The sequence below is a fragment of the Cupressus sempervirens genome, chromosome 6 (assembly GCF_028749045.1).
Source record: "Cupressus sempervirens isolate cs-2001-9-10 chromosome 6, ASM2874904v1, whole genome shotgun sequence".
In the NCBI taxonomy this organism is placed as follows: domain Eukaryota; kingdom Viridiplantae; phylum Streptophyta; class Pinopsida; order Cupressales; family Cupressaceae; genus Cupressus; species Cupressus sempervirens.
The window spans coordinates 643269538-643341626 of NC_143123.1; the positions used below are offsets into that span (position 1 = coordinate 643269538).

The window sequence follows — 72089 nt, forward strand, 5'->3', positions numbered from 1 at the left end:
TCACCAGCTCTTCTTTTCTTGATACTTTAGAGGAAGCACACATTATAGACCTAAGGTTAAAAGCACAAACCTGTGTCACCCTTTTGTAAAGGAAAATGCTAACATTAGTATAATTGTTCACCTTCAATGACATATAACTAGTATTATCATTTAGAATTTGAAAATGAAGTAAACTAATGAGATGTGTAGAAACTGATGAAGTTTAGGATTATAATTTTTAATAATTATTTGGTATAAGAATTGATATATTTTCCTAATTTTTATAGATGACTTTTCAGTTGTTGAAAAATGCTAAAAATTAGGGGTTTAGTTCCCAACACAAAACTATATGGAAATAAACTTAGTTTGATTTGAGCTCAGACTATGTTATATCTAACATATATAGCTAGAACAATCAAATATAAAAATTGACTTTAGACCTATATTTTCTCTTTTATAATGATTCAAATTTCAACTCACCTGAAATCAAATAGTTTTCATCTCCCACCACATTTTTGGAAACAAATCTATTTTAACCAAAAGAAAAATTATACATTCTTGAAGAGGACTCTCTCCTCTAGAACGTCATATAATTTTTAAGTTTTTTAATATGATTTAATGTTGTTTCTTTCTCAAAATTGACATTTTTTGTAAGTGTTTAAATACGTGCTTGTAGAATTTTTTAATTACAATATAAATATGTAATTATAACACTATAAACTCTATATGAGAATATTCTTGACTTTGAGCTCTATAAAATGATGTTTATATGTTAATAAAAAAAATCATAAAGATAGTAAGAGTTATTGAAATGTCAGTTTTCTAAAATATTTTTATTTCATTAGTAATTGGATGCAAACTAGTATAAAACATGTATTTAATAGACATTTCCAATTGGAAAAGTGTGAGACCATATATAACTTATCTAGAATGAATTTATCTAGAGCATATGTTTGAACAAAATTGATTTTTGGATAGACATACTCAAATTCATTATTATGATAAGTCAGCCTAAAAGGCGACATAGCTTTGTACTATTACCCCTAACTGATACAGCATATGAACCATCAAATGAGGTCATGTCTTTAAACCCTTTTGAATCCTATCCATATTACAAACCACTTTCTTTGGTACATCCTAAACTCATCAATTGGGTAATAACTGACCCTCACCATATTCCCAATTTTGACACTAACCACGATGTTTTCATCTACCTTAATGTGGTTGAACCATCTTATTCAAAAAGAATAGAAGAAATGCACATAAGATGATCTAATATCAATCATCTCATCCATACCAGAATAGGTCAAGCACATCAAGGCCTTAATGACCAATATTAGGTTGTAGCTGATCTTGACAAAAAAATAGAAAAAAATAAAAATGACGCATCCAAAGATGAAAACCTAACTGTGGCACCCATAGATGAGATGATTGATACCCTACCTAAGCACTCAAAAGAAAGATCATCTATCCTAATTCAACCAATAGAAAAAGTCAACATCAGAATAGAATAGGAACTGAGGATCATCTATTTGGCACAATCTTTAAACACAAAAGCAAGAAGTGCATTCATTCACTTCTTCAAAAAGAGGCAAATAAAGTTTGTATGGTCTTACATAGAAATGTTAGGGTTAGACCCAACTCTAATCCTTCATCACCTCAACATTTCTCCAAAGGCTAAGCTGGTTAAAAAAAAGCTAAGGAAAATGCATCCCCACATAACCCTGCTAGTCAAAATAGAATTAGAGAAATTTCTCAGCACCAACTTCATTCGACCCTTAGCGTATGCATCATGGATATCAAAAATTGTGCCTATATCAAAGAAAGATGGTAGCATATGCATCTATATTAATTTTCGGGATGTCAACAAAGCATGTCCTAAAGATGATTTCCTCCTTCCCAACATCGACACAATTGTAGATCTAACAGTAGATCATTCCATGTTCTCACTCATGGATGGATTTTCAAGATACATCTAGATTAGGATAGCACTAGAAGATCAAGAGAAAACCACTTTTACCTATGCATGGGGCACATTTTGTTGGAATGTAATGCCTTTTGGGCTAAAGAACGTAGGGGCCACCTATCAAAGGGAGATGACCACTATCTTTCATGACATGATGCACATTTTTATGGAAGACTATGTTGACAATATCCTTGTCAAATCTCATATGCAAGAAGATCATCTCCCCATATTGGAAAAGATATTTACCCACCTAGAAGCATTCACAATTAGGCTAAACCCTAAAAAAATGCTTTTGGCGTAAACTTCGGCAAACTCCTAGGATACATAGTTTCAGCCAAAGGAATTGAAGTTGATCCTAAAAAGGTATAGGCTATAGTCAACATGTAACCTCTAAAGAGCCTAAGTCAGCTATGTTCGCTTCAAGAAAGACTTCAATCTATCTATCACTTCATTTCTCTATTAGCAAAAAGTGTGTGCCCTTTACCCACCTCCTCCACAAAGACATAGTCTTTAAATGGGATTGTCAATGTTAGATGGTCTTTAACTTACTCAAATATTACTTAATGAACCCACCTGTGTTGGTACCTCCAGTATCGCACAAACCATTGTTGCTATATATTTCCCTAATAGATAAATCAATTGGAGCCCTATTGGTAGAAAAAAATGACTAGGGAAAAGAAAGGTCCATTTATTACATTAGTCACACCCTAGTCAACTATGAGGTCAATTACACCTTTATTGAAAAGGCTTGTTTAGCCATAGTTTTTGCTTCCCAAAAACTATGCCATTATATTTTGACACATAAGATTAAGCTCATCTCCAAGATTGGTCCTCTCAAGTACCTTCTTAGCAAGATAGCATTAACAAGAAGATTGGCCAAGTGGGTAATGATCTTGAGTGAGTTTGATATTGATTATGTTGATAGGAAAGAAATCAAAGGACAATTCATTACCGATCAATTGGCGAATGCTCCCATAGAGAGCTCGAGTCCTACCTTAGCTGATTTTCTAGACATGCACATTCTTTAAATAGAGCCAATCACTTGGAAGTTCTATTTTGATGGTTCTTATACACACCATGCTTCAGGCACTGGTATTTTGTTCATTATGCCTTTGGGCATTACCATCCCCAAGTCCTACAAACTAATTTTCCTCTGCACAAGCAACATGGTAGAATATGAAACCTTGTTCTTAAGCCTCAAACTAGCTTTAGAATGGAAACTCACAGTGCTGGAAGCTTATGGAGATTCTTAATTGATCATTAATCAAGTCACTGATACATATCAGACCAAGAATGAAAAGTTATTTCCTTACAAATATATGGTTGACATACTTAAAGCATGTTTTGTTCACATTACTTTTGAAAAAAATTCCAAAGATAAGAATAGAACAACAGATTCCATGGCCACCTTGGTCTCCTTGCTTTAGTTACCAAAGCAACATGAATGGTATGAGTTCCTAGTAGAAGAGGTAGTTCAACCTGCATTTACTCAACTTGATTCCCTCATTATTTTCCATTTAGACACCCCCAATTCCCTCTAGTGTAACCCCATCATCACTTACCTCTGTGATAACATAACTCCCTCTGATCTCTCATAGAACCAAAGACATAATTTAATTTGACAGACCTCACGCTACACTTTGGTGGCATATATGTTGGATAGGAAAGGTCTTGACGGTACTTTGTTTAGATGTCTTGGAAAGGACAAGTCAAGAGTCACTCTGCAAGAAGTCCATGTAGGCATTTATGGTTCACACTCTAGCAAGTTTACACTAGCAAAGAAAATTCTTAAGATGGGTTATTTTTGGACAACCATGGAAAAGGATTCTATTGACTATGGTAAAACTTGCAAAAAGTGTCAAATCCATGGTAACTTTATTCATGTGCCAGCCCAAAAGATCAACCCTTTGGCAACACCATGGCCTTTTTATTAGCAAGGCTTTGATTTGATTAGAGTCATCCACCCACCTTCCTCTAATGACCATAAATGGATTATCACCACAACAAAATATTTCACCAAGTGGGTTGAAGAGGCACCACTTGCTGACACTACAAGAAAACAAATATCTTCCTTCATTCTCAACCATATCATTTTTCTATTTGGCACACCTCATGCCATTCTCATAGACAATTCCTTGCACTTTAAAAATCAAATAAATGATGAATTATGCGAGAAATTCCATATTATACATCATTCATCATCAATTTATTATCCCCAAGGAAATGGCCAAGCAAAAGCCACCAACAAGACCATTATCAACATTCTTAAAATAATTGTCAATGATATTGGTAGAGATTAGAATTTCTCACTAAACCATGCCCTTTGGGCCTATAGGACAAGTTTTAGGATGCCTATAAGTGCAACACCCTTCTCCTTGGTTTATGGTTGTGAAGCCATTCTTCCTTTAGAGGTTGAGATCCCATCCTTGAGAGTTACTCTTCATGACATCTTATCAGATGAGGACTATAGAGTGGCCCATCTAGAGCAGCTAGAACTATTAGAAGAACATTAGTGTGTAGTGCATGAGCACCTCAAAATCTATCAAAATAGGCTATCAAGACATTGCAAAAAAAATGTCAAATCCCATTTTTTTAGGTTAGTGACCTAGTCCTCAAAGAAAACCATAAAAATTAATCTGTTATGGAAAAGAAAGGAAAATGGGAGGCTAATTAGATTTGTCCTTACATTATCACATAATCTTTCAGGACTGGTACTTATAGACTTTTAGATTGTGATAGAGAAGACCTAGTAGAGCCCATCAACAACATCCATCTCAAATGATTTTATGTCTAAAGCTTTGAGGAAACACCTCATCGCCAAAAGTACCCAAAAAAAATCAAAAACACTAGAAAACATTTTTTTTTTAAATGGTACAAAAGAAATGAGAAATACCATCTTGGTTTAAAGGGAGTGAGAGATAGCACCTTTGGACTTCCCTAAACAACACAAGTCCTTCAATGTAGAAAGACAATCAAGGAAGGACTCAAGCAACTCTCTCAGAGACAAATTTTGCTTGTTTGTGGCTTACCTAGCACAGTTGAGTTAATTTCACACATACCCAATTGAGAAACACTTGTGGGTTATAGTTCAGTGGTTTCTTGTCATTAAACATAGTTCACAACAACAGAGATAGTCAACATAATAACAACAATGGGAAGAACAAAAAATTAGAAGAAACATCTAGCTGGATTATGTATTGAGATACCATAGACATGAATTGCAGGAAAATCAGTGCACATCTCATCTATCCCCCACGACCAATAATTGCCAATATCCATTTTAGCCTTCATTCATTCCATTTGATGTCCCAAAGATCCTTTTGCCTCCATCGTCTCAAATATAGCTCTTCGAGCCCATTTTTTGCCTTCTAGCCCACTTTTAGTCTCCTTGACTCAGGTGCCTCCACACGGTCCTCGTTATCTCCATATTCCAAAAAATCTCACTCACATCCTCATTTCACTCCCACCAGTTTAAAAATTCCCAAAATTATCAAAAATAGTCAAAAACTATTAAATTTTGTTTACAATTGTCAAAAACATTCAAAATTTATCAAAAATTTCCAAAACATTCAAAAATTATTAAAAATTGTCAAAAACATCAAAATTGTAAAAATTGTCAAAAACATCCAAAAATCATCAAAAACATTCAAAAATTGTCCAAGATTACCAAAAACATTCAAAAAGGGGTAATGATTACCAAAATAGTTGAAACAATCCAAAACAAATTAACAATAGCCTAAAATTCTAGTCAAACATAGCTCACTTCAACTCAAATAGGCTATTTAATTATGCACAAATTATTATTATATTTTTCAAATCGATGATCCATTGATTTCATGTCAAACTAGTGTCTGTCTATTTGTTGCTACTTTGGGATAGGTTTGGGTACCTTGGCCGATTTTATATGAAATCAATGGTCCCACCATATTGAGAAATATATGAATATTTTATGGCATGTTTTATGGCTCTATTACCTCTAACAAAATAATAGAAAGTGTCTCTAATGCATAAAGAAGTAGCGTAGCTATGTCTTGAAACATCTTGCTGGAATTTGAAAAATCTAACACAACGTGAATAATGAAAGAAGCTCTAATAGAATCTACCACAACGCAAATAGCAAAAGAGGCTCTAATAGAGTCCATTTTCTTTCCACCAACCAAGAACAACAATTCTCGACGGATTATTAGTCTTATTTATGTTGTAGTGGCCTTGATTGATCTAGACCCCTTCAACAAATACATAAATGCTATCTCGAAAGGCCTAGATATTCGTCAGACTTTTTCATCATCACCTAATAAGGGGCACAAAATAAGTAAGCATAAGTTTGAGAGATCACTATGATCTCTTTTCCATTTTAGCCCTCAAGGCACTTTTTAAGGCCCCTCAAGCACCTTTTCAGGCCCCCAAACACCTTTTTAGGCCAAAACCCCTTTTTCAAGACCTTGTTTCACCCTTTTTAGGCCCCCAAAGCACCTTTTTAGGCCCAAACACCTTTTTCAAGGCCTTGTTTTACCTTTTTAGGCCCCCAAAGTGACTTCTTCAGCCCTCCAACACCTTTTCTAGCCCCAAGTGCCTTTTTCAAAGCCCAAACATCCTTCTCGGACCCCCAAGTACCTTTTTCAAGGTCCCTCTTGGCCTCTTTTGGCCATCAAAGCCTCCCGTGGGCCCCCAATGCCTTTCCACAAGCCTCATGAGCATTTGTCTCTACACACACCTAGAGAAAAATCCCAACTTTAGTCTTTAGCTTGTTTGTAACGGCTATCCATATATATGGAATTGTGCCTTAGAATTCGTAGTTTTGCACTCCTTGCTTTTTCCACCTTAAACACCATGGCTCTCCAAATATTACATTACACTAGTTTGTACTCATCTTTCATTGAGAGCCCACACTGACATTCAGTTCCCCACACATAAGTAAAGGTCTTTCTTCCCATAACAATTCTTATCATTACCACTTTTACAAAGATTGACACATTTTCCAAATATTTGTAAAAAAGCCCAAAAACATTCAAATATTCACAAAAAATCCAAAAACATCCATATATTCCTTAAAAACTCCACAAACATTCAAATACTCCTAGAATTTTCAAAAACATCCAAATACATTCACAAAATATCAAAAATAGTTGTGACAATATTTATCTGACATTTTTAATTTTAAAATCAACACGAGTCGTCCTTTTTCTTGCCACAAAATTAAACACATGTTTATTCTATTATGATGGCAACAATGATATTACATTCAAATTAGGTCTAGCAGATCATTTATTCTAGCCTCCTGAGGGGAGGTGATAGGATAGGGTGTCCGATTAGGGGCTTTTTGTAGACCCAATCCCAAAGGATGAGGCCCCTGGTGCCAATCCTCCTCATACCCACACTGCATTCATAAGAATCAAAAATATACCACTATGTAATTGCATGTTCAATAGTTGTGTAAATTCCCTATCCACAAATTGCATCTCTCATTAGTTCTCATTAGAGAATGCCTGATGATAAAGTCCCACATATTGAGCACCTTCTCGATGCACCTTCACAGTTTGTTGCATATCCACAAACACATTCTCCACCAACTTGATTATTCCTAGTACAGTGATTTCTCATTGAGCCACATCCCACACTTGCTGCATTTGATTAGTCACCATTTTCCAACACTCCACATCCACTTTTGATTCATTCTATCACTATTGAAACTGCCTCACCTTTGACTTACTCAACACTAACCACTCCTATAGCTACAATAATAGGGTGTTTAATTTTTTAATTGCCTCCCAAAATAACTCAAACTAAGACTACAGTAACACCAACTCATTTTGTGCACTCTCCAAACTCACTTGCACCATATTTAGGGATTCCTGCAACCTTTGTGCTAGCAATCTCTTCACCCACATCCCCACATCATTTCCTTCCACTCATAATTGCTCCACCTATAGTTCTGCTTCTAATGATTATACCCACATTTGCTCCATATTCACCACTACTTGGAGCTATCTTGCCTTTATTTGCACTCCATCTTCTCGCACTTTCTCCATCAACCCCAGCAAAAATGCAACTTCCTATTCCACATTTTTTTCCTGGACTCTCTCTATGACCAACATTATCCATAACTCTTCCACATCACTTAATGATTGATCTCCACCTTTTGAGTTGTGGCTCCTCTACACTCACATTGCCAGTTTCTCCTTTCATTACCCCCTGGCCTAGAATCCTAAGACTAATCAACCTATGTGTTCCACTCATTACCTCACCCATGCTAACATCTTGCCCCTCTCTCTTTGCTTTTTCTACAATTTTTTTAGAAGATTTTATCACCCCCACCCCCCATTGTTGCTTTTGACATGCTCTTCGTGACCCCAGGTGGACTATGCTCTACCTACATTATCAATTCATCATCCAATACCACCTACAACACCTATTTCACTATGATCCTTGACAACATCATTAATATTGACAAGGGCATTTCTTCTACCCTAACCTGCACATCCTCAAGTTGTGTTAACACCCATCCCACATGACTTGATTCACCCTACTCCTTAACTAATGCTTTAAGTTTGGACTAATACATTAGTTTCAAGAAGTCTTCCAACTGTGATTTTCCCTTCATCCTTGCCTAACCCACCTTCCCTAGCTAGCATCCCCTCTTGTTGTGACTGATCTGGTGAGCCCAACATGTTTTCACTTACACACTTCTTTAGGCTTCTCAATAAAATCAAAAGTTGTTTTTTTTCCCCTATATTCTACTTCATTTTATCTACATATTATTCACCTATTTATGACCATCACTTATCATACCTCCCACTTCCCCACCCTTTCCACATGTTCGCTCTCTACACCTAGCCACACCAGTGCTAGGTACACTTGCCACTTGAATCTATCCCTCAAACACCCTAATTCACACCAATGCATATCACCAACCATATTCCACTACTAAATCACCACTAACACATCCCAAGTTTGTTACTAGACTCCTACAATAGTTGCATCTAGAATTAATTGGACAAACTTGACACTATTACACACAATTGTGAGTACTAGTAGTCTACAAATAATGGTTTTTCTACTATTATGAACTTCTAGTACTTCAATGATCTACTTAACTAGAGGTAGTAGGATGAATTCATGATATTTATTTGCCTTTGGTTTTTCATTGTTTTTTTCTAGTGATCCTTTGATTTTATGCATTATTGGTGTCTACTTGTAAGTGCCTCCTCTTGTTTGGAAGGCTATGTGTACCTCGACCAATTTTGTATGATATCTTAGGTTAAGTTCTTTATCTAATATAGGACTATTTGTGTGCCTATTTTCATTTATTGTGGCTATAGTTTTTATTTTTAATGGTTGTCCTATATTTCATGTACATTATTTATGGTTATAATTCTTAGCATGATACAGTATTCATATCACCATAGTTGAGCTAGTGGTGGTTGTACTAGGTCACTTGTTATTAAATGCTCTATGATGACAGTTAATTTTCATCTCTCTACAAAAAGTGATAGTTAGTTGCATTCATATAGTTTGCATTTTCATATTGGGTTCCTTGAAGAAAAATGGTTGGTAGAAAAATTCAAACAAGCTTAACAAACACCATTCAACAAAATGGCTACACAATTTGAGAAAGGCTATCAAACATTAGGACACACAACAACATGCTCATGCATAGTTAACACTCAACTATTGTGGACTTTGTCTCATCACAACACTGTCACCTTGCATCACACTTCATTCTTGCATATCATCTATTCCACCTACTACATTATGTGGCCTTTGAATCTCAAACAATTATGGTCACTAATTTCTCCTATTTTCACCTCATATTATATTGTGTGACCTTCGAATCTCAAACAACTTTGGTCACTATCCATTACACCATTAATCATATTTCATGCCTTTGCTATTTCACCACTTCTTACTTGGATCTCAAGTTTCATTTCTGATTTTTTAATCTCAAATGTTGAGTCTCATTCCTTCACATCTTTTAATCTCTAGCACAATCATTTACTTCTATTTTTCACTTGCATTCATCCCATCTTCCCTTTTCTATTTTTATCTCATTATTATCCTCTCATACTTCATTACATTTCCCCTGACATCAAGCCATCAACAATTAGACATCATATCAACTTGAAAACATCAAAACATCATGGATCACACATTCAATAATCATAATTTGACCTAAAAGCATAGAATCAAGATAATCTTTGAACTGATATGCTTTGCATATTAGCTCAAAGAGGGGCATTTGTAGACACCCAAAAATTGGCAAAGACATGAACAATGCAATTTTGATCAAAGGACATGAATTAAGGTTTAAATTATAGGTAAATCAAAAAACTTTCAAATCAATCATTACATCATGTCAGGAATCAATCAAAACATCTATCAAATCAAAAAGGACCTAAATCAAGAGGAAAACAATTCAAAATCATAAAAGGAATTTTTTTTAAAAAAAGGAAAAATGAAAAGACAAAAAGTTGGAAATAAATGGAACTTTTATTAAATCAATCGATCCATTTATACTTACAAAAGTAAAAATTCTCCTTTTTTCATTTGAAAGAATTGGAAAAATTGTCTTTTATCCTCACAAAATAAGTCTATTGTATTGTTCCTCCTAGCCCCTTATGAGATATTTTCAGTTTCACCTCCATCCTCCAGTCAAAGGTAAAATCTTGATTCTTACCCCAACCCCTCTTGAAATCCTATAAATAGGAGGGAAATTCAAGAGCTAAAGGACCCAAGTTTTAGGCATCTGCACTATAGGTACATTTAGAGTTATCATTATTTTAGCAATTTCATGTCATTTTGATAGCGTTTTAACATTTTTTAATGTAATTTAGCATCATTTATCTTATTTTTAGTTTATTTCATTCTCATATCATATCATTCTAGGGTTATCATACTCATATAATCTACATTACCACATAGATTTTGCATACATCTTTGGAGATTTGCATTCATGGCATACTCCCATTCTAGAACTATCCCTGAGATGTTGGTCTGAGAGCATTCTTAGTGGTTGTAGTTAGGGAAACATGGGACATTCATAGAGTTTCCATGTTGACAGTGATTTCTTCGGTTTAGTTTATTTCATTGTCATTTTATCTGCACTCTGCATTAAAGTCTCATGAATATGTGAATCAACCATGTATAGTACCATCATCAATGTCAATAGAACCTTTCCTACATGTAGTCATAATAGTGTTATTCCCCATCAAAATGTGTGGAGTAGGAGAAGCCTCAAAAGAAGAGAACAAATCTTGAGAAGATTCCATATGGTGTGAAGCACCTAAATCTAGTAACCATCTAGAAGAATGAGGAAAAGTACTTGAACATAGTGCATGACCCTTTCCTATATCTTTACCATCTGAGTAAAATTATGATGATGAAGAAGGTCTATGAGAAGTAGAAAGAATATCAATGTTACTCTTTTGAAGGAGAGATGTCAAATCTAAAACTTGTTTGGCATAGCCATCTAACTTCTTCTCATAGCAATGTGACTCATCGTGATTAGGCTTATTACAATAAGCACATTTTGGTCTTTCTAGCTTTGATTTACCCCCTTTAGGAGGAGGTGGCCCTGATGAACTATGAGTGCTAGAATCAATCTAAGAATTTATAGAATGGGATTTCTAAATCTTCTCCTTCGTCCCTAAAGATGGTCGAGCTATCAATGCATGACTTTGTGAGCCTATGAGAGAATCCAACAGAGAGAGCTTAGCTTGCTCTCAAGTCAACCAATCACAAAAAACCTCAAAGGATGGCATGGTAAATCTATTACCCAAAGAATATTTGGTGGAATAGAAGGTGGAAGAAGAAATCTAAAAGTTTCCACTAAGCTTAGAAAGAATCAGATAGATACACTCAGTGTTAGTCTTCATCTTCCCACAACCCTACAATAAAGATCACAATTGTTTGAATTTCATCAAGAAGTCCTCAATGGAGGGAAAAGAATTTGGTATAAGTGAGGTAAGCTCTACCTCAATCTGAAGTGCCCCAAACTCATTCATTGTACCAAATAAGCCTTCAAAGTTATTCCACATAGCTAGAGTTGTATTACACCCATCAAGAAGAAACTACATACTGTTAGAGACCTATAAGGAAATCAATCCTATAGCCTCATCCATCTTGTTTCTGTGTTGCATGACCTCAAAAGGCCTCTATAAAATTGGCTACACTGCATCTACACAAGACCAGAAGCCTTTCGACAGGAGAAGTTGTGTCATCAAGGTCTTCCATGTGTGATAATTATGAGGCATCCAAAGTTCTAGAGAAGAAGAGGTCTCAACCATTGTTTTAGAAGGTTTTGAATTGTTTTTTAAAAAATTTCTAGTTTACCGATGTAAATAACAGAAACAATAATACAAAGCATCCTCCACAATACAAAAATTGAACCCCTACTACTAGAAGGAATGCATAAATGAGAGAAGAGAAAAAAAGCTTTAGATATGAATCATAGACAATTTTTTGTAGGCCTAAAAATGACCAAATGCTAAAAGTACTATTTCCACTCAATATTACTCCAAAGTGATACTAGATCTAGAAAGTAGACAATAAACCATGCAATTTTTTAAAAAATAGCACTGAAACATGTATCAATATGAGCCCAAATGAAGCCTTTGAAGTTGAAAAAAATGGGATTTGTGATTTTTAGAAAAATTTAGAAATAGATATCACAAACAGCTTGCACCAATGTGTAGATCATGAAATTCTACCATGAAAAAAGAAAATTTCTCGAAAAAAGGATTATGTATGAGGGAGATATTGCTATTTGAAAATCACCTCTATAATTATTTTTTCTAAATCACTATCCTTGCACCTCCAAAAATCAAAGAAAAATGCCCAAAAAATGTTACATGTGTTTTGTCAAACCCTTGTTCTCCTTTTTCTCTAAATACTAAACAAGCTATAGTAGACTGGCTCTAATGCCATGTAGAAGTTGATGAAAGATCAACCTCATAGCTTCCAAGAATCACCTGCATGCAAAAATTTGTCATAGAAAGAGACAAGCAAAAGTTATGGAGGCTGGAATTTGCAAATCCATAGATGAGACATTCTTGATGAGCAAAAAAGAAATTGCTATTATCAAAAGTGAATCAATAAAATTACAAAGAGATCAATCCTTATAAAAGGTCAAAACCCTAACAGGTAAAACCTAGGTTGCATGATAATAATTAATTATTATATGCCTAAAGTTTAGCTTAAGTAAACTAGAGATAATAAGTGACTTAATAATTAAATCAAAATGTTTTAATTAATAAGGAAATAACTTATTACTCTAACACCCCCCCCTCCCCCCCTCTTAAGATAAACTTAGGGAGTAGCTAAAAATCTAGAAACTATTGCTAAAAGCAAATTAGGTCCCAACAACAAGGCCTGATGAGGTACCAAAGCACAACCAAATTTCTATAAAGAGGAGAAATAGAGAAAACCACATGGGAAAAACCCTACTCCAAAAAGAGATGGAAAGAATGTTCCAAAAGATAGGAACAAAAGGATGATCATGAAGAACACTATTGAAGCATAAAGCTACAAACACTGCCAAACTATCAATCTAAAGAACATCCACTGTATAGAACATGACCAAGTAGAGAAGACTAAGTCTGAAGAGTTAATCAATCAAAGATGGAAGGTATCTTCATGGCCTTCAAAAACAAAAATGAGAGAATGTCTATGTCATGGAAGGAACACTCACTTGACAAAGGAAGATAGATAATATGGCCAACATAAAACCCCCCAAGGCACTTTATAATGTAGTGTGAGTACAACAAAATACAAAGATGTCCAAGATATTGAAATGCAATAGAGTGGCACTTTATCTTAGTGCATTTGAAAAAATAGTAAAAAAGGATGTCAACAAAGATCAAAAGAGAAATAAGGCTGATACAATAGATAGTATAACCCATGAATAATTATTTGAAACAATAAAATTAATCCCTGGACCTCAAATAGACAAGATATCCATCAGAATGTAGAAAAGAAAAAAATTAAATGGGACGTGTTTGGAGCAGAATCTAGAAAATAGAATGTCTCAAAATATATCTCTCAGAGTACAAAATATAACTTCTAACTTTAAAAGCCAAAATAGGCCACCAAATAGCATCAAAACTCCAAATAAACTGCACAATCATGACGGGCTCAGAATCACCTTTCTAGCACTTCCTTGGGCCCAAAAACAGAGTTTGGATGAGCAAGTTATGGCCAAAAAACCAAATGTAGGTTAAAAAAGCATTTGAAAAGCAAAAACAAAATCTTACTACCTAGGGATCTGTGCCAAGATATCTCAAAAAGTGTATCTAATAGTACCTAAAATTGCCTTGGGAAATGTGTCAATTCAATATCAAAATCGTCTCAATTTGTGTACCACAAAATATTAATTTTCATAAGAAATATCTCAATTTTTTTGTCAAAAATACAAAATTGTTGTCTCAGGAAACATGCTAAAGATCTTAATTTTTGAAAAAATCTTGATTTGAGTGCCCCAAAAATCACAAAATTGCCACCTCAGAAATGTGCCAAAAATCTTAATTTTCAAAAAAAAAATTGGTTTGCATGCAAAATTTAGAAAATTGTCACCTCGAGAAATGTGCCAAAAAATCTTTATTTTTGAACAAAAATCTTGATTTACATGCTAGAAAATCAAAAAATATTGCCTCAAGAAATGTGCCAAAAATTAGAAAATCATTGCCTTGGGAAACATGTCCAATCAAGGAGCAAAAATTTTAGCCTCGAATTCCAAGTGTGTCCAAATTAGACAAATTTTTAATGAAAACCTTTTTGGGTGCTTTAAGCTCAATGGTGATGTCTGTTTGGGCTCAAAGTGCATCAAAAAATGGTGACCCCCCAAATTCAATACAAAGGAACTCTGAAAAATGAAACCCTCTAGAAAAAAAAAACACAAATCTGAAAGCCAAGACAAACTTCTCATAAACAGAACAGGGGCATGAAGATCTGGAGCTTTGATACCATGAAGAATTTGAGCAATACGCAAAACAAATCCATGAACCCATCGAATACCTACATGTAGAAACCTATCACAAAGAAGAAAAAGATAAGAGAATGTAAGGGTTTTCTCTAAATAATATGCAAACGTATTCTCAAATAAAGAAAAGATACAAGATACTTATAAACAATCTATCCTTATAGAAGGAGATTGATAACCTTAAAGGTACAAAGGGTAACCTAAAAGGAAAATTTTATTTAATAATTACTAATTAATTATTAAATATGAATTCAAAAGGTGCATAAAGTGAAACCTTAAGAAGGGAGGAAAGGTAATTTAATTAATGAAATTAAATTAACCTTTTTCTCTAACACTTGAGGCTGAAGGAGTACCCTTAATGATGAGGCATACTTTCTTGTAGGTTCCACGTACTCAAGAGCCACCCCAAAGAAAGAACTTGTTCAGGACAAGGGTAAAGTGTCAAGGAAAGGTATGTAATTGACTTGTTCATTTTGGCTCTATAGAGAATCTAGTTTCTAAAGAAATGGTGCAAAAATCAAGATTGAAGAAAACACTACATCCTTTTCCTTACAATGTATCATGGCTAACTAAATGACAACAAACATTAGTTTTATATTAAGGTAAAAATAGGTTTTCAAGGGTACCCAAAACCTTTAACAAAAAAGCAAAAGATAAACCAGTAAGCACAACCAGGTTTTACAAGGACCTAAAACCTATAGTATAAAAGTTTCAAGAGCAGGTTTTACAGGGACCTAAAACCATAAAATAGGACCATATAATGAAACCAAGTTTTACAAGGACCTGGAACCTAGTTTTTAAAACACAAGAACAAAAACCAGATAAAAAACCTAGACCAGCGATCAATTATCGGGACCACTACCAAAACAGAGACTAGATACTAGGGACACCACTAGCTGCTACTGTAGCTCTTTGATCATTTTCACCACCTCTTTGCCTACCTCCATAGTGCTTTGGATGGTATCAGTAGTAGATCCCCCAATTACCTTGATTGCCTTCTTTCTTGAGCTCTACCTAGTTCTTTTACTTGGACCCCCTGGAGACATGATTTCTTCATTAGTTCTCTTCCCTAAGCTTGTTGTAGTTGCACAAATGCTAGAAGTAACCTACTCCATCTTGTTTCCACTCTCTTTGATCAATAGATGAAGTTTGTGTTCATATTCCTTTAATTTATCTAGTATATTACCAACCTAAACTTCCATTTGAATTATCTTTGCACGGTCAACTTCCTAGTCCTTCTGCATCTTTCCCACTTTTCTTTTCAAATTTATTAACTTATTATACATCTAGGAGTCAACTTGAAGAGAGGAATTAGCCTTAAGCTTTGCACTATGCAAGAAAGAAAACATAGTGTTCTTACTAGTAGATTCACTCTTCTCCTTCCCCATTTCCTCCTTACCCATAGACTCCTCCTTCTCTTTCCTTCTATCTTCCTCTACATTCATAGCATCCTTGCTAGTGAGATCCTCCTTTTCCTTCATCATTACTTCTTTTTCATCCCTCACTCCCTAGGTATGCTCACTTTGATTAATTTCCTCTTCTCCAACATTATCTGACCCTATTTTTTTATCCTTGCTTTCATCCACCTCATCCTTACTAGTCTCACCCTTACTGCCCACGTAACATTCCAAGTTAGAACTAAAATCACCCACATCCATATTCTCCTCCTCCTCCATATTTTTTTCAAACAACAAATATTAGTTACTAAAAAAACCACAATAGAGTTTTCTCTTGGGGACTTTAAGGATAAAGTCTTGTGTGACATAGTTGAAATGGATGCTTCCCAACTCCTTTTAGGGAGACCATGGCAATATGATGTGGATGTTACCTATAGTGGTAGGAAAAACACTTATACAATCATTAGAGATGGAAAACCTTTCACCATGAAACCTTTACCTGATTAGAAATCTAAAAAGGAGAAGGAAACCATAGAAATTGTGATAAGGGAGAATAAAATGATAAAAGTCATTAATGAATTAGAAGAGGGAGGTTTCATACTCATTATGAAGCCTAAGGATGGTGAGAAATCTAATAAGAAGCCACCCATACCAATAGAATTTGAATATTTTCTAGGAAAATACAATGATGTCATGGCAAGTGACATGTTGTCTTCCCTCCCTCCCCTCAAAGACATTACCCATCAAATTGATCTCATACCCGGTTCCTCATTGCCAAACAAGGCACCTTATAAAATGACTTGAAATCATAATGCAGAGATTGCAAAACAAATCAAGGAAATGCTTATCAAAGGTCTAATTCAAAAAAGTTTAAGCCCTTGTGTTGTACCTTCCATCCTAGCACCTAAAAAGGATGGAACTTGGAGTTTATGCATTGATAGTAGAGCTATAAACAAAATCACTATTAGGTATAGGTTTCCTATGCCTAGGATTGAAGACCTACTTGATCAACTTGGAAATCTCCATAGCTACCTAACCAAGCAATATAATCAGAGTTGGGATGTTATACTAACTCAAGTAGAATTTTCTTTTAATGATTCTTTGAATAGATCCACTAGCAAAAGGCCATTTCAAATAGCCTATGGTATGCATCCTAGAGGTCCATTAGATCTAATAGACCCACCATCAGACTTTAAAGTCAGTGCTCAAGGAGAAGACTTGGAAAAACCCATCAACCAAGTCCAAGAAGAGGTAAAGAATAGACTAAAGAAAACTAGTTAGTAGTATAAAGAACATGCATAAAAAAGGAGGAGAGAAGTACACTTTCAAATTGGAGACAAAGTTTGGGCATACCTCAGAAGGAGAGATTACCAAAAGGTAGATATTCTAAACTTCAAATGAAAAAAGTTGGCCCATACACAGTATTGCATAAGATGGGAGAAAATGCCTATGAAATAATCTTGCCCCCTACTTTTTTTATTTCCCCAATATTTAATTTTTCTAACCTAACTCTCTATAAGGGTGATGCAGATTATCATGTTGCAAGTATATCTACAAATTCAAAAAATTGTCAATACATTAGATTTTGTCACAAATCTTCCTCCTAGAAAACTAGTGTAATTGGAACATATTTTGGAAAAAAAGGTCATTAGGAAGACCAAGACTAAAACATACATGTAGCACCTTGTTAAATGGAAAGGCTTACCTCATATTGATGCTACTTGGATGACTGAAGAGTAGATCCTTCAACATGGCACTACAACTAATCAACTTGACTCAAGTGGGGACTTGAGCTCTAAAGTTCATGAGGAGTATGGTGTAGGGGCACCCTAATAGATTCTATTAGAATGCAATGTCAATACTCCCTTGAAGCCTTTTAAATCCTTAGGATTAGTTAGGAATGATGAATATTCATTTTGACCCACTTGTGAGACCTCATTCCAAGATTGGTGCATTGTAAGCCCTTGGTCAACTATGGTCAAAGGTGTCAAATAGCCTAGAATGATCAGATATATTAGTCTTTAATTTTTTTAGATGTTATTACCCAAGTTGAATTGATTAAAACCAAATTTAGTGGTTAGATGAAAAAGTTGTACTAAAATTGAAAAAGTTACTACAAAGTTGTCAAGCAACTGTTAGTAACTTTTTGCAACTTTTTGCAAAGGTTGTATTTGGAATCCCCAATAGTCATATCTATTTCAAATGGTTTTTATAACCATTTGGAAGGCCTATATAGCCCTTTTAGGTGGGCAGTAGGCACACAATGTGTAATTTTTCTCTAAATCAATAAAATATACTAAGTCTTCTGCCAAATTTGATGTTGTAGCGAGTTGTACGTCTGACACACACATATGTAATTATGACATGGTTGAATATCCTGGTGAACAAGCTTTTATTTTCACTTGGAATGAGTTTCTAATTCATTGTGTAACTCTAGATATCCTCAAATTACTGATTACTACTCTAGTTTTGCATCTATACCTAGGGTTTCATCTATTTTCTCTTATAACTCAAGATTCCACCATGGGAATTTAATGGCCTTGGGTGGAATCCAAGTTAGAAAAATTTACTATATGATTCTTTTGGTTTCAATACATAAGAGGTAGACATAAGAGAGAAACTTGATGCCCTAGGCATGCAAGATCCATGTGCATGCTAGAAATCCATAGCAGCATCTTCCATAACTCAAGAAAAAAATGGTTTCAAGGCCTGGGATTTGGTTTTTTATCATTTCATGTGAGCCCCTCATGTTCCAATTTTTTGACTTTATTTTTTATCAATATTTTTGGTACTTCCTTTGTTATGGGAGGCCTAATTGCCTAATTACCACAAGTGAGATTTCAAGTCCTACTAGCATCATTCTCAATTTGGGACCCCAGTATCTTGGCATATTGTATAAACCCCAAAATGATATCTAAATATATGATTCATTCCTTGGGTTGTGTGGATATTGTAGGAGTTATATCAAGTTTTTAGTTTTGGAAGGGCTACGGGCCTTATCTTAGATTTGTGAAGCAACTACTAAAGAAATGTTGCATAGTTTGAATCTAATGCTTGATTCATGTTTCTTAGGACCTAAATAGACTATATTTTTTCTTTATGGCCACCCCTAGTCCTTTTTTGTGTTTGGGGAGTCTTGTGTCAAAATAAGCCTTTTAATGCCATTAAGAGCAACTAGTGATTAGTTGTCTAGTGATAGGTTTCCTTGTGATTGGGATTACCTAGGAGTGGTTTTGGCTTGTAATAACCTCATCCACCTTTTTGAACACTTGGGATAAGTGTTTGTGGTATTTGGATTCAAAAGACACCATTTACATCATGTCTTCAATGAAGAGGATTCTAGGAACCCTATTTCTAAACCCACTATTGGTTATATTACATCAACATGGTATGGACCAACACATATCAAAGGAACATAGAGGTGTGAGTATGAAGGAATGAGGAGGTGTGAGTATTGAAGGAGAAGATCATAATCCCATGGAAGATCATGATCATGCACCAGAAAACACATTTGAAGATGATGGCATGAATGCATTGATTCATTACACATTTCTTACTCGTGTTGTTGCTATTGTTGATGATGGTGATGATTATGATGAGGATGACATTGAGGCCATCCATGGTATACATCTACTTTATAAGTAAAACATGACCCTTTTCAAAGGATCCCAATCAACTCTTGTCTTTATTGTATTATTTTTGGTGAATTTGAAGGTTATGAATGGTTTATCCAACATAACAATGTCACACATGCTAAGGTTTGTGATATATGTCATTATAGTATATAAAAGGTGAAATATGTACCATTAATATTTTTTATACTAACAACTTATATTTTTTTGTTGTAGATTGGTAGGTGACTATTTGTTACCACCATCAAATGTCCTCCCTCGCTTGTATTGAGAATTATGTGCCACTATGAAACATATTGGATTGGAGTATCAATCAATAGATGCTTGTCCTAAAGATCATGTAAGTTATCATAAAGAATACAAAAATGCAACAGAATTCCCTGAGTGCCATACAAGCAGTAATCAAGATGATCAAGTGATAAAAAAGGTTCCTTGCAAGGTTCTTCGTTATGTCCCCATTATTCCACATCTTAAATGGTTGTTTAGATGCATTAGATTAGCACAATTTATGGATTTTAATGCATGCAATAGAAGTTGAGATGAAATTATTTTAATTCCTATAGATGGTTTAGTGTTTATGGAGATAGAGGAAAAGTGGTCACACTTTAAAGAAGAACCTTGAAATCTTGAAGGCTTTCTCTGCCAACTGACAGTGTCAATCTATTTCAAGAGATTGGGTCCATTTACTTAGTGTGGCCTATTTTTGTTATCAATAATAACCTTCCTCCATGGATGCCAATAAAGAGGGAGCACATTATGTTGACAATGATTATTCTAGGTATTTTATTATTTTACTATTACATACATGTAATTATAGGTCATGGAGTGAAATTACCACAATAATGTTGTTCATTCAACTAGGTAAGTACCAAGTGAAAGATATGAATGTATATATTGCACCTCTTATCGACGAGTTGCTGGTGTTATGGAATGGTTTCACTATGTATGATATCTCTAGACCAATAGTTAAAAAAAAATTTCAAATCCATGCAATGCTTGTGTGGACAATTCCTGATACCCCAGGGTTGACACATTTTAGTGGTATGTTATGTTAAAATCTAGTTGTATGCAATAATATGAATTCCAAAAATGAACATATTAAATCCAATTGTATCATTATCTTGTAAGTCTTCAAACAAAGGAAAAATTTGCATGTCTAATGTGTGGTCCAAAGATGAAATCTCATCATTCCAAAAGTTTAAGAAAGTAGATGTTTGATGAGAATAGGCACTTCCTTCACATAAATCATAAGTATCGAAGTGTTGAAAAACATCTTTTCAATGGGAAAGAAGAGACTACATCAAAGCCACAAATAATGACACTTCACCTATGGAAGTTAGACTATAATATAATCTAAGGTCATCAAGGAATCAATATTGACCACCTTCCAAAGGAACTAAAATGTTATCCTAGAGAATTTAGTAGGCGGCCCTACAATGAACAGTTACAAATTGTGCATATGTATTATACTATGCATATTGGAAAGAATGTAACAAAGACACTATGGAAAATATTGGATGAAAAGCATGACAAAGAAAAACTTTCCAAAATTTGTAGTGACATTCATGATTCCAATCATGCAATGAAAAATATCATGGAATCAAATAGCAATGGAAAATGGATTAATGCAAGTTCCCTTCCTTGATTATCAACGGAGCAACAAATTAATGTCATAAAAGAAGTCATACAAAAAATTCAATTTCATTCAAGATTTTCTATGAATATAAGCAATCTAATATCAAAGAAAAGTGGATTTGGGCCAAGGCTGAAAAGACATGATTGGCATACCTTCATCAAGGTAAGTCATGGTCTTTTGTATTTACAATATATTTGTGAAAGTGCACTCAATTTTCATTATATGATGTTAGAAAAGAATGAAATGATCAGTTGACGATCGTTATAGTATGTGCTACCCCTATTGCTCCTAGACAACTTGGACAATAATATCAAACATGTGATATATGATCTTGGAAAGTACACGAGGTAAGAAGTGATATTTGTTCAATATATCAAACAAGTAATATATTTTAAAGTCTTGTATTTATATGTTTTTTGTCTTGAATCCCTTGTGGTTGGTTGTCATCTAAAGAAATCCATAAAGAAGATATAAAATATTGGAAGAAAAGAATTCATCTACTAATGTGTGAAATGAAAAAGTGTTTACCTTCAACTTTTTTCAATGCATAAGAACACTACCTCATACACCAAGTTAAGGAGATTGAATTGTGTGGACCTATACAACCTACATCAATGTGGGTGGTTGAGAGACACTTGAAATTTTTGAAGGGTTTGGTTTGACAAAGAGAACATCTTGAGGTTTCTATGGTTAAGGGATATATGGTATACTAGATGATGGTGTATGTTACTCAATATCTTCTTAATCATGCAGCAAAGACCCATATAGATTGCATTTGAAATCTCTACTCCATTAAAATATTTGAAGGGGAGTATGTGATGGAGAAAAAAAGATTTAGGAAAGTGAAAGGTTATAAATTATGAGATGTTATTTAAGTTAATTAATTCTTAATCTTCAAAATAAATCTATTGTAAGTCATCTATTTACTATTTTACATTTGCTAAAGAGTGGGGTGCAATAGATTTGTTTATTGCAAACAATCAAGATTGGATGACGGTATGGATTGAACGATATCAAAATTTTAGTTATAGAATAAAATGGGAATCCATGTATTCATTGGTTATACAAGATCATTGTAATAGAGATCCCAATGTTACACAAAAATAAATAGATTTAGAATATGGTTTAAGAGATCTCCAAGTACTTATAAGTTTGTTAATCAACTGTATATTTTTGAACTTGTGATGCAATAATTTATATATGTTTGGCATTATTGTAGTTGAAACACCACAAAGCTATGTTATGCAGTGGTTAGAAATTTTGTATCAAAAATTTTGATGACACAAAAAGAACTTGTGATTCTGGGATAAGTGAAGTCTTCCAAGTGACCAATATTCTATCTAGAAATGACTTACATCCTCGAGAATCTCAAAATTGATACTATGGCATTTTGGTTGATATACTTAACTGTGGCTTTAATTCCTTAAAATTAGTTCTCTTCATCATCAAATGGTACAGACTATGACTCAATCAAAATGATAATGATAGAACTATTATTGAGCATAAGAATGGATTTACAATGATTAATACAAGGTTGTTTGAGCCAATTAAGGATGAGCCCTATGTTCTTCCAAGCCAATGAGAGTAGGTATTTTACTAAGAGGTTCCACATAAATTAGGTTGGTCATTTGTTGGTAGACATGATCCAAGGGGAAGCTTGATAAATTATAATGTGAGGGAGGAAGAAGATACTGATGAAGAGGAAGAAGTGGATCACGATCGAGAGTTAGTTGATGATGCTCTTGATGAAAATGATGTTGTTGCTAATCATGATGATGATACTTCTACTAATCATGATAATGATGCTTCTACTAATCACAATGATGATGATGATGATGAGGAGGAGGAGGAGGAGGAGGAGGATGATGATGAATGCGACAATGACCAGGATAGTGATGGTGATGATCTAGATGATGAGATGGATGAAGAATAACATCTTGTATTGTAGTTCTAGAGGATGTAAAGGTTGTTCTTGATGAGCATGTTGAGTTCCAAGTCGGTGGGCAAGATGATGTGGTTGGACAAGGTAAAGAGTGCTACAATGTTCTTTAAAATCTTTAAAGTCTCAAATTTATAAAATTTCACCCTTTTATTTGTTACTGCAGAGGACCCACCTTTGTAAAGGATAGTGAGTGCACATCCATGGGTGAGAAGAAACATCAATGATGACATGGATATGCCTCTACAACAATATAGTGAAGGACAAAAAATGAAAAATAATTAGTTAATGTGAACTTATGGAACTTATTTGATAAGGACTGATGTTTATGTCTAGATGTTTTATTTATGTTCTATTGAACGTTCTAATGAATCTTATGTTTTAATGTTAATGTGAATGTTCTAATGAAAATTATGTGTTAGTGAATGTTATCATGTGATAATTCATGAATGTTAAATTTTATTAATAGAATGAATAAATTTTAGATGTTAATGAGGAATTTAGATGTTGGGGGGGGGGGGGGAGGTCGGGCCAAATGAGCTTCCACATTCACGTGGTTGGCCCTAATTAGTAAAGAATATTTAACTATTCCCGAAATCAAGTGAAGCTCAACATTAACTTAGGATTGTATGACAACTAACTGTATGATTCTCTTAGTTTCAAGCAATGCAGAAGGACGCTATAGTCAAACTCATTGATTTATGAAATTTAGTTGTAGTGTATGAAGTATTCGAAAGAATGGCTTTCTATGGGATTGCCTCAAATTATTTCTCTCTAAAGTATTCTATTATTTCTATTTATCTACAATCATGTTTGATTGCATTGTTATTTTTGCATCAATGTCTTGGATCACATTCTATGATTCATCAAATAAATAAGAGAAAGATATTAAAAAGCATGATCCAATGTAAAGAACATAATTAAACTATTTAGCTTGATTTCTTTTGAATTTCTTGCAAAATTTATATTAGTGTTGAGAAGACTCAAATTTTTTCAATATATAGAAATCTCATTTTCATAGCTTCTCATGAAACACCATTAAGGCAGAGCTTGGCAACAGATGAGGTTGCAACTGGTCATTGTGCTTCAAAGGTAGAATTTTTTTATTATATATTAAGATCAAATGGAGCTATTTTTCTAATGTAAAGAAAATTAAATGATCATGTCCTTTCTTATTTTGATGCAGGGGAAGGTTCCTCTTATATCACAAGATGGACTCCATCAACTACATATCTTCATTTTTGTATTGGCAGTTTCTCATGTCTTGTCTTGCATTGTAATTATGACACTAGGATGGTAAAAGGTATGATTCAATTGGTTGACCTCCTCTTATTGTTATATTTTCCATTTTCTTGTTGAATGATTGCATTTGATAAATTTTGTTGTTAATTGCGAGACATGAAGAAGAATTTGAATAGTGGAAACAAATGATATTAGATCATTCTAAAGTATATATTAATTCATGATATATTTTTAAATGAATCTTGTCATACAAATTGACTTGATATGTTGGGAGGTAGTTGATTAAAGGGTGAAACAAATCTTTCTAGGGTATATGAATACACCATAATTCATGTGCTTGTGCATTCTATTGTTTCACAGTGTTCTTATGAATTATTCTCATTATTTCTTTTGAGTGTGGTGATATGTTGAATCATATTATAGGGAACCTTTTAAATTTTTATCTTTTCCATGTAACCTTTTCCATTTATTATCACTTCCAAATAATAACTAAAGTGTAATTACATCCTATAGATACACACTTTTTTCCATAATAGAGCAATATATAGTTCCATGCTTAATCTCTCATTTTATTTTATGTATTGGTGTGTATGGGTAGTTTATCTTCCTTTGAAGGTGACAAAGCTCATAGAAAAACATACTAGCATACTTCTTTAATACTTAACAATTTCCTTAAATTTGTACCTGGTGTGAAGATCAGATTGAAAAGATCATTGAAAGAGGGAGATTGTTGAAGAAGACTATGTGTTTCAATCATTGTTTTGCCAGTGATGTCAAACCTGCTTTGTGTTGGTAAGACAATTGCTTATATGATTTAAGTACTATCACTTAGATGATTGATGAAGAGGATACGATCAAAAGACATAACAATAGCACCTAGAGGAAAGGTTGAGTTATGATTATGTAATGAAGTACAAGAATTTATTAAGACAATGATGACATGTTGTATTGATAATCTACTTAAGGTTACAAAGGCTAGTTACACTAAGAAAGTTTAGAAGAACAAGTTACACAAAGTTTTTCTGCCAAGCTTGATGGAGTAGATAGTACGTGTTGAGAAAAGTTAGTGCAACCTAAGCCAAAAATTAGTTGGAGCCTAGTAAAAGTTCATTATAGTGTATGCCAAGTAGAATAGTGGATGCTAAGTAAAGTTTAGTTGATTTCAAGCACCAATACAATTTAGTTCATGTTGAGTAATTTCATAGAGGATGTCAAGCAATGCAGTATGTGCCAAGCATTAGAAGCTAGATTATGTCAAGTTGCTGCATTATTTAAAAGATCATGAATTTGATGAATCTGAGCCAACAAGTTTTTTTTTGGATTATGCGAACCAGGTGGAAGATAAGGATGATGAGTTGGTGGCACAAACTTCAAGGTAAACTATTTTTAGGTGAATTCAAAGTGGACTCTAGGAGAAGTTTCTAGAAGAGATATGGTATGTGGGGTAGATACATTGTATCCTACCTAATCCATTCTAACCCTAATTTTGATGATGGAGAATGAGTGGAAAAATATCTTAATTTACTATTTATAGGAATGGTTGGTCATGAAGAAAGGTTGTCATGTGCGAGAACCTAAAGGAGACAAGGAGTCAAGGGGTTTGCTTCATCAAGTGACCTAAGAGAACCTGTTAAGCAAGAAGGCTTAAGGAGATGAATTCTTGAAGGGTGAACAAGCTATCAGAGTTGCAATATATGAAGGCCAAGCAGAACTTGAGACTAAACAGAGATCTATAATCTAAAAATGAAGCTGTAAGTTATTATCAGACCAAGCCTTATTGTTACTCTCTAACAATTGTATCAATCTAGGATAAATCCTTTGGATTAAGGTTGACTTAACATTCATTTGTAAATCCTTTAATAGGGTGACATTCCAAGTGAATAGTCTAAATTTTTCTAACAAGGCTCACTCCTAAAAGGGTGATTGAAATCCTTTAAAAAGGTCACATTTAACAATGTGTATTGTAACCTTTAACAGGGTTGGACTTTCATAGGGCATCACTTCAGAAGAGTGAAAAAGAGTAGCATGTTACTGGTGGGTTTTTCCAAATTGAGTTTCCACATAAATCATTGTGTCAATTATGTTGATGAATTTTTTATGTTTCATGTTTACATTTTTGCAAGTTGATTTGACAGTAACCTACAAGTTTTAAGTGATTGCATAATTTTATGGATGCATGCATGATGAATAATGTTTTATGGGTTCACTAAGCTGTGAAAAGTTTTATTTATACATCTAGACCTTGGATAACTAATTCCCTGCCCTGCCTCCCCCCCCCCAACCAGTTATTCTAAAGTATTCCAACACTTGGTTCACTATCATACATGGTTAGACTTATAAAATTGGTAATCACCATTAGATAGTTTTTCCTTGATTGTCATTTTTTGTTTCAACAGTCTAGACATTTACATATTTGATGTGCAATCAATTGTTTAAATAGTTTTGCAAAGGTGACTAGATGATATAGTATAGTAAGTATGACATGTTTTTGTTGGAAATATTCAAGACTATGCTAAGTTACTAAGAGGGGAGGGGTGAATCAGTAACTTCTAAAACTTCTACAATTTCAACTCTTAATCCAACAATCCAATTAGCATTTATTCCATGATATATAATCTGATCTAATTGCATGCATAAGAAACTAAAAACATGAAAGCATTCATAACATTGTGATACAAAGATTTGGTGACCGAGAAACCTTCCAAATAGAAAGTAAAACTGGTGTGGGTATGATACCCACAAACTTTAGTGCTAGGGTATAAATTTAGCCTATTAAATCTTACATTGATCACTTCTAATGATCTACACTATTAGGAGCAATAAGGACTGCTAGGTCCACCTCGTGAAAGGATTTACAAACATATAATGAAGTATGCACTCGATAAAGAGATTTGCAAAAGACTATTAGGTCTACCTTGTTAAAGGATTTGACTAATCCACATGTTAGGATGAAACAGTAGTTGATCTTTGATTTGCAACTTGGTTTGTTGAATGAGATTCTCTTAAGTACTAATCACCTTGCTATGATAGATATGACTTTGCTACTCCTTATACTGTTGTAGCCTTTATAATTCACTCTTTCTACTCTTCTCTGAATATATTTGCTTATATTGCATTCACATTCAAATCTTCATCATACTTGGATATGATACAATACATTACATATATACCAATCCAATTATACATATTACAAATTTGGCCACAATACAAGTTTACACAAATATTAAAAAGTCAGCCCAAATGAAGACATTCAGGTTCTGAAGACTAACTCTATGAGGTTTTGATACTCGGCATCCATTGTCAATGCTTTCCATCGTCATGCACTCAGTATACGTAGAAGCTCGATCCATACTGATCACTTCCAAGTAGTCTTGAACTCGGTCTACACTGATAACTCGATAGATACTGTGAAACTTGTCATATAAATTGAGTCTCTTGGTTTACATTGGCAAGACTCGATAAACACTATCACCTCAAGCTCAGTATAAACTAAGTCACTTGGTTAACATTAAGTAGCTAGGTTAACACTTGATTCACATCACATAAATCATGAACTCAATGAACACTACACAGCTTGGTTTGCACTGGTAATCTTGGCATACACTAAGATGCATAGTTTACACTGTTGATCTTCACTATAATTGTGACTACTCGGTAACCATTGGGATTTGTCCAAAGGACTCGATAGCAACTATAGAACTCGGTGACAACTGAAATGCTTGGAAAACATTGCTAGTTGTGCAATAATCTTAGTAGCTATATACAATCTAAATAATTGTGTGTCACTAATAAAAAACTTAATTGATATGTCAACAGTTTTAACATGGGTACAATCAGAAAATATGACATTTTTTAACATGGTTACAATTAGAAAAGTAATCAAGGTCCACTAGGTAGTTTTTCCTTGATTGCTTAATATCAATATCACACATTCAGTATCCATGATATTTACATATTTGACATGCAATCAAATGCAGGAATATTGTTGGAAAGGTGACTAATTGATACAATATTGTAAAAAAGACATGTTTTGGCATGGCTACAGTTGGAAAATTAATCAAGGACCATTAGATAGTTTTTTCTTTATTACTTTGCATCAATATCATACATTCTTCTATATGATATTTACATGTTCAACATGCAATCAAATGCATAAATGTAGTTTGAAAGGTGAGGAAAACATATAATTTAATAAATATGCTCATATTTATTTTCCAAGTTTCTTATCCCCAATTTGGATGCATCCTCATCTCTTTCTCTTATCCTGGATCCTTTTAATTTCCATTTTGAAATATTATTCCCATAATTTTTAGGGTACTTCAAAAAATCCCCTTCCAACATTCTTTCATTTCTCAGATTTTCCCAATAGGGGAATGTGGATGTGGTAGGATAATACTTTATTTCATTTTCATTCTAATATATGTATCACCTATGAATTTATGATTCTATCTCTAATGGATGTTAGATTTTGAGCAAATTAATATTTAACTATTCATACTTGTACTATTGAAGTAAATTATTTTTTCTAATTTTGGGATTATGAATTTTTCTTTGTATAGTAATTGTGAAAGCTAGCAATGGCCCAAGATATGTTGTTGGGTGTCACAATAAGGTAGATAAAGATAAGCTCACTATAGGAACATGTGTTGTTCTTGACATGACAACACTTACAATAATAAGGGCTCTTCCTTGTGAGGTACCTAGCATTTGAATCTCACATTAGTAAGCTGTTAATAAGCACAAATTATATCATAATCTTTGAAGGTATTTTATGAAAAAGGATAATCATTTTGTTTGTGTGTATTGGATACAGGTGGACCCTATTGTTTATAACATGCTACATGAGGATCCTGGCAATGTGAGCTACTCAACAGTAGGAGGGTTAGTAGATCAAATCAAGGAGCTAAGCAAGTCTATTGAACTTCCTTTAATGAATCCTAAACTCTTTCTTAGGGTTGGAATCAAACCTCCTAAGGTAAAATTTGTGTACATTGCAAATTAATCATGGTAATTACTTGTTTATGTGAAGTTCAACTTGCATGTTTTATTTATTCTTGTTGGAAATATTTCATAGAGGTTGATTCTTTTTCCTCCAATTTCAGGGAGTACTTCTATATGGCCCTCCTAGAATGGGAAAGGCATTATTAGAAAGGTTTATTACTAGTAACATTGATGTCAATTTCCTTAAGGTTGTAGCTTAGCTTTTTTGATATCCATCTTACTTTTATGCAATCCAACTTTCTTATTTCTTGTACCTAAGGTTTGATTTATGCCTTATTTTTGTAATACTATTTTTTAGGTGGTTTCAAGTGCTATAATAGATAAATATATTGGAAAAAGTGCAAGGTTGATCAGGGAAATGTTTGGTTATGCACAAGGTCACAAGGTATGACTTCTTATTTGTTTGAACATCAAAAGACTATTTTTTGTTGTTTGTTAATACAATTACAAATGCTAATCTTTTGTTTAAATATAATAATAGATTATTTTTTATTTCAAAAAATTGCATATGTTGAGTTGTTAGCTCATCACATCAAATTTATGGATGAAATTGATGCAATCAATGGACATCATCTTAGTGAAGGAACAAGTATTGATTAAGAAATTTAGAGAACTTAATTTCTTAACCAACTAGATGGTTTTGATCAATTAGGAAAGGTATTGTTTTTTAAGATGCTCAAGCTACTATAATTATCAATCAACTGCATTAAACAAGAAACTATGTTATTTAACTTATTTAAGATTCTTCAAGGTAGTGTAGTTTTCATTGTGAGCTAAAAATCTTATTAATTTTAATATTAAATGTAGGTAAGAATGATCATGGCAACAAATCATCCTGATGTTCTAGACCCAACCCTGCTTAGACCTAGTCGTTTAGATAGAAAGATTGAGATTCCACTTCCAATGAACAAGGAAGAATGGAAGTACTAAAAATACATGTTGTAGGGATTGAAAAATACGGAGACATAGATTATGAAGTTGTTGTAAAGCTTGTCAAGGTCTTGTTATGTTTCTTTAATAATTTGAAATTTGTCCAAAATATTTGAGTTTTTATCCTATACTACACTGGTATGTTCTGTAGTTGGTAATTGTTGTTTGATCAATTACTATATAGCTGAGATTATTTTAACTTTTATTAGGGATTCAATGGAGCAAATGTTCATAACATTTGTATAGAAGTTAGTATGGCAGCCATCTATGTAGAGCATGATTACATAATCCAGGAAGATTTTATGAAGCTGAATTTTCTTCCCCTTTCTATTTAGCATTTTATAAAATTGGAGTTGTTTGTGCTCTCTAGCCTATAACTTGTACTTATCTTTGTCATTTAGGTTGTTCCCAAGTTGAATGAAGCAAAGAAACTAGAGTCATGTTGTTTAAGATTTGATCTATGTATTTAATATCTATTGTTTAATTCAAAAAAAAAATACAAAAGTTATGTTTGGACTTATTTAAGCAATCTTGTATGTTCAAGTGGTAGATAATGTGATCCAAATGATGTGATCTTTGCACCAATGTAGCCTTATTTTGCTTAAGACTTAAGTCACACTTTCCTTTTTAAATTTTGATGTAATTTTGTTAGGCATTGTTTGAATCTCCGATATGATCCATATTGTTTCAATGACTTCAATCATGCTTTAAAAGATATTAAAATGTTGATTCAAGACTTTTTCTTTGGCCCATGGGTCAGAATGAGATTTAGGGTGTGTCTAGATGCCTACGCCTCTGGAGTTCTCTACCATGGCAAGAAACACAATATAATATTAGAACTACCAATTTTTTTTGTATAATGCACTGAGCCATCGCAATTACAACATCTTGCCCAATAGAAAGTCATTTCTCTCACAACATTGTCATCACACACCATCGCACTTGCAACGGTGACATTCACTGGATGGTCGTCACTTGAATAGCATTATTGATGTCATTGTGATGTCTAATCTAACAAATGTTTGTCGAGCCTATAGAAAATTTGTTGCAAGTGAGACTACAAACTGAAAATTTCAGTTTTCATAATTGTGATGGTTGGCCATCCAAATTACACTAGAGTGAAGAGGTACTCTTTACCTCTCTCTTTTCCAAAGCTTTTTGTCATAATTTGTGACAGCAAAATTCTAACGCCCATCCAACAAGGGCCAATTTGTACTACTATTGGTCAAGCAATGGCTAGACATCACAATTGCAATGGACTTCCATCACAATTTGGGCCCAAATGTACTAGTGTGTGAATAATGGTTGCACTGTGTATTATTATTCTACTACACTTGACTAGGTTCCTGTAGCAGTGGTTACTCATGTATTTGACCATGTTGACTTATATGTTTATAGTGTCATTTATAATTATTGGGTAATTGCTATTACTTCCATTATTAAATGCTTAAATAACTAAGAAAGTGATATATCCATATTAGATTTACAAAATTATGTGCTACAAAAATTTACCTTGTTTATTTTCATAATTTATGCAAATGGGTTATTTAAATGATTATTTAAATGAATTTAATTAGATGCTTTAAATATGTGATTTCACATAAATGTTGCTTTGTCTATTACTATTGTGCATCTATACTTGATTTTGTTTATTTATTGTGCAAGACTTATATCCCTGATAATGGCAAATGGAGTTAGTGATCAAACCTTTCATGTTGAGTCAATATCGTCCCTGAATGGGAGATGTATCTTTATTATTATTTCGACCCTCTGGTAATTGGTAAATCTAGATTCATTATGTATATGTGTCTAGACCTGTGAATGTCTCTATGCATTTAGGATTCCATGGTTGTTGTGGAAAAGGAAAAATTAATGATTTAATGGCTTAGAGGGATTTTATTTAATTGATTTAATTTATTTTAATTACCAACAGTTTTGTTGTAGTTGAATTCCACTTAATTGGAATTGCCCATTTTTTTTTGGGCTAAAAAAAAAGAGATTTAATTAAGTGAGTCAGTTATTTTCCTATTTTAATATTTCACTTTTCAAGTGAATATATATCCCAAAAAGTGAGTTATTTCTCCCTTCTCATTGTTAAAACTTGATTTTGAGAGTAAAATCCCAAAATCCTCTTAAGGAGGAATTATTGTTTTCCTCCATGTGGGAGTTGTAGGGATGGGATCGGTGCGAGGTTGATCTCATTGGGTCCGGCTTGAAGAGACCTTGATTTTCTAAGACATTTGGCAACTTTAGCGAAGTGATTATTTGATTGCAAGCATTCCTGTATTTCCCCTTTGCACTGCTAGGTAGGGTTCTCCCATTTTTATGTTTCACCTTCAATTCAGAGTCTATTTTAGATAGTATTTTTCAATGAGGCAAAGAATTAGTGTTCCCCTCCATTCATGTATGTTAGCTCTACCCAGTTGGGCAGGTATGAGTAAATGATTACCTCTTGACTTAGCGTTTTGGGTTTTTAGACTGTTATGCTGGTCATTTTCACATACAGACACTAAACCCAAATTTTATTTGATATTTGGGGTTTTTATACCTGATTGTAAAAGAGGTTTTGATTTTTGATTTTTGTCAATGCTGAATTTTGGGCTTTTTTTACTTCACCTCATTTTATGTGCCACCTAATTTTCTTGGGTGTTTCTTGGCACTAATGTTGGTCATGGATTTAGATTATCTATGAGGATTCCAATTCATCCATAGATGTATTCTGCTTGCTTTGGGATTTTTGAAGAATTCATACTTCTATATTTAAGTTGGTGGAGTGAGTTAATGATGTTTGGTGCTTGTTTCCTTATTCAGACTGGTGTAGAATCCATACTCCTAGGTATATGTCAGTTGTGAGATTGTTATACTTGTTTCTTTTGTTGCAATTATCATATCTAACCCTTGCATTGGTTTTATTGATAATTTCATGTAGTTAGTTGTGCCCACACATGAGCACATACACGTGTGTTTGACTGGTTGTTTCGAGACCCGAACTCCTAGATATAGGCCAGTTGAGGGATTTTTCATTTGGGAGTTGGGTTGGAAATATGCATTTTGTTTGGGCACTCATCTTGTGATGAGCATGGGTATGCAAGGTAGATGTTTGGAGTGGCTTCTCTCATTACCCTTGGTAACATCTCCAACAAGGTAAACGTGAAGGAGTTTCTAATAAGTGATAACTAAATGAATCAATGGGTAATAAACCTAATATAAGATAAGAGAATACTTGTATAGGTTGATCCAAGGGTATGATCCTATATAGGTTTTTTGAGGGCAGATGTCTATACAGGTTTATCGAGGACACAGTGTGATGGCCTCCCGAGGGAGAGTTTTTGCACAATGTTTAGCTTGGGCTTTCCAATGCCAAGTGACTTACACTCCATTAGAATTCCTACATAGTTATCCTATAGATTTTTTGACTAGTGGCCTAATGCACTGCATTGTCTCATGATCATATAGATGTTGGTATCATGTTCTTGATTGACGTGTGTGTTAGCCTTGGGTGATTGTCTTATGTGATTATGGTTGGGTCATTATCCCCATGAGCATAGCACGTGTGGGTGTATGCCTGATATTCACTTAGTACTTTGGTGTATCTCTAGAGAGTAAATTCTTTTTTGATTTATGCTTTTCTTTGAATGCATTTGATATCATGTTTAGATGATGATTAGTATGCTACTTGATTCATTCCTTTATCATGATGATTTTAGCTTATTGATTTGACGATGTTTCTTACCACTACTTTGGATTAATGATGTTATTGGTAGATTAGCATGATTGGATGTACTTGTGTTTTATGATGTTAAACGATAATTTTGGTAAGAAAAATCTCATAAGACAACTCAAACTATCTTGTTGGAAATTTGAGATTCATGCTTAGGGGTATGGTTAGGCCAATCTGAGATTCATTTCACTATGATGTTGCTTATGCTCATTTTGTGGACTAGATGGATGTATGTTATTATTGCAATATGTATTTTAGCTCCATTCAATTTCTTAGAACTACTTCCATGCTCTCGAGTGATCATTCCAATAATTATGTGGATTTGGTACTCCCTGGTGTGGAGGTTTAATGTTGTTACACATTATCTTCTTGCCTTATTGATGTGTTATTAGCTTCTATCATGTGGGAAGAGCAATCTCTCATACAAGTATGTATTCTCTCGGGTGAGCATGCATTATCTCTCATGAGTGTGTACTTCCTTGTGCAACAAAAGAAAGTCTCATGCACATCTAATGGGGAAACTCCCATGGCTTATTGGGAAAATTTGAACCAGAGAAAATCTTGATTTGCATGAACATCTTGGTTTTTTTCTCACATGGAAAATAGTGAGCATTTGCACACACTTTGAGAAGATGTGAAATATGGTTTTGAGTACCCTTTTGGGTTCTATAGCTTCCCATATTAAAATAGATCAGTTATAAGGTGAATAAAATATATCATTCTCGCACAAACATCTTAGTTTCTTTCTCACATGAAAAATAGTGAGTGTTTGCACACACTTCGAGGAGATGTGAAATATGGTTTTGATTACCCTTTTGGGTCCTATAGCTTCCCATATTAAAATAGATCAACTATAAGGTGAATAAAATATATCATTCAAGTATAAGTTGGTGTATATTTAATTCCTTGTGCTTAAGATATATTTTAATATATGTGATGATTCATTGGAGATAGGTTCTAGACCTCTCCAAGTTAAGATAAAGATTCTAGAAAATTCAAGGCTTCTGGAATTCAAACTTAGTTAGATTTTAGGGCTTCAAGATTTCATAATTAGCCAATTTCAAGATTCAACATTTGTCTTTCAGCATGGTGTATAGTAGATGAGTGGTTGTAACTTTGAGCCCTCGTCTTGTGCATGACCATTGTTGGTCTCTAATTGCAATTCTTGATTATGATATGATTAGTGGAAATGGACTTGTATGTCTAACCATGCTAGGAACTTTTACTTTGGGTTTGAAAAAGAACATCCCCTTAGTATATTCTCATTATTCGTGTGATCTTTGGTTCGTAAGTTATGGTTTAATGCTTGGGGATCTTTGGAAGTGTTTGTAAGAATTGTGAGTTTAGCCATGTTTCCTATTCTTATTCCCTTGTTTAGATGTTTCATTCTTTCACTTGGTTACTTTATGTCATTGTTAAGTAACTTATCTTAAGAAAAATATTATTTAGTGCATGTTTTATCCTTGTGTTCCAAGGATCTCTAGGTGGGGCATTAAAAATATGAAGAAAGAGTTTGAGATGAGCATTATTGATGAGATGAAATATTTCTTGTGTTTATAGATTGTGCAAAATGATATAGGTATTTTTATTTATCAAACCAAAAATTTGAAAGACTTGTTGAAAATATTTGGTTTAAAGAGTTGTAATCTTGTTGGTACACCTATGGTAACTGGTCACAAGTTATCTAGAAAAGATGAGACACCTATAGTTGAGAAAAAGAAGTATAGATCTATGATTAAAGGTCTATAGTATTTGACACACACAAGACCTACTATAGCTAATGTAGATGGAATAGTAGCAAGATTTCAAGCTAATCCTAAGGAATCACACTATGCAATAGTAAAAATAATTTTCAAATATTTGAAGGGTACACCTAATTTTGGACTATAGTATGATGGATCAAATGACTTTACTTTATGTGTGTTCATTAATGCGAATTGAGTAGGCAGTGTGGATGACAAAAAGAGTACAAGTGGTGGAGTATTTTTTCTTAGAGGACAATTGGTTTCTTGGTTGAGTAAGAAACATGGCAGTATTTCACAAAGTAGTGCAAAAGCAAAGTATGTTGCACCAGAAAATACTTGCAATCAAATAATTTGGATGAAGCAAATATTAAAAAATGTTGGGATAGAGTTTTCAAAAACTCTTATCATTCATTATGATAACACAAGTACATTGAGTATGTCAAAGAATCTTGTGTTATACTTGAAGAGAAAGTACATGTCTATTAAGAGAGAGAAAGTTGTAGAGAAGGAAATCAGATTGGATTGTGTAAACACAAAAGAGAAGATTGCTTAAAATTTTAGAAATCCTTAACCTAAGGATACATTTTAGTATTTGATAGGTATGCTTGGGGTTATGTCCCTGCCTACTTCAGAGTAGATGATGCAGAGATTACATTAGTCCAGTGGTAATAAAGCACTACTTTATTATCTAGACTGAATGTTTGATGCTTCCTCTATGAGCTAATTGAAGATACTAAGCATCGAATTGACATAATGATGCCTTTATCATTGATGTCAATGGGGGATAGAATACATGAAAAACATCTCTTGTGAATGGGAGAGAGAATGAAATCCTATGAATGAGGGAGAGAATGAACTATATAGGGGAGATGATGTATACAAATGAGGAAGATATATGTCAATGGGGGAGATGCATTGACTACAAGATTTGATTGATGAAGAGGATTTGAAAATATGAGAGCAGTAGCAACGGTAGAGTTGTATTTGGTATTCATGGAACTTAGATTTTTTTCATCTATGTTGCCATCAATGCTAAAGGGGAAGATTTTTAACATGAATGTTGATGATATTCCTATGGGGGGAATATCCCAGCATTTTTGGAGCACTTGAGAGATTGTTAAAATGGTTACATGTTGCATTCACGATTGTGTTGTCATTGATGTCAACATATTGGTGATCTTGAGAAGATTGGTAGAGTAGTAGAAAAATATTGAGGTTGTGTAGTTATAAGGTGGCAGATAAGCTTATGAGAAGTTGGGGACGTGTTCTACAGAGTTTCCTATTGAATTGATTATGAGTGCATGTGGAAAGTCAAAGAATGGTGACAGTTATTCATGATTTATTGAAAACTGTGTTCTGGTAGAGTTCCTAACAAGAAGTTTGTGATATTAGGATTATATCTCCTAACAAAGATAGATTTTCGATAAGTGTAGATAGATAAAGGTAGAAGACATGGTGAAGATGGTGCAGTTTATTGTGCTAAGTCAAAATTTTCATGTGTGGAGAAATTGAGAAGACAATGAGTTGGCAGTTTTGATAATTATGAAAATGTGATGTAAAATGTATAAATCAGGTCCTATATTGTAATTATAAATTTAGAGAGGCTCAAGGCTAACTCAATAATGTAATCTAGGACTTGGTATAGAGGAAGGTTTATTTCCTTGGTTGTAATATATGTATTTTTTGTAAAATGATATGTGAAGTATAATGTGAGTAAGAGATCTAAGGGATTTGTTATGTGATGTGAGTAAGTAGATCTGGTATTGAGATTTGAAAAGTATCTACTACAGAAGAGGCACGGTAAGAGGAAGGAGAAAGAGTATGAGTTACTAAGATCAATTGTATTTGGTATTATTTTGCAAGGGATAATACAAAGATCAGTTGGACAGTGAGTTCAGTGCTCTTGCCCCTGAAGTTGTTTGGATAGTGGGTCCTTTTTCCTTCTACAACTCCAAATAGTGTTTGTACAACTGCTAAAAGGGTTGGAATCTCCTTACACAGATTCAAAATTACTTAATAAGGACTAATATGTATTGAATGTATTTCATTAACTCATGACTGGGTCCATCCTCTTGCAAGGAACTTGTATATTAGTACATCATTTTATGGGTACCATCCTCATTGGTGCTTTCCCTTTGATCAAGGGTTTCCCTAGTTAAGATATCTGGTGTTATAGTGTATGGTTATCTTATTATAGTTGATGTTTATATTGATCACATTTTTTAGAATTAATAAGGTTAATAAAAAAAAAATTGATCATATAATTGATTCACCCCTCTGCCCCTCCCCCTCCCCCTCTTAGTTATCTTGGTGGACTTGAATTTCTAACAAATAGATGTAGAGAGAGAGAGAGAGAGAGAGAGAGAGGATAGGATGGAGATATAAAGAGAGAGTAGATGGGATGGAGGGGAGAGAGAGAGAGAGAGAGAGAGAGAGAGAGAGAGAGTAAATGGGATGGAGATAGGAATAGAGAAAATGAGTGGATGAAGAGATAATGTAGGATATAGGAAGAAAAAGGATGAAGATAGATAGTATGGGATATGAAGAGATAGATAGAGAGAGTATTTGGATAGGATGTAGAGAGAGAGGGGATGGAGAGTTAGAGAAAGAGAGGATAGGATAGAGATAGGTGTTAGAGTAAATAATTAATAATTATTTATTATTTATTCTATTTACTTAAGCTTACTTAGGTTAACGTATTTATTTAATATCTAGTATTAAATTCATGTAGTGATGAGTTGTTGACAACATGGGAATTTATATTAGTACATCATTTTATGGGTACCATCCTCATTGGTGCTTTCCCTTTGATCAAGGGTTTCCCTAGTTAAGATATCTGGTGTTATAGTGTATGGTTATCTTATTACAGTTGATGTTTATATTGATCACATTTTTTAGAATTAATAAGGTTAATAAAAAAAAATTTGATCATATAATTGATTCACCCCTCTGCCCCTCCCCCTCCCCCTCTTAGTTATCTTGGTGGACTTGAATTTCTAACAAATAGATGTAGAGAGAGAGAGAGAGGATAGGATGGAGATATAAAGAGAGAGTAGATGAGATGGAGGAGAGAGAGAGAGAGAGAGAGAGAGAGAGAGTAAATGGGATGGAGATAGGAATAGAGAAAATGAGTGGATGAAGAGATAATGTAGGATATAGGAAGAAAAAGGATGAAGATAGATAGTATGGGATATGAAGAGAGAGATAGAGAGAGTATTTGGATAGGATGTAGAGAGAGAGGGGATGGAGAGTTAGAGAAAGAGAGGATAGGATAGAGATAGGTGTTAGAGTAAATAATTAAATAATTATTTATTATTTATTCTATTTACTTAAGCTTACTTAGGTTAACGTATTTATTTAATATCTAGTATTAAATTCATGTAGTGATGAGTTGTTGACAACATGAGAGTTTGTTCCCTTCTAGCATGTTCCACTTTTTTATGGAAGTGTGCTTAGTTGTCACCTTATCTTCTACCACTTTCTAGCTTGTTCTACAAGCTTCCATGAGGCCTTTAGATTTTGACTCTCTTTGTATTTTCTTATCTCATTCCATTGTAAATATAATTTTATTGTTTTGCAATATGTTCTCTCTCATGTCTATTTAGGATTTTTTCCCAAGCTCCACCTCTTCCTTCTTGGTTTCCCTTTGAGAGGTCATTTTACATGTAGGTGATCTTGGTGAGCAATGGAGTTGGATTTCATCAACTCCTACATGGTATCAGAGCCTCCGTACTATTGCTTCATTGAAGCTTTTTTGAAGCCGCGATTTGAAGACACAAACCCTAGTTTGTTTGTGCTTTTTTCTTCAATCTAGGGGAAGAGCATTTTTTCGGAGCACTTTGGGCCCAAACGGATGCTGCCATTGGATTCAAAAGGCACTTTTCAGCTAGGATCCATATAAAAAAATTTGATTTTAGGGACAGGGCTCCGGGAGGGAAAAAAAATTTAGCTCAAGGGCTTCGATATGGATCGTACGGACACCTAGGCAATTAAAAATAAAAAATAAATATTTTCAAGTGGACCACCCCACCATCGCTTGTGTCAGCGGCTCCTCCTACTTCCGTCGCTCTATTTGAACTCTGCCGATGGACTTCCCAGTTAGCTCCACTCCTATGTCTATTGCTTTGGGAGCGATGTGTGTCCCCTTCTACAATTGCTGAATGGAGAACTCTGCAGACTCAGTGCCCATTCAATGCTGCACAGTCATAGCCTCAGTGGATTTTTGAGGCATAGTTAGCACATTCAGCGTGTGACATGTGGCAGGCTACCACATAGCACTTTGCCACATGGCCCCTGCCACGTCAACCTATCTACCATGTGGCACCTTTTTTTCCTTGATGAGTCATAGGCCGTCAAATTTAAGATAGTTGTCTATTGATGTCATCATGGCGTTACTACATCTTGAGCCTCTTGCACCACTCTAGGGTCATTTTTGACCTACCTTCAATTTTTTGGCCATAACTTGAGCATATAGAGGTATTTTTTCGATTCAAAAGAAGCCCCGAAAAGCTAGTTCTAAGACGGAGATATTGGTGCAAGTATTTTTAGGTTTTGATGCAATTTTTTTGACCATTTTTCTAGTTGAAGTCCAAAGTTGTGTTTTTGACTCTAGCATGCATATCTTTTGTGTCCCATGTCAGTTTTTTGAAAACATTATATTTTTGGAAAGCTGGTTTTGTCACCTTTTCAAATATGTAGTTTTTTTCCTTAGATTCTAGCCCATGCTCTTTCTATCATGTTTTTGGCATTTTTGCTTTATGGTGGATATCTTAGGTGTTTTAGGTCTGAGGATCATTTTCCTAGCATGGTTTCTTTTGTTTTGGATTGTCCTATCTTTTGTGTCATCTTTTTTCTTATTTTGATCATTGTAGACATCATTTGTAAGCACTTTTATGTATACGCATTGAGATAAAGTGTCACTTTTGCATTTTAGGTTCATGAACGTTGTTTTTTGAGATAGTTGTACTTGCACTATTTTTATAAAGCACCATGGAGGGGATAGTTATTTGTTGTTTTAGGCCTTCTCCCTTTGTCAAGTGAGTGTTCTTTTTAGGACATTAGCCCCATGCAACGTCGGTGTGACCGTGTCTTTATAGGTGTTTGTACCTCTTCCTCTCTAGTCGCTCTTGGTCTTGTCTACAAAGGATTTTGGCCCACCTTCTTAGTTGTTTGTCATCTCACCCTATCTGCATTAAGGGGGGGTTATATTGTTGTTCTAATACATCCTTGGTTTGATGGTTCGATAGTGTGAACTATGTATTTAGTGTTTGATCCTATATACAAGGCGATTGTAGTGGTTGGCTACCTATGCATTTCGGTGAGATGGATCATCTACCATATAGACATGCTTGGTTCGTGCCTTCTTCTTCCATGGAGGTTCTTCAAATCAGTAGTTTCTTTCTAATGGAAGACTTTGTGGCTTCTTCTTGCTTCAGTGATGCTCTTCATGATCTCTCCTTGTTCCTATTTTATGGGGACATTCCCCTAGTTGGAGGCTTCTTTAGTTCTTCACTAGTTTCTTACCTCTTTTTGGGGGAGGATTTTTCCCATGTGGTTTTCTCTCTTTCCCCATTTTCAGAGGTTACATCTCTTTGCATTGTACATGGGTACCTAACATGGCCTTGTTGTTGGGACCCATTCTGCATTTTCATCTTAGTTTTGTGAGCTTAAGGCATTCCCCTAAGTTGTGCTTAAGGGAGGTGTTAGAGTAAATAATTAATTAATTATTAATTATTTATTTATTTACCTAAGCTTACTTAGGTTAATGCATTTATTTAATATTTAGTATTTAATGCATGTAGTGATGAGTTGTTGACAACATGGGAGTTTGTTCCCTTCTAGCATGTTCCATCTTTTTGTGGAAGTGTGCTTAGTTGTCACCTTATCTTCTACCACTTTTTAGCTTGTTCTACAAGCTTCCATGAGGCCTTTATATTCGGGCTCTCTCTTTGTATTTTCTTATCTCATTCCATTGTAAATACAATTTCATTGTTTTGCAATATGTTCTCTCTCATGTCTATTTAGGGTTTTCCCAAGATCCACCTCTTCCTTCTTGGTTTCCCTTTGATAGGTCATTTTGCATGTAGGTGATCTTGGCGAGCTGTGGAGTTGGATTTCATCAACTCCTACAATAGGGATAGAGAGAGAGAGAGAGAGAGAGAGAGAGAGAGAGAGAGAGAGTAGGGTATAGGATGTAGAGAGGGAGAGATCTTAGGACTTTTTGTGTATGTGTGTGTGTGAGAGAGAGAGGGGGGGTTATTTAGAGAGAGGTGGTAGCGATTAGTTAGAGAGAGAGAGGTTAAGGATTATGAGTTAGATAGAGAAACATTAGGAGTTAGTGAGAGAATGAGAGAGGTTATGAGTTAGTGAGAGATAGATATTAGGATTTGGTAAGTAAATGAGTTTGTGTGTGTGTATGAGAGAGAGAGAGATAGAAGTGAGAGAAAGAGGGAAAATGTGATAGCACTCTTATCTATTTATATGTTCCATGTTTCGGAAACAATAATTGTCTTTCTTAGACTAAATTCAATTCAAATAGATCTAAAATAAAATCTTGATGTCCTATGATTATTTTAGTTCTATTATGTTATAGATCTTTTCAATAGCTTTCCAACGCATTTTGAATAGAGTCAACAGGACTCTGAATGTAAAAGTTATGGCTTCTAGAGTAGAGCCTATTTTACTTCTTCAAAACTCGATCAGGTTTTGAAGTAAGATTATGATTAATCTTCTCCATAACCCAATTGGGTGTTGAAGACATTTCTAGCCTTGGAAACCAACTAGGTTTTGTTTTCTTCGATATTTTGGCAAGGCTTCATAACCAAGCCTAGCCATTTTTTCAAATTTGAAATAACTTGATTGGGTTATTCATAACCCAATCGGGTTAATGAAATTTTTGTATTCTTTTTTGTGGTGCCCACTTTTTTGTACACCATTTGGGTGCACACACACATCTATGACTTGACATACACCAAGTTAAGACTCTTCCTAACATGTATGACTGCTTGTCTTCAATTATTGATCTTCATCAAACCTTTGAGCATACTACAATAGTCACTAAATTTTCCAATAGATATGTTGACATCAATGACAACACATGCAATCTTTCCAATAAGTTTCCTACTTTTTGATCTACTTTTCTGAGGGTACAAAATAGGTTCATACCACCACTAAATTGTGGGTTAAATGTACCATTGGAAAATTGCATCCATATGTAATTTATTGCTCACTTAGGTCCTATTTTACCACTCCTTATCTTTCATGCTCAACATGCTTTATCCAACCCAGTCTACATGTAATTCCAATATCTTCTCTTTAATTAGGACCTTTGGTCCCTATTTGGGATGACATTGGATGAAGTGTAACACTTGGGTGTCATGGTCTTTGATGAATAGGCCCACAAATTGAAATTTCTTAATGGACACATTTTTTAGTGAGGATTTAAAACTTACAATAGTATCCTTCAAGTTTAACACCCTAAAATAGTTGGAAGAGGTAAAAAAGAAGGTCACTCTCCCTTAGTTTACAAATTATGGGTGAGTTCAATTCAAGCTCCATTCTATAATTTCATGTTTCAAGTCCTAAGGCAAGAGATCAAGTGTTGAAGATATTAAAAAGAAGGAATAATTTGTAAATCTATGAATTTGTGAAGGCATCCATAATCTTCCTTTCCTAAAATCAATATCAAGTCAACATCTAGCATTTACATGAATGTTTGGACATCAAGAAGGTTTATGAAGGTAAAAACACTCTTATTTTTAGATCTAGCCTCTATCATACTTCAACACACTCTCAACTACATTTAAATTATTCTTAAGTCAACATTAATTCCTAAGCTAGGATTTGGCTTAAGCAAACCCCTTTCTACACATCACTTCCTTTGTTTTCTATGTGTAGGTATAGGTGGCATACATGTTGAAATATACATAATCAAATCAAGAGGAGAGCAATAGTTCACAATTTATCAAATATAAAAGTATTAGGACTAGGTGGAGTAGGGTGCCTTGGTCCCCCTACTTAGCCCAAGGTTCAAACAAGTTAGTGATAATCTATGTTGTCATATCTACTTAATTGGATTTGTCATCGAGTTTTCAATGACATTGTACATGTAAAAAATGACCTTTTCACTCTCATTGGCCTTATATCTTGCATTTTTCAATTATAACTATAGATTCATAGTCCCCATATAGCGAATGATCACTGAATCCATTTAGTGCTTGAGTAATCTTGAGTTTAGTTGATCATGTTCCTTCCAATGAAATGGGGATTATCATGAATTAGATTCCTTATTTCCATGCATGGACTTATGGATATTAGTTCACCTTTTACCACCTTACACTATGATGCCTTTATGATGTTTTATAATTGTTAATGTCCTAGAAATTATCATTAAATATACAACCCTAGACATTTAGTTTGAATATTAAGGATTGTAAGCTAATGGATTCATAATTCCTTAAGATGTATTAAAATTTTGTTGAAGAGATTGTAGTTGCAATCTACCCAAAGAACATAATTGCACTTACCATTTACCATTTAATCCAAGATGTAAAAAAAAATAAACATGTAAGAATTAACACAAATTATTAAAACATGCATAACCTATCTAATATAAACATTAGGTTCACATTCATATTAACTTATTCTCTTAAATAAGATTAAATACTAAAATAATGCATTATAAAGTTAAAATAGCCCACTTTTATTGAATGAGGGATCTTTCGCTCTACTAGGGTTTCATGTGTCTATTGTGTACGGCTCTATCTAAGCTCTCCTTTTGTCATCTCTATCTGTCATACCACATTTAGTGCAAGAGCTTTTTAGAGCTAGTTTATAATGGCCCTGGCCAATAGTGATCCAATAGTTGATACTAGTGTTCATGTTGCTACTTTGGATAGCCATGGCGCCTCCATTGAACAAACGTCCTCGCAAGTTCATCCCAAAGGTCTTTCATGAGGTAATTCTAATATTATCCTTCCTTTACAAGAATTTGACGATGCATGTGAATGGTTAGAACAACATACATTGATAGGTTATTTTGTGGGTAGGACTCCTCATGAAGCCATGCTTAGAGAATGGGTTACCAAGAGCTAGACTCCTTATGGAGTCTGCCTTGAAGTTGTGCAAAACCTTACCAAAGGTTTTGTTTTATTCTACTTTACTAACCCATCCCAGGCTAATGTAGTTTTTGGCAATGGCCCTTGGTTGGTTTGTTCCTCCTTGCTTGTGTTCCAAAGACAGTCATGAGACTTTATAGTCTCTGATGAAAAAAAGCTTAGGGTTCCTATTTAGGTTGAGTTTCCTGGTCCTCCCTTGCCATGCTGGCCTCTTATTGAGTCCATTGCCAACATTCTTGGAAAATTTATTGCCAAGGAACATGAGAATATTTTCAATGTTTTTCGTAAAAAATGCATTTGCATTGAGGTTGATCTCTCCAAGGATCGCAAGGATTCTTTTGAGATTCAAGTTGGTTCCCACACCTTCTCTCAGAAGGTTCTTTATTTGAACCTACCCAACACCTATTATAGGTGTCAGTCGACTGAACACAAGATCAAGAAATTCCCTTTGGCAGTGCTTAGGGTTAAACCCCCACCCAAGGATGCTCTTGTTAAGCTAGCGGAAGGAAAACAAAAAGAGGAATGGACCACTATTGGGTGCAAGGGAAAGGCTTTCTCAGCCCCCAAATGGTCGAATGTTGCTTCAACTTCCACTCCCCTCCTATTCAAAATGGACCACAAACCTCATCCATTGTAGGGTCAATGATAGTTTCACTAGAGTCAATTCATGTTGTTTCATAGGATTCACACCCTATTATTTCACAGGGGAACAAGGTAGCTACAAGGGCTACCTCTCCTATAGTGGTTCGTAATCTGCTTGTTACATCCTCCATTGAGGCTCAGAATGTGCAACGTTCTCACAATCCTCCTAGACATGCTGAGAAACCAAATGAAAAGCTATGGGTCATCATTCCTAGAGGGTTTCCCTCTAGTTTCACCCCAGTTTCTACTTTTTTTCAAAATAGCTACTCCTCCCTTGAGGACAAGGAAGATATGGAAGAGTTTTCACGAATTTTTATCATGGAATGTATGAGGTCTTACAAACCTCTCTAGAAAGTACTATGTCTAGGCTACCTGTCATAGACTTGGTAATTTAGATTTTCTTTGTATGCAAGAAGTTAAAATTTATGTTTTCATGCTTTCTTCTGCATGTTGCATCATTTGGCCAAATGACACTATGTTTTCTTCTTAGCATGAAACTGGTAGAGGTGGTTTAGTTACTCTCCTATCACCTCGTCTTCATTATGCTATTATTTTGCATGGTTCTAATCCCATGCATAGAATTGTTTGGATTTTTCTTTCTATCAATAATCATTCCTTTGGTATAGTTAATGTTTATGCTCCCAATGATGTTGTGGAAAGATCTCAACTTTGGTGTTGGATGGCTGACAACTTGTCACCAACTACTTGGGTTATGTGCGGCGATTTTAATATGGTTGAGTTGGCTTCTAACAAGGAAGGTATTTTTCCCTTTCACTGGACAGTTGAGGAAAAGGAAGCATGGTATTATATGTGCAATAAACTAGGCCTTTTTTATCCCAATGCTAACCTCCACCAGTAGAGTGGGGTCTAGCACACTTGGTCTAATTTTTGAGCTAGCTCTGACTACATTTTAAAACATCTCAATCATGCTATGATTACTGCACAATCTATTTTCTCCTTTTCTAAAGATCAAGAGTTACCTGTCATTCCTCTATTGGATGTGATGTTATCAGACAACTATCCCATTTATTTTACCATTTCTTGGCAAAAAGTTGTCCAACAAGCTGTCATAACATAATTTTTCCTCAACACGTCATTCTTGATGCATGCTTCCACTATTGCTCACATCCTACGTGTCTGGAATTTTGAGTCATGTTGTCATTCCCAAACAGGCTAGATTCAATGGTAGAATGATGTTGTTACCAAAACCGCTAGGTTTCTTCACATCTATGTGCAACAATTGGCTGTTTCAAAAAAAGATCTTATGAAGCTAATACCAAGGTTCTTAGGAAGGCTTCTGAAGATCTTACCCTTAACCCATTTGATTCTGATTTGCAAGGCCATCTTGCCAAGCTTCTCCATGAGAAACATATTGTTAATAAGTATGTTGCTTAAGGTGCCCAAATCAAGGCTCAACTCCATTGGTTGGAGGTTGGCGATAAAGATTTTAAAGAATTTTTCCAGGCTCTTAGAACCTGTCATACCAACTTTTGGATTAAGAAGATTAAATAGGGCAATGCTATTCTTTCCAATCTCCCTCACATTTTGCATGCCTTTGTTCATCATTATGAAAATGTTTTTTCTTTGCAGGAAAATTCAGTTGCTCGAGAGGAAGCTCTAAGAAAGTGTATTTATGTTACTACAAACCACCTAGCAGTTGAGCAACGAGTTTTCTGTGAACAACTTCTCACCATCAAGGACCTCAAGGAGGTTGTCTTTTCTATGACAGATGACAAATCCCCTGGGTGTGATGGGTTCCCTTATGAATTTTATAAACACCTTTGAGAGTCTATTGGTCCAAACCTACATAAAGTATATCTTGAAGCCTACCATACTAAGAGTCTAGGAGCCATCATTAACAAAGGAAACATTAAATTTATACCTAAAGTTGGTGACCCATCACCTTGCTTAATGTTTCATACAAGATCATTGATAAGGCTTTATCTCTCAAGATTCAACATCTTCTTCCCTTAATTGTACACCCAAAACAAACCAGTTTCATCAAGTCCTGGTATATTCTTGACAACATCATTGTTGTTTGGGAAGACATGGAGTGGGCTCGTAAGTCCAATCAACAAACTATGTTATTAAAGATTGATTTTGCCAAAGCTTATGATCGAATTGAATGACACTTCATTTTGCTATGCTCCAGGCTTTGGGTTTCGACCCTAATTTTCTTCAATTTGTGGAAATACTTTTTGGTGATGCTTGATGAGGCCAATTATTGCCTCTATTTTATTTTATTTTATTGTTAATACTCAGTTTTTAGTACTGTTAGGATATTTGTGAACTCATAACTAGTTGAACTTATGATAAAGTCCAGATAGAACTATTAAACCATGGGTAGATAGTTATGTCATATTTTGCCAATATTATACATATAATGCATTATTTCATATAACCATCAAAATGTGTTTTCTAATATCTAGATTTAGTTTGACTATGCTTATTTGTGTAAATATTTCTGTATCGCAACTAACTTGCTAGGAAAGGAAGAAGTTGGAGAGTGGTCGACAGCATTCGAGAAGAAGCGTCAAGGCCCAGTTGGGGCGGAGGAATCATTATGGCACTAGAAGACATGAGTACTACAAGGGAGGAGCCATTATTCCAGGAATGTAGGGATGAAGTGTTGTTATATTCCCTCTGATTATGTTGAATTGGTCACCCAAACCTTATTGCTTATTTTGCGGGTTGTTATATTTCCTTCTTCTTCTCTGGCAGATCTTTAGTCAATTTTTTTCTTTTTTGTTTTAGAATAAGTATCAATCCTCTATTTATAGGGATTGGATTGATAGTTTAAAAACGTTGGAAAAAGTTTATGAAAAAACATTGTTGTATCTTGTAGCGAGTTATCTGCAATTTTATGTATTGTTCTTATGTAAGGAGTTTTTGAAATATAATGAAGTAATTATTGGTTTACATTCTATGTTAGTAGATTAGTAGAAGCCAACCAAGGGGGCCCACTTGGGAGGTGGATTAGATTAGAGTAGTGTAGATTTACTTCCAGCATTTCCAGTATTTCAGATAGAAGTTACAGTTTCTTCCTACAACATTGTACTTTGTGAATGTTCCTATAGCATCTGCAAGAGCAATTATAGTGGATGGTTTGGGTTGAAATATAGGTTAGCATAGAGTTGCATTTCCAACATTCATTTCAATAAGGAGTTAAGTGTGTTACTTTCCTGCAGCACTAGTGTAGGTTCTTTAGATGCATTTTACTTTCCTACAACATAAGCATAATGACTCTTCAAGGAACCTAGTGCACATATCATGCCAACCATTTCAAGTATATGTCCCTGGGTTTACAAATTGAATGCACCTCATGGTGGGAGAAGTAATCCTTAGATTGAATAAACTATTCCTAAGTAAGGCTTTGGGCATGATTACCACAGACCTATTGTGAGGTAGACCAATGCCAATGCTTGTATTACCATTAATAATTCTCAATCTAAAGCCTCTGGGATTTTTTGATCTATCCAACAAGGTTGCCCTTTGGCCCTAACTTTGTATGTTCTTGATGTTGAATGGTTTGGTTACTTACTTTCCCACTCTGTTGCTACTAGTTTGGTTTGTGGGATTTCCTTGCATGAGTCTCCTTCTCAGCTTGTCAATGGCAACTTTGTTGATGACTCGGTTCTCACTCTCCTGGAGGACAAGGAAAATATCAATAATGTCTTGCAATGCTTGGACACTTTTTGTCAAGTTTTTGGTTCCGCTATTCAATGGCACAAGATACTATGTTATAGGCAATCCTTCCTTCCGGCATTGTCCTGGCTTACTCAATTCAGGTGGAAATGGGTTACCCACAAGGAGATCTTCTTCTTTCTAGGCATCTCCTTTGCCTTTCAAGCTTCTCTGGTGGAATTGTGGAATGTTGTACTCATGAAAGTTGGGAAAATGCTTGATTATTGGATTACTAAACCCCTTTCTCTTGCGGGGAAATTCCAAATTTTCTCTAAAGTGTTGGTGCCTACTCATGTGTATTACTCTTCTTGTTGGGCTCCTTCCAAAGCTTCCTACCTCAAGCTGGAGTGTTTGCTTCATGATTTTCTTTGGGCTTCTAGGTCTGATCATCATGGTTTTCACAGGGTTGCCTGGAATTTTTGTTGTCTCCCCAAAGAGTCTGGAGGTCTTGGCCTTCTTTCCACACAGAAGCAAGGGCTTCCTCTTTGTGCTAAGTGGATTATTCGTGCTCTCACTAGTGATGAAGCCTGGAAAGTGTTGGTTCCACATTGTATCTCTTATGGTTTTCCTATTCACAGGCCTACGTGGAAGGGGATTGGTCTTCATACCCTTCTCATTATGCGTGAACCTATTCATATCCAGGGCTCTTTTGTTATCAAAAGCATATGGAAAGCCTGGGAAGCTATTAAGCCTTAGCTTCGTTGGGATGGTGATGGGTTTCGGGATGAGCTTTCTTTAAACCAACAGAACCTTTGGTGGTCATCGTTGTTTTCCATTCAGGGTGTTCCTCTGGCCAAGGCTCAAGCTCTCAGTGCTCTACATTTTTTCAAACACAACATCAAGACTCCTAAGGACCTCTTCCCCAGGATCTCCATGAGTCTTAGATCTTGGGAGGATACTCAGGTCCAGTTCCATCTTGCTCATCCAAATCGACAAACTTTTGATCTTCTACTCTTTGCCCTTCCAGATCATTTGATCCATAAGGTGGGCATCCATTCTATGCGACCTTGGTGGAAAGACTAGAAGTGGTATCCTGCCATGCCCTTCATTAGTTACAAGCCCAACTTAGGATATCCCTGGCTTTCTCCCCATCTTCCTATGGTGGATAATCTCAACCAGCGTTGGCATCTTCAATCTTCTACTTATCATTGGAGAATGTGGTTTGACACTATCTAGAGTGCTATCGCTGAGCCAAAAATTGCCCATTTTTCCTTGTGCTTGTTGTTTCAAGGGCTTCCCCTTGGGCCATGACTCAAGCATCTTGGTGTTCCAGATCCTCGATGTCCTTTTTGTGGGAACCCTGAGTCTTTTTTGCATATTTTTTAGTTTTGTAGGTGTGCTCAGAATGATTAGAATTGGATACATGATTTTTTCAAGCCTTTTAGGCCAGAACCCTTTTCTTGGCACATGATTGTGCTAGGTGATTCCCCCAGGATCCCTAGGAATTTGCCTAGATCTAGCATACTTTCAAGATGGAGATTTTGTTTCCTTTATGGAAGGATAGGAATGTTGTTCTTTTCACTCACAACTTTCTCGATATCAATGTTGGTATGTACACTAAAGCATTCATTTGTAATAATGTCATGTTGTAGATACAAGTCCAAGCTAACAAGGTGGCTTTGGAGGTGGCCCACCTTTAGGAGCTACTCAATCACTGGGGTAACATGCCTTGCACAATCACTAGAGTGCCTCTTGACTCTGTTGACCCTACTCTGCCCCATGCCCGTCATTGGGGTCGCAATTCTTATGCTCACCGTCGGTCGCATAGGCCACACTCGCAGGCTCCTTGCCACCGCTCTCCTAGTGGTGGGGATGATGGTTGGCGACGCCACTCGATTTCTCCACCTCGCTGCAACTCTAGCTGGTCCCTGGTTCTTGTGGCTCCCCCTCCTATTGCTCCTCCTGATGTTGTTAGCTCTAGATGGCCTTTTCGCCTAAATTTGGCTATCTCTTCGTCGCAGGCAGATGATAAAGACAAAGAACAAGTTGTCGATGATGTTGTTGATGGTTGGATTGTTCCTAGTCTGCCTGCCAATCCCAGATATGCCTGACATTTTAATGATCGTGATGAACCACGTCCCTCGGTTGGCATTGCTCTTACACCCTGAGGGAGCTACTTAAATTTATTTTTTGATGAATAGTTTTTGTATCCAGCTTCGGCCGTGGGAACTATCGCGGGGTGATATTGTATCTCCCAACCCCTTTTTTGTGAAGTTGTAACTAGTATATTAAATTATTAATAGAAAAGAACTATTAGTCAAATAAAATAAAAAAACCCACTTTTCTGTTACAATTACACATTAAATTTAAGATTAATTCTTTTAAATAATTTTATTATAAATCAAAAGTCAAACCCAAATCTTCAAATTAAAAAGAATGTTAAATGCTACTGCCCAACTCGATTACCTTCCTGCGTAATCACTCCTAAGTCAGAAACGTGTTCGACACTCCGCGAGTCCCATGGAATTTAAATGCTTCAAAACACTCCTAAAACGATTACTGTCCATCCCCGTAATTACATATCAGTCGGCGGCTGCGTCTGCGTGTGGGGCCAGTTAAAATACTTGACCAGTGAAACGTAGAACCTACGAAATACCCAAAACACGTATTCTGCTTCAAGGTCTTTGACCAAGCGGCAACAGGAGAAGCTTCTTTGTTGATTAAATACGCGTAGGTATAAAACAGTTGAGCCGAACTTTCTGTTTCAACTTTTCCGTCAACTTTTCAGATTATTCCAATCATTTGCCGTCTGCGTTTTCTGTCTGCTGTGCCCACTGCCCACGACGGAATAGTTTACATATCAAGTCATCAGATGGGAGCTGGAAATTATAATGCCTTTGCAGCGTGACGGGAACTTGATTTGCGGTTCACGTTAAAAGACGGATTTTGTGAGTCGTTAGCTGTCAACACGTTTGGTCAGAGATATGCTCCCTCCAGAACACATGAACATCATATATATAGCCTTAGGAAACTTGGTTGTGTTTAAATATTATTTATTTAAGATAAACACTATTTCTTTCCTTTTTTCAACCGGATGCTTCCTTTTGTTTTGTTCTGTTTGCGGGGTGTGGGGTACTATGAAATTAGTTTTTTCAATAATTCCGTTTCTAGACTTCATTTATTGGCACATGGTGTATCCAATGAAGATATACCAGCCCGCTAATTAATTGACTCTTTGCTTTTAGATAATATCTAAGTTATTTTCTTGATGTTGCTTCTTATTTCAAATTGAGATATTATAATGTTGTTTAAGTTTTGTAATGGTGAACAATGAACTATGTATGTATAATTCGTAGACTTTTGGTAAATGGATCATTTTAAATTCTATAAATATTAGAACGTTTTCTAAGCTTTTATATATATATATATATGAAAGTTTGTTTTTGGATTTTGTTACAAGATGGGTTGATATGTCAATATAATTGAATAATTTATTTTTTATATAATGTAATATTTTAATCTTAATATTTCCTATTTAATATGTAAGATTGTTATGATAATTAAGTAAGAAAGTTATGTATGGTCTTGTAAAGAGGGTTTTGATGAAATATATAGAGTTACTAACAAAGTTTACTGGTTTGTCATGGTAAAAACATTGTGTAGGTTGTAAAAATTAATATTGATCATGTTTAATTTGTTTTTATGATTAATTTTTACTTTAGTTTGAAAGAAAGGATAATTTAAAACCTCATGATACTAAATGGACTTTAAAATCAAAATAATGAAGCATGGAAGTTGATATTTTTTAAAGTTTTCCTATCTTTATATGGATAAAATTCGCAACTCGTTCATTTAAACACCATAACACTAAAATGTTGAAAATAAAAATAAAAATAATTAATTAATACTATTCTAACAATGAGATTTACAATTTATAAAAAGAAGAGTGAGAAGTGAAAAATAAAAAGAGTGACTTTGTGTTGTTGAACTTTATACATCATTCATTAAGCAGATAATATCTAGTTTTAAATTATTTTGGCTTGGCTTGAAATGTCACAGCCAATAGCCAATGTACAAGGTGGTGTAGTCTTCAAAGGAAAAATAAGGAACAAACATCATACCCACAATTGCCTTGATTTTGAGATCAATTGAAGAAACAACTTACATGGAGGCCCTAAAGGTGCATGACAAATATGTACTTATTAAACTATACAAACCATATTCATTTTGACCATACAAAACATCCCACCATCAATAGGATACTAGCAATGGCGCACATTGCAAAGGCATCTAGTATTCATGAGTTAAATGTACAAAATAAAATAGAATCTAGTGAATAATTGTAGCACACCACAATCACAAGAGGATGCATGATTTGAATAAATAAAATTTTAAGGAAGATTTTTTAAAGAAGTCAAATGGGTATGATAATTGTTTAATCATTATAATTGTTGGTGTAAATAAGTATTTACTATTTACACTTTACTTAAGTTTACTTAGGTTAATACATTATTTTATTATATTGCATTATTTTATTATTTATTTAGGTGAGACTCTTAGGAGTTTGCATACTCCCATGAGTTGTCATGTTGACAACACCGGAGTAAGCAACTCTAATTCAACACATGGTGTCTACAACATTGAAGTGTGCATCATTCACTAAGTTGTCATGTAGACAACACAATTATTCACACTCCCATGTTAGCACATGTTTAGAACATTATTCTGCATGCTACACCATTGTAGGCTTATCCTCACATCATCGCACTTACTCCCGTGCTTAATGGAGGACAACCCATATCTAGTGGACATGTGCCTGGTTGTGTGACTTATCATGTTGCTAACTTCTATGCATTCTAGAAGCTTTTCAGAGGCTTTTATATATAGGCACTCCTAGTGTACTTTCACATGGAATATTGAATGAATATATTGTCATTCTGATCATACTCTCTTTGGTCTACTGTTGTGCTTGTGTTTGAGTTCCTTGGTCTTGGGCGAATTCTGCCCTAAGGCAAAATCTTACATGGTATCAAAGCTTGGGGAGATTCTCTTCACATAGTCATTCAAGACCATTCATGCTTCAACACGTCGACCTGAATCCAGAGAATTTGCAGAATTTAGGAGCATCTAGAGCCAAATCGGACCTCGTCATTGTGTTTGGAACATTGATTCAGTGAAGATCAACTATAAATTCACCTATGCTGGGCTAAAGTTGGTCGTGAGGCAAATATTTTTTGCAAACTGGCACCTGGTGGCACCGATTTGCATGTTCAAGTATGGTCATTTAATCGATCTGTGCATTTATTTTTAGATTTGAATTTAATTTATTCTCTGCATTTTTCTCAATTTGTGGGTATTTTTGGAAAAAAAATTGCCCAATCGAGCTAGTAGAGAAATTTTTTTTTTAGAACTGAGTAGTGACACCCTAGCCCTACAATTTGGGAGGAATATTTTGTGGCATCTATTTATTCGATAGATAGAGCGTTTATCAATTTGTGAGCCATACCACACAAATTTCTAACTACACAATCTAAATCAGGTAGCCACACAAATTTCTAGCACGAACACCAACTCAACGGACCAACCTCATATCGTCGGCTTCGTTTGCTTAAAATCTATGGGCATAGTGTTTTAAACACTCCATGAGAAACCCTCCCACGAATGTGGGACTATTTCTAAAGAAGTCCAGCACTCGCAACCTATAGTCCAACAACCACAATCTGTTGTCTGACAAACAGGTTCCTGGCTCCAGCAAACAGTTCTATGGCTATTCTTCGGTCGCCTTGATCTCCAATCTTCGGTGTGTGCTCAACAATTCTCGATGCCATATGGCTTTACTCCATCCACACATGTGGACTCTTCGCTATACTCTCTGCACAGGTAATTTTGATGCAACCTACTAGCTAAGACTACTGGACATGTCAACAAGACTAACGTCACCTACCAACAAGGATAGTCCACTTAGCATCCATGTGGACTCACATTAGCTTCCAAATCAACCAATCCATACTTCTGCCACACAAGCATACACATCAACATTTTTTATACAATCTGTATAGCTGATATCATCATTACGTCAATGCCACGTTAGCAAGGGTGGAGTTTTCATCGACATCATCAATTTTATGACCCTAAATTTGGCGATCATCTGATCATCATTCAGGGGCAATTTTGAACTACTTCAACAGCTATATGACTATCAAATTTAACCCCATCTTTTGCTGATGCAACCCCTCTCCAGATTGATTTTTGATTTTGCAGTCTAACTTTGGGAGGCCATATGTTAGTCATCCAGACTCCAAATTAGGTGCAATTTTTTTTGAAATTGGGTAGAATTTCTTAAGCTTTTTAGTGGTGTAGCTCTTTTCTGGTTTTGGTGCCAGGATTTTTTAGAAATTGCATCTTTTGGCAACTATACCTGTTGAATCCTGTATTTAGCAACTTTAAATGCTCCGTACGAGCTCATCTGGACACAGAAATAGGTTCTATTTTTTTTAAAGTTTGTTATTTTTTGTCTACTTTCCAAATCTACAATCAGATTATAGGTTGTGTGGACAAAAGTGTCACTTTCAAAATTAGGTCATTTTCTACATTGCAATACTTTGATATATCTTCAGAATTGTTGTATATCTAAGATACATTGTAATGTTCTAGTTTTGAACTCCATAAGGAGGTTGTAAAAGGAAAAAATAGAAGTCCACTAAGGCCAAAATTGGCAAGTGGCGATTGTAAATGCATTACTTATAAAGTGCCAAAAGCGTCTTTTTTGGGAGGGTTTCTTGATTTAGTGAAAAGGGGGGTGTTTTGGTGTTGTGTTCCTCTCTTTTTTGCAATTTTCTTTCATTTTCTGCATCATGGGACATTTTAAGTTTCCAAAATTAACTCCACATAACTATGCTACATAGTCCATTAAAATGTGGTGTCATTTAATGCATAAAGGAGTTTCTTAATATGTAGATGGTACCCTTCCTAAAACAACAGGTGATCAAGTATCTACCAGTGAAGTCACTGATTGGAAAACAATGGATAGGAAAGCCCTAGGTGATATTTGTTTGGGGGTTGATGACAAGATCATGTATTAGATTCATAAGTCTCATACATCCAAGGAAGCTTGGGATACCCTCCAAAACCTATATGGTAAAGTGATTGAAGAGGATGTTTTCAAAATTGAAGATGAGCTTGTCTCCTTAGATCCTAAGTCATTTGATTCTATACAAGATTTCATCATTAAGGTGAATGAACTAAGGACAAAGCTTACTGATTGTGGGAGTCCTATTAAAGATGATAGATTGATCTATCTCGTTCATAAAAAGCTTCCATTTGAGTACTCCACATTTGTTTCTACTTATGACACCTCAAAGGCTACATTAGGTTCTAGCTATCAGAAAGTCTCTTTTGATGATTATGCTGATCTATTGGATAAAGAAGAAAAGAAGTTAAAACCAATGGGAATTCTCAATTCAACTAAGTCTAAAGTGTTGGTGGCCAATAATGAGGGTTCTCAAAACTTAAATGGACAATCTTCAAATAAAGGAAAGGGCAAGAATAAGAAATGGAAGAATAACAAATTAGAGGATGCAGAAAAGACAACAACACAATCAAATCAACAAGGCAAGTCTTCAAATTCAAATAAGAAGGGGGAAAATAATAAGGACAAGAAAAAGTGTGCTTATTGCAAGAAATTGGGTCATGAAGAACATGAGTGTCATCATAAAAAGATTGATGAGTTGACCACCATCATGAAGAAACATAATGTTCCACTTCCTAGTGCTTATAAGGAGAAAGGTTCTTCTTCATATTCAATGGGCAAAGGGCAAGCACTCATGGCAAATTCAAGTTCTTCAATGGAATGGATTCTTGACTCAGGTGCCTCCTATCATATGGGTTCTTCAAAAGGAGATTTTTCTTCGTCAAAGCAGTCAAAGGTACCACACATCTTTGTGGGAGATGATACAAAAATGGAAGTTGAAGGAAAAGGAAATGTGGAGATGGAAAATGGAGAGTTCAAAGATGTTCTCTATGTTCCAAACCTAAGTTCTAATCTCCTCTCAATTTACCAAATCACTCATCTTGGAGATGGTCATAAAGTTGAGTTCCTTCTTGACTCAGTAAAGGTGCACAGTCTAAAAGATGATTCAGTGGTTGTAGTGGGGAAAGCTAATCATGACAAAAGGTTGTATTCCTTCTCCCATTTTGTGCCCAAGTTTCCTTCACAAGCCTTGTTGACTCAATCCAATTCAAACATCAAATTATGGCATGAGCAGTTTGGTCATCTTACTTTTCGTTATCTTCAGCAACTTTTCTCAAATAAAATGGTCAAAGGTCTACCTACAATCAGCTTTTCCCAAGGTGATTGTTCAATAGGTTCATTGGATATGCATCTAGAGGAGAAGTTACATAAAGGGAAGTCTTCAAGAGCACTAGTTGTTCTTCAATTGGTTCATATGGTATTAGTAGGTCCTTTTGCAGTGACACCAGTCAGCCAGGGTCCCTACATACTTACTTTCATTAATGACTTTTCAAGGTACACTTTGGTCTACTTTCTTCATAACAAGAATGAAGTGTTGGACAAGTTTCTAGCCTTCAAGACTCATGTTGAACATAAATCAAGGAAAGCCATCAAAGTTCTAAGGATGGAAAATGAAAGAAGATATGTGAATAAAAGACTTAAAGATTTTCGTAAACTTGAGAAAATTGATCTTCAAAATCCACCAGCATTCAATCCACAAAAGACAGATGTTGCAGCACTGAGGATATGAACTCTTAAGTCGATGGCAAGTTGCATGATACAAGCCAAGTCTCTAGATCCATCACTTGAATTTGAAGCAATTAGTAGTGCCAATCACATACTTAATAGGTCTATTCATCCTACCTTAGATGGAAAGACTCCTTTTGAGGCATGGTGTGGTAGAAAACCAATTGTGACACACTTTAGAGTCTTCAGTTGTCTAGCATGGGCAAACATATCTTCCAGGGGATGCAAGGCACCACCACCTCGGCCTTGTACATTCATTGGATATGAAGACAATGTGAAGGCATATAGACTTATGGATCTTGAGACACATGAGATCTTTGTGGAGAAGAACTTTGAGGAAAGTTCACCTAGCTTATCCTCTAATCCTCTCCACACATCATACAGTATGGAAACTGATAGTGACACCAACGATAGTGCTTCAATAGATTCAGATACGTGGGGTTCTATCAATAGTTGCAGTGAGAGGTCACATCATTAGTATAGTCCACATGCATATATTGCTGCAGTGATAGGTCCAACACAACAGGGTATACCTTGTCTTCTAGCTCCAACAACAGAGGATGACTACATAGCAGATATTTCAAGTTTGTTTGTGGAGTCATACATAGCGGATTTGGGGGACATCATTGATGATAGACATCTTCTCTTTGATGGAGAAGATCCTTCTTCAATTGTTGCAAGGGTTCACTTTGACCCTTATGTCCATTCTCTACATGATCGATCTTCATAGGTTGATGTGATTACGGATACTTATGTACAGTAGTTGTAGGAGGTCTATTTATCAGTTGAGGAGACAGTATGTTCTTTGGGACAGGTTCTACATTCTTCCTTCACGGGGACAGTTGAATAGGATTCAAAGACATCAGTGATCATCGAGATTCTTTCCATACACAACATAAGCATCTCACTTGTACCTATGGTATTGTTTCTTCTAAAGGGGAGGAACAATATTTAGCATTCCTGGATCAGCTTCTACATCGGGGCAGCTATCATTGATCAACACTCTTCATTTGGGGGGGAGACTACCTTGTCTCTCTTCTTCTTCTCTCTTTTTGGGGGGGCCTTTTCCTTTTTTGGGATAGTGTTCTTCTCCCATTTCTCTATTGTATATACTCGATGTATGTCGTAATGGGGGGGTCTTGATTACTCTGTAATGGGGGGGTCTTGATTACTCCATCCATCCATGCATCTAATTTTTTCATCTCTCTTTTTGGGGGAGGGTTTTTCCCATGAGGTTTTCCCTCTTTCTCCACTTTATGAGAGATTGCATTTTATTATGTACATGGGTACCTAACATGGCCTAGCAGCTGGGACCCATCATGCATTGCATCCTAGATTTTGTGAACTTAAGCGCATTCCCCCTAAGTTGCACTTAAGGGGGGTGTTGGTGTAAATAAGTATTTACTATTTACACTTTACTTAAGTTTACTTAGGTTAATACATTATTTTATTATATTGCATTATTTTATTATTTATTTAGGTGAGACACTTAGGAATTTGCGTACTCTCATGAGTTGTCATGTTAACAACACTAGAGTAAGCAAGTCTAATTCTACAACACTGGGGTTTGCATCATTAACTGAGTTGTCATGTAGACAACACACTTATTTGCACTCCCATTTTAGCACATGTTGTCTACAACATTATTTTGTGTGCTACACCATTGTAGGCTAATCCTCACATCATCACACTTACTCTCGTGCTTAATGGAGGATAACCCATATCTAGTGGACATGTGCCTGGTTGTATGACTTATCATGTTACTGACTTCTATGCATTCTAGAAGCTTTCCAGAGGCCTTTATATATAGGCACTCCTAGCATATTTTCACATGGAATACTAGATGAATATATCGTCATTTTGATCATACTCTCTTTGGTTTGTTGTTGTGCTTGTGTTTGAGTTCCTTAGTCTTGGGTGAATTCTGCCCTAAGGAAAAATCTTACAATAATCATGCTTTGACTTCCATAACTCAATTAATTAGTTAGCTAATTAGTCAAGAAGTTTAGTAAGAATTAAATTAATAGGGTGTCTTTAATTATTTTTTAGAGGATATGGATATGAAAGGTGAGCATAATTAATTAATTAACATAGTATGAATTTGACACAAGTGGCACCACCTCATTTATATATTAGCCACCCTAACATATGATGGAGCTTAGTTGACGATCTTGTGTAATATCATGTATAAATAAACACGTAGCACATCTCATACATGTATGAGAAGAATACATGGATTCTCATTGGAACCATTTATACATATTTTTTATTCGTGCTAAATATGTAAGTGACACATTTGGAACATGTCTTTAGTGTACATATATATATTTCATTATGCATTTGATTTATTTAGGAAAGAGACTATGAGGTATATAATGTTCAACAAGATAAGATGTGGCTAAACCTAAGGTCATATATATAATGTCCCATGATAGTCTTCATGTGTGTCATCTTACCATAGGACCTTCAAGTGATCTACACAACACCCTCTTTAAAAGAGGTTAATGGCCTAGACTATTTTGACTCGTTAGGTATGTTAGATAGGATCTAACCCTTGTACAATAGAACCACTTGTGTCTAGATACAGTTGATATATTTTAGGCCTTAGTATACAATGGGTTTTGGGAAAACTATGCGATAACTATTCTTCCATGTACGATGTATATGGGGCCCCACAATGGTTGGATGGCTTTCCTCCCACCTCCCTTGGTGTTGTAAGGCTATAGTATGAGTCATACAATAGAATATTAACTGTATGATTGGATTACTACACAAATAATTAGAGATATTAATGGTCCTATAGTGAATGATGAGGCATCATATAGTGTATGAGCTACTTTGTATGATTCACATCATCTTTTAGGACCTCTAAACATATTTTTTTGTCAAATCTCATTTCTTTATCAAAACTTAACTTTTTTCAAAAACTAAAAATACCTTATTTGAGATCTTGGATTCAATTTCACCATCATATAGATTTCATAGTGTTTTGATTAGATATAATACATTATAATTTTAAAATATTATAAGTAGATGTTTTAACATTCAAGAAGATGCTACCTCAAAATAGGAAAAAATTAGTAAATCATATAAAAAAAATTAAAACAAGTATATTTAGCACTAGAGGAGACAGTCATCTTTAAGAATATGTACTTTGTTTTAAAAATGTCTAGATTTGATAGGGAAATTTTGACAGGTGGGAAAAATTATTTATTTCTAATAAGGTCGACCTCAAGTACTTATAACAAAGAGAATATACATCAAAAACTAATATTGTTTTCTCACTAGCTTTACATATCATCTATAACATATTTTAAAATTAGGGCAAAACAATGTTATTTGCATATTCTTGTTTAACATAAAGTACACCTTATATTTTTTGCTATTAAAAAAATGACTTCAATTTTTAAAAATTTTAAATTATTTCGCAAAAATATTAAAAAATTCATAGGCATAAAATTCATTGAATTTTACACATTTCATTGGTTTACATCATCTTCAAATTCTAAACATAAATGCCAATTTTATGTCATTAAATTTGAATAGTTTGCGTTATGTGATTTTTTTTCTTTATAAAAGGTGACACTAGTTTGTCCTTTTAGCCCGAGTCTAAAATATTTGACTTCCTTTGTGTGACCATTTTCTCTTTGTGTGATTACTTGTTGATTCACACAAGTACACGAAATAATAACTTGAGGCAAAAAAACACAAGTTTGGAAGTTGCTCATGCAAGCATAAATTATATTAATAATGATAATAGCCTAGAAATTACAATAATCCTGGACTAAGAGCATAGCAAAATGGGGTGAGGAGTTACTCCCACCAAAATTGTGAATGCCAAGTAGGGAGGATCTTTCACCTCTAAAATGACATAACACTAAACTCCAACTAAAAGTTTGCACATACAAAGGAAATATCAAATTCGTATACCTACAAGTACAACAAATTTCTTAAGGGTACAAATGTGTCGAATTGACCAAAAATATTACCAACAATAAAATTAAAAATGGCCTGAGAGATAATAATATTAACTTTCGGGGCCATACATACATAATAATTAATTTTATTCATTTACTAATGTTAGGGACATTATATTATATTAAGAACAATGTGTGATGACCTTTGAAGAGGTACTAATAGTATGTATTCAAATAGTCACCAATAGTCACAACTCAAAATTTGAACATGGGTATGATTATTAGTCAAGGATTTTGTCAAAAAATGAGGGTTACCTAACACGCATGCCCTAAGTGAATAACATGTTCAATTTAGGAATGATTTGTGAGAGGTTCTGAAATTTTTCTCTTGATGTTTGATGTTCTTGCAACAAATAAAATTGAACTAAAAATAAGTAAAATGTTACTTGAATGTGAGTAGGGACACAAACATCAAAATAAGTGTAGTCTAAACTTAAGATGAAAGTAATAAAGTAGGCAATTAGGCTACATTGGAAATATATTTATGATTTGGAGCGAGGCCTTCTATCTCTATCCTTTTTCAAACACATATTTTTGTTCTAATAAAGATCCTTCTAAAATTAATTAATGAGCACACATGTATATATATTTTTCAAAGGTCTTGATTGATACATGCAAACCATGCATTTAAAGGAGTTTCTTCTAATTATTTGATCAAAGAAATATATATTACATTACAATCATTGAGAACAACATATTTACATATCTATCAAATTTTTTTCATATGTGATAGCAACCTCCTTTGATTACATTGACACTAACATCCAACTTCATGACCTATTTTAAAAATGTCATTGTTAGATGAGTCATTGGGATTGACCAAGGTGCAAGGAGGATATTAATTCACTTTCATGCCCTAGCTTGACAAGCTCCATTATGTTATTGAGCATGTCCCCTTCTTTCTTCAAATAGGTATATGTGAATAGTTCTTGTAAATACTATGGTTCTAAACATCTAGAGGCAGACAAAAGATTCAACGATATAGTTTATTGGTTAATGATACACTTGTAACTTTACAACAATTCTTTGTTTAATTCTAAATTTGATAAATTGTATTTATTACAATCATCTAATTTCAATTTCCAATTTCAAATCTTTATATAAAATCAAATCGAACCTACTCTTTCTAACATCTAAATACTCTTTTAATCTTTATATTTCTATTTTAACTCAAAACCTCAATAAATAACTATACTAAACTCCTATATCCAAATCAATTTAGTTATATTTGTACAAATAAAGTTCTAATACTTTATATTAAATAAATTAAAAAATATCATAAGCTCTATAATTTAAAAAAGTGAAAAACTAATGCCACAGACACCAAAACAAGGAATCTCACAAATTTGGAATGAAATAATGCATTATATCATCCATTATCTCTCTAAACAACCTTCCAATAATTTAAAATAAATTTAGTATAAAATTTACTTAGAGAAATTTAAAAAGAGTAGTTCATTGAATGACGATCTATTCTTTGGAAGAAAAAGAAAAAGTTTTTTTTTCCATGGACGACGAATAGAAAGAACGGGTTTAGGTAGAGCTCGATAGACAAAAATGCCATCCTTATCCAGCTGAACAACGAATAATTGACCCATTAATAATGTCATGGCGGACCGCTTCCCTGAGCTGCCCACGGAAGTCACATGACCCCTCTTATTAAGCTTAGCAGGCGGCCATTAATGTCGCCATTGGAGCTCTGCCAACAATTTCAAACCCCATCCGCATTTCATATTTCCTAGAAAAAAAAAACTCTGAAAAATACAATTTTGATCCGTACACAAAGCAAAAAGAATGCCCGAGTGCAAAATCCCTTTCTGAAACACTCAAAACGGAGAAAAAGAAAATTCACATTTTGTATTTTGTTCTCCTCCGACTGTTCAGGCAACTGGCGTTCGCAACAAACAAATCTCCCAGCGAAAGGCCTTTTAACTGTAGAAGAAGATCTTCTAGTGTATGTAAATCTGTACAAGAACATGGGTATAGCAGAGAACAAATCAAATCTCGACATGTTTCCATACCAGAATACTTTGACTGCCTAATTTGATCAATGACAAAACGGCAGAGATCAAATCCATCTATCTTTTCGTATTGTTGTTTCTCTGCAGTATCCCCTCCATTATGATCCTTTTCCGATACTCGCTGGATTGTAGATCAATGTAGTTGTGGCTCAAACTCTTGGCAATCTGCCTGGAATTATTTGAATTTGGAGCTTTTTTTTGAAATCTCGACATGTTTCTAAGAACGGCGACTGCATACCACCAAACACAAGTGCACAGAACGGCCACGAACTTATCGGAAAAAATCAGGCAGAGCATTACAACAATCAGAGGACAAAATCCGATGGCCACATCGTACACTTCTGGTTCGACTGTGGGCAGAATTTCTGAATCTACGGCTGTTTTGCTGCTTGATTTGGATGTCGTAGCTGAATTGTGGATGTTGATTGTGGAAATATGCACGGGAGGAAGATGAGTGTATGAAGTGGACGCCATTGAAGCAGTCGACGTGTGAGATTTCTTCGGACTGCAGGGCGCACTTGCGTGGGCTTTTAACTTGCCGTGAAGATTTCGATCTGCTCCACCTTTTTTCTTTCGATCTGCTTCGGGGTTTCGCTGAATCGCTTCAGGAACGTGTTCCGGGACAGGATTGTTCTCAGTGGCCTCAGAAATTTGTTGCTCGACAGGATCGTTCTGAACAACTTCAGAAATTTGTTGTGCGACCGGTCCCGCGGTCGAATCTTTGCGAGTGCTCCGTCGCGCCTTGCGAGCAGGTGGGATTTTGGGCGGAACTTCCAGGCTCGTTTCATTCGACGGGACTTGTCGAACCTTTCCATTTCGAGTCTGAAGAAAAAAACAGGGGAGCTGAAAATTTAGTACAAAATCCTTCGTCCTTTACGTTAAATATACAAATTTAGCACAAAATCCTTCCTCCTTTCCAAAAAATATGCAAATTTAGTACAAAATCCCTCGCCCTTTACATAAAATACATAAATTTAGCACAATATCCATCCTCCTTTGCTAAAAAAAAATACAAATTTAGTACCAACTCCTTCTCCCTTTACATGAAATATACAAATTTAGTACAAAATCCCTCTCCCTATTACATAAAATATTACAAATTTCGTAAAAATTTAGTCCAAATTCAATCATCTGGCTTAGTTTGTTTACCGTGGACGACCGAAACGCCCTCACGACGACTCGAACCCACGACCTGCGAGGCGGCGTTGTGACTGGATCTTCTTTCTCCCGGGATTTCTGTGACTGGACGGAAATAATCTCTGCCTCGATCGGGGACACGATGACATCCCCCCTTTCAGAAACCGAGAGAATTCTGACCAAAGCCTTGGGTTTTCCAGCAGTGGAAGAAATCTCAACGGCATAATCGGGAAAAGCCTTCGATTTCCCGTCATGTTTCTTCATGCGACGTTTGAAGCGTGGCCAGAAAGATTCAGAAGACTCGTACCCCTTTTTCTGTCTCTGCTTCGTCTCCATGGGCGAGCAGAAGCAATTGAAGCTGCACTTGAATGCCGTGATGCCTGTAATGGGTTTTCCCCGCCTTTTAAATCTATAATCGACAGTATGTGCCTACTCAGATGCTCGCTTTTCTACCTAAATACCAATAATGGATGCAGAATTCAAAGCAGGTTTAAAGAGTTGTCATTTGCCATCTGATTGAGAAACATCCAACGGCGCAGAGGCGTAGAAGGTCAATTTGAGTGAGGGGTTTGTGCCGTGTTTCGAACTCGCGACTTTTTGCACCTTAGATCGGGTCGTCCAGCGCCGGCGGGAAGAGTCGATGGACGAAGGTGCCGAGGAGACTTGTCGTGGGCTCCTTGTTTCTGCTTGCCCTTACTCTTGCCTTCTTCTTATATAAGGCCTCCTTTGTTCTATCTATTTATTTATTTATACTTTGTTGCTATGCATTTGAACGTTTCTTTTTTTGTGGTTTTAGACCAAGTCTTACTACTGTCAATTTGAGTTGTAGTATAAAAGCACATTTTAAAGCTATAATATGTGGTGTGATCAATTGAAGGATTCTTTTAATTTTTTTATTTTTCTTTGTTTTAATTTAATTTAAATTTGTTTGGTTATGTAATATAATGTTATTTGAAAATATTAAATTTCATAAAAATGATTTCTTAGTTAGATCTTATTTTAGTTGTAATTATGACATTTTTAGTCTCGTCTATCTATAGGCGGAGATCAATATTTTCATATGATTCTTTATAATTAATCTATGTTTTGAAAACCATGTCCAAATCATTTAACCTTTAGTCATTTGAAATAATTCTACTAAAACAAATTTGTATGTTTTTGTTTTTGTGTAATCATTGACTATCACTAATTTTGTAGGTAGTCTTTTCTATTACCTGCTTAACAAATTTGGGGAAAAAAGTGTTATAAGTCCACACACGTAAGTATCATGGGCTGGTGGAAACCTTAAAATAATTCATGTGGTAGGTTGTGCTTCCACATTTTGCATGAACACTAGTCTATTCATTTTATTTGTCCATGTTTTAAATTTTTTTTGGAGGCACAAGAAGAAACAACACCAAGGCAAGGACATGGAAAAGAGATGGAGGCGATGAATAAGGCAAAATAATGACAATGTTCCACCAGTTCTTGTTAGTATTTATTTCCCACTCACACCGAACCTCACATTAGAACCAACTTCCTATCCCAATCTAAAGTACTGATGTGCTATACACAACTTATATCGGGCTATGACTCACCGTACTACTCACTACCCAACTTCTCCCACACCATACCACTTATGGCCATAAAATTATAGGGGTTTTGTGGCTTGCATTCCCAATTCTGCATTCATGGAGTAATCAATAGGAAAGAGGGTGCGAGAAGCATCATGGGTGGGGTAGAGGGACTTTCACACCGATCAAGAATCACTTGGATTGTACATTAGTGAGCCCATGAGCATCAAATCCATTTCCCTCAGATAGTAGTGATGCTTTTCATCATTTGCTACTGCTAAACAGGATAGGGTGGTGAGGGAGCTTGAACCTAAGTCCACTACATTGTTTCAGAGGTAGAGACTTTAGTTTGCATGTCTCTTTCGAATCTCTAGTAATTTTAGACAAACAATTCATAAGGTTTATCAAATACCCATTTGCACATGTTCACTGACTTCATGCATTGATCCACTTTTTTCTTATTTATTCTTGTTGGTATGGTGACTCCATTTCTTTACCTAGTTTGGAATTTACACTTTGCTAAGTGGGTATTGTAATTTTTTGCATTTTGTTGAGTAGGTCATACAACTCTACTTAAATTATAGCTCTTCCATCGACTTCAAAGGCATTAGAGCCTCTATTTTTTAATAGAGATTGATGAAATCCAATTAAATGGAAACATGAGAAAGATATCATATTTTTTTTGATGAATAGTCCATTCTCTATTAATAAATATTAAAGTTATATATTCACACAAAAAAGGAGAAGGTATCATATTTTTATGGTTTAGACATTGAGAACTATTATTATATCCAGGGTCATCTCATGAAGCCTCATAGGATCAAAACAAACCACAACCTTATTATGAATATGGGCGACATGATAATATGAAAATCTATAGGCTAAATCTATTATAGAGAAAAGAGCTTAGGGTATTTCCACGTAGATGATTATATCACATTTCTTTAGTCTATTACACCCGAGACCCACCACGAGAAGCTTAGGTTGAAGAGCTTTAACACCAAAGAGGATTACTACGTGACTAATGGGTTGTATAGTTTCTGTTAGACTTATGTAGGTGACTTTGTTGGAGTGCCAACTAAACTCAATAATTACATGGATGCAAATATAGCCATTAATTGGGTTGGTGGTGTCCATCATCACTGCTCTTTCGATAGTGGCGATGGTGATTGGCATCACCACTTGGTTTCCCTCCCCTATGGTGCCATAGGCTAGCTAAAATGTGTGACGCATACATGGGTTCTGCATCAATGATATTGTCTTGGCCATTCTTGAGATTTTGTAGGTGCATAAATACATACTCCCTTGTCCATATATATTCATTTTTGGAGATTTTATTAAAAAAAATCATGCTTTAATGGTTTTCCTATTATAAAAAAGTACTTGGTGGAATTTTCATGCTTTGTATAACTCTTTCAATGTAATGCCCCGCCTGGAGATCCTTGGAACAAGGATAAAAATAAGCCAAGATAAATTTTCTTACAAGTATGAAGGCACACGATAACATCGTATAGGGATCATGAAGATCACAATGGAAGACTAACCAACTATCCAGACCCAATGGATCTCCAAATGCCACTACCGAATTGACATGACCAATTGAAGAATGAAAAAAACCAAGACTACAATAGAACCTAAAATCTCAAAACTATAGAGACAAGGAAAGAATAGAAAACCAAAAGGGTACTAGACACACGAAATTGTGTTTTCTAAAAGCCAGCAGAGATACCCCCTATTTTTCATGCGAGGACCAACAACAAACATAAATCTCCTGTGAGGAAGTACATAATGCCATGCAAGAAACTGTCTTTTGCATGAAGAAATGATATAAAGGATGCGAGGAAGTACTTGGCCCAGTAGCCAAAGTACCCCAACATTAGTGTGGGATTTCATGTGAGAATGTTCCAAAAGCGATGGGAGAAAATTGATCACACCACAGAAGAATTTGCATTCTTGTGTGAGAATGTACAATGTCATGCGAGAATCCAACACAACATGCTAGAAAAAAAAAGGTAAAAACTTATGAAAATAAAGTTCCTCCATACTGGGGAGTATCAGATCCCTTCATCAAGGCAAGGACACTCGATCAAATATCTGGAAGATGGAAAATTGAATCTAACCATCCAACAAAGTAGTAAAGGGAAATAACTAAAAGCAACATCAAAGAGTATAGAAGCAATATCACAATGAACTGAAACAACAAACTAAGTGCATGGTTCCTCCTAACTATAATAGCATCATGAAACCTCAAAGGTTCTAGCCATCCCCCACACATAACATCTCAAACAGCCAACTAGATAACCAGAACTATCTTATAAGAATGTCACTACTAAAGTGTCACAACATCATACAAACTAGAAATCTAACATGCTAAACCAAAAGCTATAGAGACTCCAACTAAGAAGATACAACATCTAAACATATGCCTAACATCATTATAAGGAAATGCATCAATACTAACATCATCTAAACATGGTATACAAGCATTCCAATGAAAGCATAAATCACAAGAAGGCATACTTTGGAACCTAAAGTACCAACATATAACATCTAGCAACAGTCGCACTGGGATAATAGATCATCTCTATACACTGGTCCCTAGCAGTGGTGAAGGTAGCTACACCTCCCAACCATGTGAAACTCATGTTAGATTATGGTGACTGATCAGGAAAGTACTGTACATACTTCATAAATAGTAGCCGACATATTATGGCCGACATGTTATAACCCTAAAGCAGTTTAATACTTGTATAAAAGGGTTTAGGGTTGGGTATTTTTCATTATGTTGTGATGCAAAATTGGTTCTTGCGGCGATATTGAGCTGTAAGGGATTACGAATTGTAATCAGGTTGTAATCACTAGATTGTAATAAGATCGGACTTGCTATTTTGGTGGACATAGCCCAGGGATTGGGTGAACCACCTTAAATCTTGGTGCCTTGTCTTCATTTCTGTGTGATCTATTATTTTCTGTTATTGGTTATATTTGCATGTAGTTTTTATTTCTGTCCGTGGTTTATCCTAACAAGTGGTATAAGAGCTAGGTTGTCTTTCAGTTATCCTCTGCAAGAAAGTCTCACGGTTAAGTAGGAGTCTCATGGTTGAGTGGGAGCGATGACAGATGAGGGTAAGCTGAGGGTTGACAGGTTTAATGGGCAGAACTTCCACTTATGGAAGATGCAAATGGAAGACTATCTATATCAGAAGGATTTATGGAAGCTGTTGGAAGGCAAAGCCAAGAATCAGGGAACTATGCCAGAGGCTGAATGGGATCTTTTGGACAGAAAGGCACTCGAAAGCATTCGGTTATGCTTGGCACCATCGGTGGCATTTAATATTGCAAAAGCAAAGACGACAGAAGATTTGATGAAAACCCTAGTGACACTGTATGAAAAGCCCTCCGCTTCAAACAAGGTATTTCTCATGAAGCGTTTATTTAATATGAAAATGACAGAAGGTGGATCTGTTGCAGATCATTTAAATGAGTTTAATACTATTACTAGTCATTTATCTTCTGTGGGTATCAATTTTGATGAAGAAATTAGGGCTCTCTTGATTTTGTGTTCTTTGCCTGAAAGCTGGAATGGCTTGGTAATAGTGGTGAGTAATTCTATTCCTGGATCTAGTACCCTAAAATATGATGATGTGATTAGTGTTGTTTTAAGTGAGGAAACTCGTAGGAAATCCTCAGGTGGATCTACATCAGGAAGTGCTTTGAATGCACAAAGCAGGGGTAGAACGACTGAAAGAGGAAGTAACTCTGGAAATCGTGGGAAATCAAGAGGAAAGTCAAAGGGGAGGAGGTCTCAATTGATAGGACCAAATGATTGCTGGTACTGTGGGAAACCAAAGCACAAAAAGAAAGATTGCTGGAATCGAAAGAAAAATGAATTAGATAAATCAGATGGAGACAAGGAGGCAAATGTGGTAAGTAACAAATCCAAAGAGGATGCTTTGCTTCTGTCTTTAGAGAGTGTTGATGATTCATGGGTTTTAGATTATGGTGCTTCATTTCATGCTACACCTCATAGAGGTTATTTCATTGATTATGTCCAAGGGGATTTTGGGCTTGTTTATTTGGGGGATAATGAACCCTATCAGATTGTTGGAAAGGGAAAAATTAAGATTAAGTTGCAGAATGGTAATCATTGGCTATTACATGAGGTAAGACATGTTCCAAGGCTGAGTAGAAATTTAATTTCAGCCGGGCAACTCGGTGATGAGGGTTGTGTAGTTACTTTTAATGATAAAAATTGGAAGGTTTCAAAAGGTTCCCTTGTAGTAGCAAAAGGTGTGAAAGTAGGCACCTTATATCTTTGTACAAGTCATATTGTTTCTACTACTTTGATTGTTTTAGAGAAAAATAAATGTTCAGGAACAATTGCTGCAGTTGAGCAGAGAGAACAAATAACTCTTGTAGATTCTGATACAGTGCTGTGGCACAATAGACTTGGGCACATGAGTGAGAAAGGTATGAAAGTACTTCATTCAAAGAAAGTTTTACCAGGTTTGAAATGTGTTAATATGGATTTCTGTGAAAGTTGTGTGTATGGAAAACAAAAGAGAGTGAGTTTTGTAAAGACTGGGAAGGAAAACAAAAAGGAGAAATTAGAGCTTGTGCATATAGATGTATGGGGACCATCTTAGGTATCTTCCCTTGGTGGTTCTCATTATTATGTTACATTTATTGATGATGCAACTAGAAAAGTATGGGTTTATTTTCTTAGACAGAAATCTGATATATTTCAAACTTTTAAGAAATGGAAATGCTTGTGAAATGTGTCCTTGTTGGATATGACATTAATGAATTTGGTTATAGGCTTTGGGATTTTGAAAATCTTAAAATTGTTAGAAGTCGGGATGTCATATTCAATGAGAAAGTGTTGTACAAAGATCTGTTGCAGCAACATGAGAAGAAAGAAGATGATTATTTAGTGCTGGATGATACTCCAAAAGCTGATGTTCCAGCCATTCCTCATGATGCACAACAACTACAACAACAAATACCACACACACCAGTGAATGTTAGACAGTCAACAAGGCAAATTAGACCTCCACAAAGGTTTTCTCCCTCTTTGTATTCTATTTTACTTACTAATGCTGG

At 35.1% G+C, this 72089-nt stretch overlaps 2 protein-coding genes across 2 annotated transcripts; one reads left to right on the forward strand and one right to left on the reverse strand.

The window, feature by feature from the left end:
• The first annotated feature begins 19792 nt into the window (after nucleotides 1-19792).
• Nucleotides 19793-48538, forward strand: LOC149553863 (26S proteasome regulatory subunit S10B homolog B-like). The gene is given in 11 exon segments (XM_089790383.1): nucleotides 19793-19937; nucleotides 29324-29460; nucleotides 29578-29739; nucleotides 29867-29953; nucleotides 30064-30155; nucleotides 30296-30422; nucleotides 30905-31001; nucleotides 31095-31157; nucleotides 45059-45117; nucleotides 47510-47629; nucleotides 48407-48538. Coding segments are annotated over 11 exon segments (1221 nt in total).
• A 15191-nt stretch (nucleotides 48539-63729) lies between these two features.
• Nucleotides 63730-66119, reverse strand: LOC149553864 (uncharacterized). Its single transcript, XM_089789226.1, has 2 exons — nucleotides 65446-66119; nucleotides 63730-65118 (listed from the first exon to the last, which is right to left on the reverse strand). Exons 1-2 carry the CDS (start codon nucleotides 65767-65769, stop codon nucleotides 64354-64356), a joined length of 1089 nt encoding a protein of 362 aa, XP_089645352.1. The 5' UTR covers nucleotides 65770-66119; the 3' UTR covers nucleotides 63730-64353.
• Nucleotides 66120-72089: the final 5970 nt, after the last annotated feature.

Coding starts and splice junctions, on each gene's coding strand:
- LOC149553864 (XM_089789226.1), bottom strand. CDS start 65,769: ATGGAGACGAAGCAGAGACAGAAAAAGGGGTACGAGTCTTCTGAATCT. Junction 65,119..65,445: donor GGGCGTTTCGGTCGTCCACG/GTAAACAAACTA, acceptor TTTTTTCTTCAG/ACTCGAAATGGAAAGGTTCG.